This window comes from Lepus europaeus, chromosome 9, assembly GCF_033115175.1.
Source record: "Lepus europaeus isolate LE1 chromosome 9, mLepTim1.pri, whole genome shotgun sequence".
Lineage (NCBI taxonomy): Eukaryota > Metazoa > Chordata > Mammalia > Lagomorpha > Leporidae > Lepus > Lepus europaeus.
This window is the reverse complement of record NC_084835.1, coordinates 8,341,793-8,411,093: the sequence shown is the minus strand read 5'-3', so window position 1 is coordinate 8,411,093 and position 69,301 is coordinate 8,341,793. Positions and strand designations below refer to the sequence as shown.

The following is a 69,301-nucleotide window of genomic DNA, read 5'->3' as shown; positions in this document are numbered from 1 at the left end:
CACCCAAGGGAAGAGGAGCATCTCCTGTGGGAGGAGCTGCCTGGTGCCCCTCCATCCAGGGAGCATGGGGAAGCTGAGCAGCCCTGCCCAGGCCGGAGCACAGTGCAGACACAGGTGACTCTGTGCAGCATGGAGTGGGATGGGGGGGCACTCCAGGGGAGGTGCAGCTCCCCACTTGCAGGCCTGGCCCAGCCCTGGCCCCTCTGCTGCGTCTGGACACCACCTGCACACCTCCTCCACCTGTCCACCTGAGGCAGGCAGGGCTGAGCTGGCAAGAAGTGTGTTCTCCCTGCCTTCCAGACTCCAGCCAAGGCAGGCAGGAAATTCCCAGGCAGGCCACGGGGGACAGAAGAGGGCCTGGGCCTGGGGTGAGGGTCATGGAGGGGCAGCTCTGGAAAACCCTTTAGTGGGCAGAGCTCCAAAGCCTAGCTTCCACCAAAGGGGGGGCAAGGGGCGGAGACTCTGTGCCCCTTCCCCCTCTCCTCCTCACGCAAAATGCTGGAGGGAAGAGGCCTCCAGGGAGCTGGCAGAGCTGTGTCCTGCGCCCTCCCAGGGACAGGCACAGAGCACTGGCGTGGAGTCAGGAGGCCTGGGAGCCAGAGATAACCTACTGCCTCCAAGGGGACCATGGAGGCGAGTCACCGACAGAACCCTGCCCCATCACGGACAGATTCTTGCCCCCACAACAACAGTTACAAAGTGATCATTATGGACAAGCAGGCCCCAAACAATGCCTGCAACCTGTCATTTTTTTTAAAGATTAATTTATTTATTTGAAAGTTAAGAGTTACAGGGCTGGTGCTGTGGCTCACTCAGTTAATCCTCTGCCTGCGGCGCCGGCATCCCATATGGGCACCTGTTCTAGTCCTGGTTGCTCCTCTTCCAGTCCAGCTCTCTGCTGTGGCCTGGGAAGGCAGTGGAGGATGGCCCAATTGTTTGGGCCCCCGCACCTGCATGGGAGACTAGGAAGAAGCATCTGGCTCCTGGCTTCAGATTGGCGCAGCACCAGCCGTGGCTACCATTTAGGGAGTGAATCAACGGAAGGAAGACCTTTCTCTCTGTCTCTCTCTCTCACTGTCTATAACTCTACCTGTCAAATAAAAAAAAGAAAGAAAGAAAGAAAGAAAATTAGAGTTACACGAAAAGAAAAGTCTTCCATCCGCTGGTTCACTCCATAATTGGCCACAACGGCCAGAGCTGCACAGATCCAAAGCAAGGAGCCAGGAGCTTCTTCTAGGTCTCCCACACAGGTGCAAGGGCCCAAGGACTTGGGCCATATTTTACTGCTTTCCCAGGCCATAGTAGAGAGCTGGATTGGAAATGGAGCAGCTGGGATTCGAACAGGTGCCCATATGGGATGCTGACACTGCAGGTGGTGGCTTTACCTGCTATGCCACAGGGCCGTCCCCCCGCCCCCCCCCAATCTGTTATCACAGTCAGTCAACAAAAGGCAGAGACATAATAAAATTCCAGAGCCACACCCTGAGGGTGCTAAAGGCCACCTCAGGCAACCAGAGTTGCCCTTGGCCATGTCTGCACCCTGGGTCTGTCAGCACCCTGAGCCACTGTCCCCTGGGGCTGCTGGGTTCTTACAGCTGGTTCATGCCAGGGCAGGGAGTGTCTACAACATCCCAGCCATCCATGCATTCTGATTCCCACAATTCCATCCACAAAACCTGTATCTGACAGCCACCAAGCTGGCCGACAAGCTTCGGATTTCCCCTTAGAGGACTCATTTATTTTACCATTGTCGCTTAAACTTCACCTTGGACGCGGTGGAGGTCACCTTCAGATAGGCAGCTCTGCTCAGGGCCACAGTGTCCCTGTCTCTAAGGTGGTGGCACCTCACGCCCAGTGCTCAGGGCAGAAGCCGGGCAAGAGAGTCCCCGGCTGCCTGTGCACCAGGCTCTCACTTCCGGCACCTCCCTCTGGCAACAGGCAGAAGTGGCCCCGTCCCAACTCTTGGAACCCAGGGAGCTTACGCTTGGGTTGCACGGTGCCTGTCCACTGCAGGCAAACCCGGTGCTCATCGCCGTTCTCTTGTGCATTGATGATGCTTTCTGGCATTTGCCACAGTCCCTGCCACCCCAGGACCCCAGAGTACCCACACCTGCAGATGCTCAAACCCCCAAGCTACACATAGCATTCACACAGAAGCTGCTCATAGTCTCCCATCAATCTTCCGTCACTCCCAGATTTCTCATTCCACCTCATAGCACGGAAACGCCACGTGAGCAGCAGTTGCACCGTGTTGCTGCGAAGCAATGGCAAGGCCAAATATCTCCACGTGTTCGGGACAGGCATCACTTTTTTGCTGGGCATTTTCAGCCTGAGCTTGGTCAACCTAGATGCCGTCACCCAGGGCGAAGCCGCTGACCACCACTTACTGCCCTTGTGCCTAAGGCAGAGTGAATGACGGAAGAGAGAAGGGCTCAGGGGGCTGGAGTGGCAGGTGGAGGTGGGTCTGTAGAGCTGCCAGCCCTGCTCCAACCCACCTGGCGTCAGGTCTTTGGAGAGGGGCAGCAGGAAGCACCCGGTACCCTTCTAGAACCTCACCCACGAGCAGACGGCCAGGGTGCTGGGTGCTTGTTGTTGCCTGGTTCTGCAAGGTTTCATGGGGAGGAGACAAATGAAAGACACAGGGCTCCTGGCCACCAGCATGGAGCCTGGGTCCATGCCAGGCATGCTGCCAGGCCCCAAAGGGTTGTGCAGGACGGACTTAGACCTGTTCTTCTGCAGCTGAGGGTCGAGCACAGGGGTCAGCAAAACCCAGCCAGTGGGTGCATTCTGGCCCCCTGCCTGTTCTTGTAAATAAAACTTTATTGGGACCCAGTCATGCTCATCATCTGTGGCTGATGTCAGTGGCCGTGTCGGGCAATTACAACAGGGACTGTGTGTGGCCCACGAGACCTAAAAGCAATGCCCTTTTAGCCCGGCCTTTACAGGAAGCTGGGCTGACCCTGGCAGAGGGACCAGGCAGAGTCAGCATGGGAAGCAGAGAGAAGTAAAAACACAGAGACGAGGACAGGGAGAGAAGGAGCCGCTCTATATCATATGGGCAGACTGCCTCTCTGGCGTGCATGTCCCCACCAAAACTCACACAGAACTACTGTTTTAAATAGTTATCTACTTATTTGAAAAGCAGAGACCAGAGAAGGAGAAATAGAGAGATCTTCCTACTGGTTCACTCCCCAAATGGCTGCATTGGTCCGAGCTGGGCCAGACCAAAGCCAAGAGCCTAGAGCTCCATCCAGGTTCCTGACATGGGTGCAGGGGCCCAAGCATTCGGGCCATCCTCCACTGCTTTCCCAGGCGCATCAGCAGGGAGCTGGATCGGAAGCGGAACAGCCGGGACAGGAACCAGCACTCATGTGGGATGCTGGCGTCACAGGCAGCTTAACCAGCTGTGCCGCAGCGCTGGCCACTCAGGTTAGAATTTCATCCCCACCATCGGGGGTCAAGAAGGTGGAAAGTTGACCCAGCTCTGGGATGTGGAGGGGACCTCAGGGAGGTGACCAAGGTCAACTCAGGCCAGGAGGGCTGTTCCTACTGCAGCGGGAGGCGGTTCTGTGGGAAGAGGAGGGGCCTGGGCAGGACGTTGCTGGCCTGCAATGCCCTGAGCTGCCCGGGACTCCGTGGGACCTCCCAGAGGCACCCCTGAGCTTGGACTCCCTCCACAAGTGCAAGACGGAACATCTGCTCTGTAAACCACTCAGTGTGCGGTGTGCAGGGAGAGCGACCGAGAGCGGATACTGACAGCTGCTGCTCCCAGACGCCTGCGTGTGTCATCCTCCCGCGCCGAGATGCCGCCATCGGCAGCTCCTCCCTCGGGGACAAGCTGGCTTCCAGCGGCCCCCGGGGACGAGTTACTCATCCTCACTTCACACCCAGTGTGAGTGAGCCGACGAGATCCTGCCGGAGACAGACGCGGCTGCTGCAGAGTTCCAGAAGCCGGGGAGCAGGGAGACAAAGGCAGGAGGGGGCCGAGCAGCGGCACCAAAAGCAGTCTGGTGGCCGTCCAACTGAGCTGGGGCTGGGGCGCGTCTCTGAGCTGTCCCAGGGCTTCTCGGGGTGGGGGGGGACTCACCTGTGACCAAAGGAGCCAAGGACCCCCTAGGATCACAGGTGCCACCTCTGCTCCCACCCCTGACGCTGGAGCACACACACATGTGTGTACACAGCAGCTGTGTGCGTGGGTTTCTCAGGAAGGAGCCCCCAGCTGTAGGCAGGGGAGGCCGTTTACTGAATTGGGGGGTGGGGGGGCCTCTGTAAGAAACCACTTTCAAAACCCTTGGTCCAACTCAGCGACACATGAACAGAAACAGAAATCACCACGCTCCCAACCGAAACCCTGGCCCAGGTCGGAAACTTCGCGAGACCTGGAAAACCTGTGAGTGCCTGAGCTCCCCGCCGGCCTCGGGGACGCATTCCTGATGTCCATCCCGCCTGCTGCTCAGATGCACACGTTCCCGCGACGCCAACAGGGAGAGCGCCTCAGCCTTCTCTCCAGCGTGCGCTTCTCCCTGAGCTGGGTGGGGGGCCGGGGGCTCTGCGCACATGCCTGCTCCCGAGACGACACTGTGTCTGGTCCTACAGAAACCAGGACCCCGCTGGCTGCCGTGGCCCCTGTGAAAGTGTTAGATCGCATTACCGAGGCACAGATGGACAAAACCAGGCACCCGTGGGAAGCGGACCTCTCCGTTTCCAAGGCCAACTTCCAGCCCTATCCATGTGCAAAGCTGCTGCTCTCCGCGACCCACGCATTTCTGGGGCTGGCACCACACCACACACACGGAGAGATTTCACGGCCACCTCCAGCCGAGCTCCTGCAGCCATGACACAGGGCAAGGGGCCCCAGGCAGCAGCAGTGTTCCCAGAAGCCGTGGCCAAGCCGAGGTGAACAACAACCTGCCAATGGCAGGAACCAGGGACCACACCCTAGAGCCCACTGGTCTCAACCCAGCATGTCCACCAGTCACCTTCCCTCGGACGCCACCTGTCACGAGAGGCGTAGCCCCGCAGAGCGATGCAGGGGTCTCCACTGACCAAGGTTAAAGGTATTCCAGCGCTTGAGTAGAAAAAACAAATGCGTGGACCAGGCAGGCACGGGGCTGTCACTCAGCCACACAAAGGGGCGGAGCCCTGGAAATGGGATGCCAAGCTGCCAGACATAAAGGCCCACATGGTGGACAGTTCTGGTGAGGCCCGCCCCCTGGCTCGGAAAGCAGGCAGGTGGTCTCTCGGAGTGTGGGAGAGGATGGGTGTGGGCTTCTCTTGGGAGTGACACCCAAGTTCCGGAATTGGATGATGATGGTGCTTTTCTGACTCTGTGTTGGAAATCACGGCACTGTGCCCTGTCAAAGGGGGCACCTTGCTTGGCGTGAACCGGCCCCCCCACCGGGAAGCTCACTCCAAAGGGAGAGCAGCGTGTCTCCATGGACATCCCAGCATGCTCCAGGAGAGGGGAGGCAGGGGCTCTGTCCTGCTGGTCCTGCTCGCGCTGCGCTGCTGACCCCTCACTGTCCTGGCCCAGCTCCCCCAGCAGTGGACCGCACCCTCCCTTCAGAGCCCAGGTTGCAGGAAGTGCACGCGTGGACCAGGAAGGCCTCCACCCTGCTTCCACATGCACCGAGGAGCACCTGTGTGTGAACCTAAGCATGTTCAGCCGCATGTGTGTGCATGTAAGGCTGCGCACCTGTACCTGTGCTCCACGCATGCGTGCATGTGCGAATTCTGGAAGCCTTCCTGCTCTCTCAAGCATGAGTCACCTGGGTGGGCGGAGGGACTTCAGGAAGTCCACAGAACAGTGGAATGGAAAGGTAATGCTTCCCTGCCCATGAACTGTAAGGACCCCTCACAGGACCCAAGCACACAGGGCCAATGCAGACCCCTACGCCAGCGGGATTTGGGGGTCCCTGGGTTCTTGTCTGTGACTACTGCCAGACAGGCAGAGGGGAGAAGCAGGGGAATCAGGCGGCCAGATCCAGCTCTGTTGATGATGTGCCAGACAGGGGCCTCCAGGCCCAGCGTCCCGATCTGTGACACGGGGACCCCGTTTCCTGGTTTCCCTGTGAAGGCTCTGCCAGGGGGTGCCTGGGAGGAGGCCACAGGATGGGCCCCGCATGCCTGTGACACTGTTAGCTAGCAAGATGCTGGTGGGAGGTTTTCCCTCCCACTCACTGCCACCAAAGCCTGACCCCTTCAGAAGCTGAAACTGGAGGTGGCTCCGGGCTCTTCCTGCATTGCCATGGCAACCCTGCCTTCCATCGTGACAGGCGTGGGAAGGGGCTCAGCGGTCCCCAGCACTGGCCCAGGCCCCTGTCACCTGCCTGGTGTGGCTGCTCTGTCCCTCCTGCCACGCCCCCACCCGGGGTGGCCCTGAGAGTGCATTCTGAGGTCGGCACACCCGGCAATGTTCTGGAAGCCCCCGTGCCCCACCCAGAAAGCCTCAGGCACAGGTGGGAGGTGGGCTCCGGCACCTGCCATCTCAGCTGCTCTCCAGGAGATGGATGAGGCATTCGGGAAACACTAGGAGGAGATGTGCTGCCCTGGGCTCGGCCAGGGGCAACCCACTGGGCCGCCGGTCCCTGAGAGAACGCCATTCATTCATTCATTCATTCACACACCCACTCACTCAGTGATGCCACCGCCGATTATTCAACTAAGCACCCATCCACTCCCAGTCTGTGCTTGTGTGTGGCAGCACACCATGTGTGTGGCCTTGGGGGGGGGGGGGCTAGGGACACAGTCCCCACCACCCTGCCCGCGGTTCCTCCAACTCTGTTGATATGAGTTCGATGTCTGCTGGCAGAGAAGCCCATCCCAGGAGACACCGGAGCGCTGGGGGGACTTCCGCACCCATGTGAGATCTCCGGGGCGCGGGGCCAGCCCGGGGCCACCCTCTGTGTCCATGGGGGCCCCAGACACCAGAGCTCAGACCCCCCACCCCAAATGCACAGAAGCTGCACCGTCCTCCCACAGACTTCAGATCCCCTCGAGATTCCGACCACGTCGGCCACACGGGAAGCGCCGTGACGCCGTGTGGTTAGGGAGTGGTGACAAGGAAAGAAGCCTGCATGCATGGACATGAGCGGCCCTGCCCGAGTCTCTGCGCCCCGTGTGGCCTGTGGACACCGCGGCGGGGGTGCTGGGGGCCTGGCGCGGCTCAGTCCCTCTGCCTGAGAGATGCCTGGGGGGAGGGGTATATTCTAGAAGAAGCAACAGTTCCCGCACTCGAGACAGAGGGAAGGGACCCGGAGGAAAGGGAACAGCGTGTGCCAGCCAGGGTGAGGAGCACGGGTGGGGCTGAACACTGGGGAGGAGCCGGGCGGATCACGGCCAGGTGAGAGGGCAAGTGAGGACGCAACAAGGCCAGGGTGGCCACCGAGAGGCCGCTCCAGCCAGGACAGGCGGGGAGGCCGGGGTGGAGGGAGGGAGCTGCAGGTGGCAGGGAGGATGACGCACTCGAGGGCTGCTCCAGGAGGTGGTCAACAGGAAGTGGAGGCTGGACACGGGGAGGGAGGGTGTGGGACGCACAGACCACACCTGGGCATGGAGCTGGGCTGATGGGAGGGAGGGAGCTGGAGGGAGCCACCCACCGCTCTCTGCTGTGCCTGGGGCCCCTGTGTGAGCTCAGCCTACCCCCACCCCCAGCCCTCCAGACAGCAGGGAGGTTTTACAACAAAAAAAACTTTGGTTGTTGCTCCAAAAACGATCCGGCCACTGTGAGAGGCCACAGCACCAGTGCTGTGCCAGTCACACCCTCTGTCCCCAGGGCCCTGAAGCTCACACTTCGCTCCCCCTTCCACGCCATGCGTGGGCCTCAATGGATTCTGGCTGACAGAAGGGGAGGGGCAGTGACCAGTGCCTGTCTGTCAGAAGCAGGGAGTCGCCGCTGCCCGGCTTCACAGCAAGCTCTCCCCCTGCCTGGCTGACCCCAGGCCCTCGTGAAGCACCAGGTCAAGGCAGGCCCCACGCACGTGCACCAAGCCTCCCTCGAGGCAAAGCCTGCTGGCCTCCACTACAGCCCCCTAGGCCCAAGGACTGCCTCCTGTTCCCACACCTGCTCGAGCCAGGCCCATGCCCTCCTGGTGGTCCACACAGTCCCACACCAGCAACCCGCACCCGGCGGCTCCTTGGTGGTGGCTCCCTCACCCCCTCTGCCACAAGGCCTGTTTCTGCAGGGCCTCCCTGGGGCGCAGGTGCTGACGCCCGGCGACTGCCCCTTCTGCCTTCCTGGCTCCCTTCCTCCTGTCTCCTGGGCAGAATGCACACAAATGGAAGAGTTGGAAGCCAGGGCCCGCCCACCTCTTGGGCAGTTACACAGAGAAGGCCACACGGGTGCAGGTTCCAGGAGCCCAGGCCCACGTGGACCCAGCCTGGCCAGCCAGGGCCTGGGACTCCGCCTGTGGGAACGCCTGGGTTGGGCAACAGCGCCACCTGCTGGACATGCAACCAACTGCCTGGGAGAGAGACGTGGGACCGTGACCACAATGCCCAGCAGGCTGGAGCAGTAGCTCCAGGGTGAGGGGCTCAGAGACCCCTCACACCCTGCGTGACTCACAGCATGGTTAAGAGCTCCAGGGCTGGGCGCGTTCGGTTCCTGCCTGGACCCCTTCCTGCTCGTGCCTTCCTGAGCCAGACCCTGAGCCTTGCATCTGAGACAAGGAGGGTCCCGGCCCCTCCTTGACAGGCTTGCCACCAGCGCTCAAATACCTCCTCCTCGGAGAAGCCTCCCTGGATGGCACCTGCCCGAGAGGGCTGCCCCACCTCCCTCCTGGCCGTTCACCCTCTCCCTCTGCCATGTTCACTTCTCTTTCCCGACATAGTGGGTCTGCACCTGACCTTCTCACAGTCCCTCCCACGGAACGCCCGCTGGCTCCTGGCTGCTCAGAGCAGCACACTCTGTGCCGTGGCCGGTGCATGCCGGGCTCCACCAGCCAGCGTTGACCCGCTCGCCGGCGTACCCCCCCCACCCCGTGCAGTGACTAAGGCGCCCACCCCCAAGGTGAGTCCCTGGGCCACCCAGGTGTGCTTTTTACTGGGATAAATCACACACGATGGGACAGCTCCCACTGCAACCACCGTCGAGTCCACCCAGCGTTGTGCAGCCGTCACCAACACCCATTCCCAGAACATTCAGCTCTCCCCAAGCCGTAACTCAGCATTTCCCAACAGCCGTTGATTTCCCTTTGCCCCGGGGCCCCTGGCGGCCACTTTTCCACTCTGACTGCTCCAGGGACCCCATGGCGGTGGGACCACAGTGGCAGAAGCCTTCGCAGTGTGGAAGTGGGACTGAATGACAGTGCAGGGAAAGCATGCACAGGGCTGGCCACACTGTGAGAACCCCTGTGAGGCCGCCCCGCGCCTCCCTGGCTTCTTTCTGAAGCCACCCAACCCCAGCAGGCAATGGGTATCTCAACCAGCCCTGAGACCTTCCGTGGCTGCTATACTCAGCATAGACACCAGATGGCAGCCTCGTGCCATGGACAAGGCTTTGGCAGCTGCCAGTGGAGGGGAACCAGCATAGGGTACTCTCCGTCCTCCCCAGGGAACCCAGCTGCTGCAGATAAAGGCTCCTGGGGATGCAGGAGCCCAAGTCCGCCAGGGTATGAATTGTGGGCAGACACAGCAAGACCCCAACTAGGAGGAGGAAGAGGAAAGGTCACCGGGAAGCTCAAGCCCGGCCACTGTCGTGCTGTGTGGCATCAGGAGGGTCTCATCGCCTTGAGCCTCCACTTTAGCATCTGTAAGGTGGGTTGCTGGGCGGAGCGAGCAGAAGGTGTGTCTGAAGTTCCAGCACGTGGCCAGCACTCTGGCCTCACTGATTATTGGTGTTTGCTGGTGCCATGGAGAGGGGGTCTCCCCCTGTGAGCCCCGCAGTCAGGAGGCGAGGGGAGGGGTCTTTACTCCTCTCCAGTCCCCACCAAGTTCTCCCTGTGTGCCAACCCCGGGGCCAGGTGCTCGAGATGAGCACACTCTGACTCACAAGGCAGCTGGCCCGGTGGCACAGTGACCAGCGGGTCCTGCACCCCTGGAGACCACTCCCCAGCTGCCTGCCTCTCTGCAGTCTCCCAAGTGGGTGTTTCCATCTCACAGGCTCCTCTCTGACCTCAGAAATGAGTTCTCATTGCCCACGAAGGCCACCGACTGCACAACTGTGCAGGTGTGAAATGTCCAGAAAGGCAAAGCCACAGAGACTCAGGGTGGACATGTGGGAGTGTGTGTGTGTGTGGGGGGGGGGGGAACCTGCTCAGCGAGGTTTCCTCCTGGGACAATGAAAATGATATGGAATGAGGTCGAAAGGGTACAGCACTGAGCGCTCTAAATGTCACGGAATTGTTCGCTTGAAAACGGCTGAATTTTAGATAAATCATAGGATCGCCTCACTTATCTGTGGGAAGAACACTTGATAAAATTTAACATCCAGGGCCATCCTGTGAAACAGTAGGTAAAGCCTCTGCCTGTGGCACCGCCATCCCACATGGGAGCTGGTTTGAGTCCCAGCTGCTCATCTTCCGATCCAACTCTGCTATGGCCTGGGAAAGCAGTAGAAGATGGCCCAGGTGCTTGGGCCCCTGTACCCATGTGGGAGACCCAGAGGAAGCTCCTGGCTCTTGGTTTCAGATCAGCCCAGCTCTGGCTGTTGCAGCCATCTGGGGAGTGAACCAGATGGAAGATCTCCCCCTCTGTCTCTCCCTCTCTCTGTATCTCTGTCACGCAAATAAATAAATAAATAAATCCTTGAAAAAAAGTAACATCCATTCATGATACATGAACAAATTAGGTACGGGAGGAACACACATCACTCAGGCTGTGTACAACCAAGAAACTGGCAGCGTCAGACCGAATGGGGAGAAGCTGGAAACGTCTCCTCTAAGATCGGGAAGCAGACACGGAAGGCGACCCTCACGGCTCGTACTCAGTGCGGCCCTGTGCAGCCTCACCAGAGCGAGAGGCGGGAGGAGGACAGGAAAGGCGCTCCAGTAGCAAAGGGGGAAGCAGGACAAGTCCCCGCGGCAGGTGGCACAGCTCTGTGCAGCGTCAAACCTCAGGGCTCTTCCCAAGGACCGGGAGGCCCGAATAGGAACTCAGTGAGTTCATAAATCAACATGGAAGGGCCAGTAGCAATACGAGCAATCTCATTCACAAAAGCCACACAAATTCAAGTGTGTTGGTATAAATTTAACCAAGACCGTGGAAACTACAGAAGCCTGATGAGAGACATAAAAAATGGGCAGAACTACCACAGTCAGAGGCTGGAAGAATTAATGTTATCAGAAAGTCTGCTCGACCCAAAGTCACTTGCAGATTTACCCTGACCCTCATCAAAGCACTAATATTCTTCAGAGACCTATGAAAAAATCTTGAAACCCACAGGGGAGCACAGAAGACCCCAGAGGGCCAAAGCAATCTTACACAAATGGCTGAAGCTGGAGACGTTGCAATACCTGATCTAAAACGTTACACAGGGGCCGGCGCTGGGCCACAGTGGGTAAAGCCACCACCTGCAGTGCCAGCATCCCATATGGGCGCCAGTTCAAGTTCCAGCTGCCCCACTTCTGATTCAGCTCTCTGCTATGGCCTGGGAAAGCAGCAGAGGATGGCCCAGGTCCCTGGGCTCCTATACCCACATGGGAGACCCAAAAGATGCTCCTAGCTCCTGGCTTCGGATCAGTGCAGCTCCAGCCACTGCAGGCATCTGGGAAGTAAACCAGTGGATGGAAGACCTCTTGCTCGCGCTCTCTCTCTCTCTCTCTCTCTCTCTCTTTCTCTCTCTGCCTCTGCCTCTCTGTAACTCTGCCTTTCAAATAAATAAATCTTTTAAAAATAAATAAAGCATAACACAAAGCGATTATGACTGAAACAGCGCAGTCCTGGCACAGACACAGACACTCAGAGCCGTGGAGCACAACAGAGATCCCAGAACGAATCCACACATCTGCAGACAGGTGGGTCTCAACAAGGGCACCAACACATGGGGGCGGGGCGGGGCGGGGACTGGGACAGATGAGGGAGGGGGAGGGGGCAGGGACTGGGACAGGGACAGGGCAGGGTGGGGACAGGGACAAGACTGGGAGGGGCAGGATGGGGATGGGGATGGGGAGGGGACTGGGATGGGGACAGCGCAGGGGCGAGGACGGGGATGGGGAGGGGACAGGGACAGGACAGGGTAGGGTGGGGATGGGGGATGGGGGCCGGGACGGGGATGGGCCGGTCCCTACAGCTGATGGCACTGGGAAAAGGACTTCCTCCTGCAGAAGACCCAAGCTTGACCCCCACCTCTTATCTTTATGAAAATCAGGCCATGGAGCAAAGGCCTAAACCCAAGACCAGAATCTGTGACACTTCTTGCAGAAAACACAGGGTTAACTCTTCAAGGCTTAGGTGCAGGCAATGGTTTTCTAGATCAGGCTCCCAAAAGCTCAGACAACAAATGCAAAATTAGGCAAATGGGATCCCTTCCAGCAACGAAGTGTCTGCCCAGCTACGAAACAACCAACAGGATGGAGAGACAGCCAACAGAGTGGGGAAAACAGTCGCAAACCCTGCACCTGACAAAGGGTTACAGACCTAAAAAACTCATCCCAGCAACACGACGAAACAATGCAGGCAAGAAGCGGGGAACAGATCCAGGTAGAAATCCTTACAAGAAGAAGTACAAATGGCCAACAGACACACGGGCAAACGCTCAGCACCACCAGCCATCAGGGAAATGCAGATCAAACCCACAAGGAGCCATGACTCACTCCAGCTGGAATGGCCGTTATGAAAACCACAGAAAGTAAGCAACTCTGGGGAGGACGTGGAGAAAAGGGAACCCTACGACAGTGCATGTGGGAACGGAAGTTACAGCCTTGTGGAAAACAGCTCAAGAGGCGGACCTCCCACACGGGCCCCTTCCAAGTATACGAGGGAGGTACTTGTGCTCCCGTGATCACGACTTGGAATCAACACAGGTGCCCACTGGTGGATGGCTGGGTGGCGCATTTACACAGTGGAGTATCACACAGCCATAAAGAAGATGAAATCCTGACTTGCACGGAGCAACGCCTGGGACTGCAGGTCACACTGCAACAAGCCACACTCAGAGAGACAAATGCCAAGGCTGCCTCACACGTGTTACAGGAAGTCCACCTGCACCTGTCGTCCTGGCAACCAGAGGCTGAGAGGGCAGGGAGGGGCAGAGGGCCGCGTGGCAGGGTGGTGGTAGATTCCACTCATGGATCCCACACCTTGTAAGTGATGGGTGAGGGGAGCTGGCAGACCCTGTGCGTGAAAACGAGTAGATGGAAATTGGATAGGTTACACTGCATGCATATGGTGAGATACTGCAGTGCGCCACATACATGCACACGCAGTCCCTGTGGACAAAAAGTCTAGGGAAAGAGACGTCGCACTGAACCCTGAACCCCACACGTGTGGGCATGCACAATTCTATACGTGCAAGAAAACTTTAAAAAAAAAAAACCTTTTAAATGGTTGGTTTTATAGAAAGTGAATTTTGTCTTGACTTTAAAAGAGAATGAAGTCTTTAGTAGGTCTCTGCTGCTGGGAGCTCTAAGCACGAGGCTGGCTACAGGCACAGTGGTTTTGCAAACCGCGACAGAAAAAGGCTGCAACCTTCCTCCCCCGATGATAGAGGAAGAACCAGCAGTCACTCACTGTGGTAGAATGAGAAGGCCATGCCAAGATGGCTGCTGGCAATGGAAACTGCCTGGCAACAGGCTGTGATTGGATGGCTTCAGGAACTGCCTGGCAACAGGCCATGACTGGTTAGGGCATAGACCTCCCCTTGACTACATTGGCTGCCTTGGCTGTTTAAGCTGCTGTACCAACTGAAATAAACGAGTCTGCCGGCTGCTTGTCTCTGGCCCGCTTTCACCAAACTCCCGGGGTCTGTGTGGTGACTACACGCCTCTTGCCCCCACCACACTCTTCCTCTCAGAATGAATCCACAGCAACAACCCACCTATCTGTGTGTCCATCTGTCTGTCCATCTGTCCATCCATCCATCCATCAACCCACCTGCCTGTGTGTCCATCTGTCCATCCATCCATCCACCTGTCTGCACCTGTGTGTCTGTCTGTCCATCCATCTGGCCATCCATCTATCCATCCATCCACCTGATTGTGTGTCCGTCTGTCCGTCCATCCATCCACCTGTGTCCATCTGCCCATTCATTCATCCACCTTCCTGTATGTCTGTCCAACCATCCATTCATCCACCTCTCTGTCCATCTATTCATCATCCATCCACCTGCGTGTCCATCACGTTTCCATCACGTGTCCATCCCTCCATCCACCTGAGTCCATCCCTCCATCCACCTGTCTGTCCGCCCACACAGGCAGTCACACATACACGCGTCGATACACACTCATGTGTCCTTCCTTGATTTCCCTATTAGCCTATCTGTCCTCCCAGGACTCGCCCACTGGTTTATTATCCCCTCCACGCAGGTCTTTGTCCACCCATCCACCCACTGGCAGCGCTGCCACTCACGCACTCAACTGCCCACCAGACCCTTCAGCACCGCTCCCTCCCAGCGCCATCGGCCCCCAGTCAGTCCTGTCCGCGTGGAGGGGGCTGAGTCCTAATCACAGCCGAGCGTGACCAACTGCCCAGGCCTCCTTACACCTCACACCCACCGGCCTCTACCAACTCAGGCCTCACAACAGCCCGTGGGGCGGGCGCCACTCCCATTTGACAGATGACACAAGGGAGGCCTGGGGGCCTGGGGAGGAGAATCCAGCTGATGTCGGTGCCAGAGCACAGGGTCTGCGTTCTTACGGACGCACCTGGCACCTGCAGCGGTGACATCCAGGGCAGTGACGCAGCCGCACCATCACCCCCAGCTCATGGACACTTAGGTCCACCCCCGGGGAGGGAAGGGTCCCTCCGCCGGGGTCTGGCGCGGTCCACCCAGGAAGCTGGGTCAACGGAAGCCGCTGCGGCGGAGGAGCCCTGCACCCGGCACCAGCCCCTTGGCAGAAGTGATGCGCATGCGCGTTCTCCTCCCCCACTGTCCCCACCCCGTGCCCCTGTTGCTGCCCTGACCCGGTCTCCAGCTACGGCGGCCCCCCGGGGGTCCCGGGCTCTGAACGCCTGGACTGCCTGGGATCAGCCACCCTCACCCAGTACACTGAGCAGGCCTCAGTCCCGCGCGGGGCCCGGAGGGAGCTCGGCACCCCCACCCCGCTCGGCCCTGCTCTCCCTGGCCACCGTCCATCTCATCACAAAGGGGCTTTAGAGCCGCCCCGATGCTCACTTTAATTAAAAGGGAAGGCCCTCCCGGAGCTGTAGGACGGCTTCACTGCCTCCTCGGACCATTTGCGCAGTGTCTGCGCCGGAGCCAGGCGCCTGGGTAATTGGAAGTTACACATGAACAGGGACAGGGCTCTCTCGGGAGAGGCCCATGCTGGCGCGGGCTCCGAGCTGTTCTGGTGGGGCGGGGGCGGCCAGGCCCCAGGCTGGGGGAGACAGCAGGGCCAGGGTCTGGGGCTGCCGCTGCCCCATCAGAGTGAGCCCCCCTCAATCACTGGGGAGCCAAGGGGAGCCCCAGACCCCAACCACTCCCAATTCTCAACAGCCACACATTCCCTTCTTACAGAAAAGCAGCAAAGCAGAGCAAAAGGAATGGCCCACAGGCCTCCAGCACCAGCTGGACATAATCACTGCACACACCTGGGCAAGCCCAGCCTTCTGGAACTTTCCAGACACTTGGCACAAACAAGTGATTCTTACTGCCGTCTCCCCCTGATTACACAAGAGACAGACGCTCAGGGCAAGCAGCTTAGCAAGTTCCTAAAAACAAAACCTTTCAGCCACGTGCCCACACTGCTGGACCTGGGGAGTGTGCAGGGTCTAGGAGGCCTGGCCCCTGCAAGGAGCTCGAGTTCCCCTGCCTCAGCGGTCCCATCTGTGGAATGGGCGTCACGGCCCAGCAGCTCTCTGGGGGTCGCCCTGTGCAGGAACTGGACTACAGCCCACCTAGCCCTGCTCATCCATTCCAGACCGGCCTGCTGCACACACCGACGACCCTCGGGGGACATCTCCCAGGTACTGGGTAACATGAGGCAGTGTGGTCAACCAAATCCAGGGGGAGTCGGAAGCACTAATCAGAGGGCATGGACTCCACCTGCCTTCCCGCTCACACGCACGCCCGGGAGAGCTGGCTGGGGCCCCGGGCACCGTGGGGCTGCCAGGGATTTGTGGCTGCTGCTCCCCAGGGGAGGGTCCAAGCCCACAGCACGGAAGACGAACCACATCCCCACCACGGGGAACTTGAGCACCCACGGGGCACCGTGCTCTGCACACAGGATGCGGTTTCCAGTTTTTGCTCGAAACACGGCACTCACGGTTCTTTCTCAGCACCCCTGGGGGCTGTTCTCCTGGAAGCTGCCCCCCAGGAGCCACCGAGCCCTCCCTTCCAGGGGCGTCCTCTTACAGAGGCAGCCCTGCCTGGACATCAGCCCGGAGCATGGTGGGTGAGCCCTCAGGGCCTCACACCCCCTCCCATGGCCGCTGCTCGCCGCTGCAGTGTTCCACGGATGCAGCCAGCACCGCCACCTGTCCATGCTCCTGCGCACCCACTGTGCGGACCTGAGCCGGCTCCTGCGCACCCACTGTGCGGACCTGAGCCGGCTCCTGCGCACCCACTGTGCGGACCTGAGCCGGCTCCTGCGTACCCACTGTGCGGACCTGAGCCGGCTCCTGCGCACCGACTGTGCGGACCTGAGCCGGCTCCTGCGCACCGACTGTGCGGACCTGAGCCGGCTCCTGCGCACCGACTGTGCGGACCTGAGCTGGCTCCTGCGTACCGACTGTGTGGACAGGAAGCCCACTCCTGGGCACCTACTGTGCAGGCCTGAAACCGGCTCCTGTGCACCTACTGTGTGGACGTGAAGCCAACTCCTGCGCACCTACTGTATGGACCTGATGCCGGCTCCTGCGCACCTACTGTGTGGACGTGAAGCCAACTCCTGCGCACCTACTGTGTGGACGTAAAGCCCGCTCCTGCACACCTACTGTGCGGACCTGAGCTGGCTCCTGTGTACTGACTGTGTGGACAGGAAGCCCACTCCTGGACACCTACTGTGCAGGCCTGAAACCGGCTCCTACGCACCTACTGTGTAGACGTGAAATCCGCTCCTGTGCACCCACTGTGCGGACCTGATGCCGGCTCCTGCGCACCTACTGTGTGGACGTGAAGCCAACTCCTGCGCACCTACTGTGTGGACGTAAAGCCCGCTCCTGCGCACCTACTGTGCAGACCTGAAGCCGACTCCTGTGCACCTACTGTGTGGACGTGAAGACCCCTCTTCTCTTCAGCGTACAGCTGTGAGGATGGCCGCTGGGTCCCATGTCTCTGGAGTTTTATCGGATGTTCAGGCACATTTTTCTAAGTTACACATGTTTTTGAACACACGAGGGTACTTCTGAAAGGAATTAAAATGTAAGTTTATTTTGGTGTGAAAGAAAAAATATGGAAACCCATGAAGTTTTCTCAAAAAATGCATTTCCCAGGAACCTTTGCAATACCCTACAAAGCAAAGCTGAAACAACGCTGTGAGTGCCTGTACACCCACAGCCAGGCTGACCATTAGCCGTGCCACGTATCCCTCCATCTGGCTGTCAGTTCATCCACCCCCTCAACTCCCTGCACCCAGCATCTATTTATACAGCAAAAATACCCCTCCCAGCTCCACTCCCCAGTCCACCCCTCCCACCTCATTGGCTGCAGGTTCCCACCAATCACTGCCCAGGCAGCAGAGTCCCAGGATTGGCACAGCTCAGTTGAGGACCCCTCTGGGGCCCCCATAGCAGGAGCCCCATCAGAGTTCGGCACTGAGTCAGGAAGTGGAAATGGCCCTTGGCTCACGAGCCAGGCGTCCCAGTCACCACCAGGAGCCGCCATGGTGGGCAGGCAATGAGCTGTGTGGGGCCTGAGCATCCGTGCAGGCTGCGGGCAGGGAGCCAACAGCCGGCTCTGCTTCCTACTGTGTCCCCCAGCACCCAGGCAGGTGTCAGACTATGGGGAGGACACTGCATACTGGGTCCACCCACCCCACGCCCGGAGTTGGAGCTGCGCCCCCAGCAGCACTGTCCCAGCCTGGAGCTCTGACTCTGGGGACTGGTAGGAGCTCGGAGCGGATGGGGCTGAGCTGAGAGGCTGCCGCCCCCGCCCAGGACCAGGCTCAGCAGTCACTCTGCTAAGACAAGGCTGCCAAAGGCTGGTCCCCAGCGCTGAGCCAGTCCCTGCTCCTCTCCAGTGCATCGCTGGCTAGGTAAAGAAGGGGAAAAACTGCCCCAGCGGTCTCCGTCCCCCCTCCCTCCACAGGGCACTGGAGAGCAGGAGGGCAGGGCGCTGCCCCAGACCTCGCCAGGTGTCGGCAGTGCTGCAGCTGAGAGAACCCCAGGCTGCTGCCCGGAGCCCCACGCAGAGGCCCAGGGGCTGCCCGGAGCCAAGCCGCAGCCCAGCCCTGCAGCCTGCCAGTGCATCTGTCAGCGACGCGCGCCCCAGGGGTCCTCACCTGCTGCGGGGTTGGAAGGGAAGGGGTCTGTCATCCTCCGTGTAGTCGTCGGTGCTGTGCGTTTCTCTGGGGAGCGCCTTGCAGCATTCTCCTTGTCGGTCCCCTCACCTGTTTCAACCCACAGTGCGTTAGGTCGCTGGGACAGTGACAGCAGCTGGGAGACTCACGGGCGGGTAGGCTACACAGCACGGACACGCTGCACGCAGGATGAAGAGAGACTTCCCCGCGCTACCCAGAAGGGTGCACGATTTAACATGGGCATGCTGTTTCTGGAACGTTCCATTCCGTATTGTCAGACCACGGTTGGGGGCTGGTAGCTGAAGCCACAGTCAGAGGATGAGCCCAGGGAACCACAGTGCAGTCTCGATGCGTGGCTCCAGGCTGAGGGAGGAGACACGGGACACAACCCTGTCCTCATCGTCAGGGGGCTGACGGTCCGCTGGGGAGCCAACGCCCACGCAGAACAAGCGAGCCCGCTAGGCGAGTCGGGGGCTCCGGAGCACAGGGAGAGGCGGGGCCGGGTGCGGCGGGGCTCTGGGCAGAGAGGACACTCCCAAGGGCCCAGGCGGCCCAGGGCAGGTGTGAGCTAAGCCGGAGCTGGGGGCAGAGGCGTGTGGAAGGAGCTCTCTGCCGTGTGTGCCGGAGAGGCCTCGGAGACCGGTGAGGCGGCGGCGCAGGTGTGGGCGGGTGCGCCCAGGTGAGGGGCCCACGCACAGCCTCGTGGGGGTCCAAGTGGTCAAGCCGCGCGTGGCGGCCGCCTGCGGGCCCCAGGTGGCCACCAACCCCCGACGGCGTCGGCTCCCTGGCTCCCAACTTGCAAAGCTCCAACAGAAAGCGAGGGCTGAGTTTTGACCAGAACGTTCCACTGGGCGGGGCCGGGCCGGGGCAGCCGGCCCTGGGGCAGACGGGACGCCGGGGGTGAGGCGGCAGGGCCAACGCTCGGCCGCTGGGCAGCCTGGCACCGCGGTGCCACGTACCTGACACTTGGCTTTGCGAGGAGAACGCTCGACTGGCCCAGGCACCACAGGCCCCGAAGCCTCTGCTGAGGCGCTCGCCGCGAGCCAGGACGCCGAGGGGGCGGGGCCCGCACGAGGCCACGCCCCGCCCCCTGACACCGTGATTGGCTGGCGTTTCTGCCCGCTTCCCGCTAACTCAGGACGGGGCGGGGCGGAGGCAAGTCACGTGTGCAGGACCCTGTGCCCAGGCCCCGCCTCCCACCAGAGCCAATCAGAAAGTCCTGGATCTGGCCCCGCCCGGGCCCGTAGCCCCCACCCTGTCCCCGCGGGGCCGCTCACCGCACCCCTCCAGGACCGGGAGCCCCCGCCCGCCTCTGACCTGCAGGGGGCAGGCAGTCGGCTGGGTGCAGAAGGCGGGCTCCTGGCTGTGGCCGCCATTTGGGGGAGTGAACCAGCGGATGGAAGATTCTCCTGTCTCCCTTTCTCCTGTAACCCTGCCTCTCAGATAAATGAATATTTGTTTTGAAGTCTTCCTTTAAAAAATAATATCCTGGTGCCGGTGTTGTGACATAGCAGGCAGCCCTGTGACGCTGGCACACCTGTGGGCACCGGTTCGTGTCCCGGCGTCCACTTCCTTTCCATCTCCCTGCTAATGACCTGGGAAGGCAGTGGAAGATGGCCCAAGTGTTTGGCTCCCTGCACCCACGTGGGAGGCCTAGATGGAGCTCCTGGTGTCTGCCTGGCTGTTGTGGCCATCTGGGGAGTGAACCAGCGGGTGGAAGATTGTCCCTTTCTCTGTCTCTGTAACTCTTTCTAAATAAATAAAATAAAAAATTTTTCCAAGCCAGTAAGTAAACAAAAAAAAAAAAAAGATACCTGTGACCCGGAAATTCACAAAATAAATACAAAAGGCTGGAATGCACATGAAAAAAAATCTAGTATCAGTAAAATTCATAGAAATACAAGGTCAGATTTAAGATTTCTTGGCTGTGAAATTGACTGTTTTTTTTAAAACAACAAGGACCAGGCTTGGGGAAGCGCCACTGCTGTCCACTCCGCACAGGTGTCCTGGGTGCAGGTGCGTGGGGCCTTCTCCAGGCCACCCTCTGGGACATCATCCCGAGGGATCGGACAAGCACGCGGTGCGAGCTTGCGGCCCTGACCCTGTCTGTGTCTACCATCTTTGCAGTTGACGGGACCAGGCGCTGGGTGGGCCTGCCTGGACAGGGTTCACTGCCCTGCGCGGTCTGCATGGCTGTGGTCCGCGAAAGGGAGACACACGAGGTTTTCATGCATCCTGTGAGCTGGTGGAGATGCACACTGCGTCTGAGGCTCTGGGCTTCTCGGGGTCCCTGCAGAGATTGGGGGGCCTCTCCCACCTCTCAGAGAGCCCTGAGAAATCGGTCACCCCCAGAGGTAAGCTGGGGACCCCAAATGCTGCGCTGCTTGCTTTGTCCTGGAATGAGATCAGCTCAGCCGCAGTCACCCTGGTTAGCCCCGGGAAGTCAGGAGCTCCGATTTGCAGCCACATCTGATGAGAGGGCAGGGGCCTAATTAGAAAGCCACAGTTTGATCGACACTCCTCAAACCATGGGGCTCTGGGTGGGGTATGGCCCTCCCAGGGGACACTGTGGAAGTGGCCTTGCTGTCCCAGCACCTGCTATTTCACCACTGCTCCGGGTGGGCTGAGTTCTAACTCACTTATTTTAATGACAACTTTGGAAGGAAACTGAGGCACACAAAAGATTTAAGTCACGTGTTCAGAGCTGCAGAGTAAGGAGCAGAGGGCAGAACTCACACGGAAGGCTGGCCACCTGCCCAGCCACCTGTCTACCTACTCACCTATCCATCGTCCATCATCCACCCATCCATTTACCCACTCATCCACCATACACACAGGCATACATCTGTGCAGCTATCCATCTACCCACACATCCACCCACCTGTCCACCCACCTATACATACTTATACACACCAACCCAGGTATCCACCTACTCTCTCATCCATCCATTCAGCCACCCACACATCCCACCACCTCTGACCTGTGACTCAGTGAGGAGCTGATATTTCAGCAGGGACCCACAGAAGGGGAAGACCCAATGTGAGGTATCTGGGGAAGAGTGGACCAGGCAGGAGAAACGGCAAGGCTAAGGCCTTGAGGCCTCCAGAACGTGAGCAGCAGGTGCCCCTCCACCTGGAACTGAGTTCCAAGCCCCTGGAGCTTTGCTTACTCTGCCCCCGCCTCCTTCCACCAAGTCTTCCTCATCCTTCCTCTTCACATGGGCTCGGCACCACCGTGGTCTGACAGCAGCTCTGGGGCTGTCTTTGGTTAGGGGACCCTGATCCCTCACCTTCCAGGCCAAGGCAAGGCTCCCTTGGTGACCCTGCAGCTACCAAGCTCAGGGATTGGTGAGTGCAAAGGGCCTGTGCTGGGGACAGGCCGGGGGCTCCCGGGGTGGAGAGAGGCCACTGGTGAGGAGCTGAGCAGTTTCAGTGTCAGAAAGCTGGAAGGTGATTGGCTCTGCTAGCGTCACAGGCCAGAGGAGGGAGATGGAACTGATTCCTGCATGGTAAGAGTTAGCCCAGGGAAGCACATGAGCTTTGTGTTTCTAAGGTTCACACTGGATGCTGTGGCACTGTGGACCGTGGGGGCAGGCCTGGGGACAGGGGACAAGTTGTGTCCATGGGAGTGATGGTGGCAGCCTGGACCGGGCAGAAGCAGTGTTGCTGAATCCCCCCACACTCCACCACACCAGTTTCTGTCCACCTGCCCCCAGAGGGTCCATCGCACAAGGGCTTTGTGCTGGAGATGGGGCTCAGGGCCCAGTGTCGTCAGGGAGACCCGCAGCATGGAAGGGCTCAGGGCTGCTGGGTGCCTGCCCAGCACCTGTTCCCTCCCTGAGTGTCTGGGACCCCTTTCTGGTAGTTTTTTTTTTTATTTTAATACTTATTTATTTATTTGAAAGTCAGAGTTACACAGAGAGAGGAGAGAGAGAGAAAGAGAGAGAGAGTCTTCCATCTGCTGGTTCACTCCCCAGATGGCCTCAACAGCTAAAGCTGTGCCAATACGAAACCAGGAGCCAGGAGCTTCTTCCAGGACTCCCACGCAGGTGCAGGGGCCCAAGGACTTGGGCCATCTTCTGCTGCTTTCCCAGGCCACAGCAGAGAGCTGGATCAGAAGAGAAGCCGGGTCTTGAACCAGCGCCCATATGGGATGCCGGCACTTCAGGCCAGGGCGCTAACCTGCTGTGCCACAGTGCCGGCCCCCTCTGCTGATTCTTCATCTTTACTATTGGAGCTAATTCAAGAGGTGGCCAGGCCTGTGCCATCCTCACTGTCGTCCTGGCCACAGTGAACAGTGGGGAAGCAGTCAGGTGTTTCAGGCTGGTCCCGTGGGACCCGGTTCCCGGGACTGTGGCCCAGGACACGACACTCCGTGTGGCTGCCGGCGTGTAGGGAGGGGAGCCTGAGCTGCAGGAGCCTTGGTTTCTTCCCTTCCTGCAGCCACTGCAGGGGCAGGCAGAGGTGGAAGGTGGAGACACTGAGGCCCTATCCCACCCTTTGAGCACCTGGATCCAACCGTGCCTGAGGCTGGTGTGGGGTGGGGGCCTCCCTTACTCAGCTGTGGACACAGCATGCTCATCTTGTGCTGGCCCTGAGTCTGGCTCAACCCCCCACGCTTTGTGGGTCCAGTGGCACTGCGCTCAGTGAGCACTGCAAAGGTGACAGCAAGCCCCTCCTCCTCACCCTCAAGACCCCCGTCCGCAGCCCGGCTACCCAGCCTCTCCCACAACAGTGTGAGCTGCTGTCCCTTGCTGTATCTTTGTCACCCAGTTCCCCTTCCCAGGCTGGCCCTTGTCACAAAGAGCACTGCCGTCTGCCGGCCCACTCCCTAAATGCCTGCAGCAGCCAGCGCCTGCCAGGCCTAAGCCAGCAGCCTGGGCTCAGTCCAGGTCTCTTATGTGGGTGGCAGGGACCCAGGTACTTGAGTCACCACCTGCTGCCTCCCAGGGTCTGCAGGAAGCTGGGATCGCGGATAGAGCCACAACTCGAACTCAGGCCCTCACTCTGATAAGGGTGGGGGCGTTTCAGCTGGCGTCTCAAAGGCTATGCGACACCAGCCGCTGCCCTGCAGCTCTGGGCGTCTTTTTACTGAGCTGTCCACATGCACAGGGCAAGCACGGAGTCCCTGCTGCCTACTCGTTCAGACTGCCGCGAACCACAGCTCCCCCGGGCTGGATTCCGAGCCAGGCCTTCCTCTGGGGGAAAGGGAGCGTTGTGTCCGCACCATTGCTCCATGAAAGAGCCCGCTGTGTCCCCAGCCCCAAGAACTGAGTGCCTGACGCTGCGTATCATAGAACCTTTATTATTGTGCCTCTAAATCCTTAGAAACTGACATAACGCCCGTGCTCTGGTTATGACACCATTTATAGACATTTAAAACGTATCTTCATTTATAAATATTTTACATTTGGTCCATAGAACAGATAATTTTACTAAATAATACTGTCTTTTTTTTAAACAGGCTCTGTATATAGTTTGAATATGTATATATTACATATATTTTTATATAGAGATAGATTTACTTGGTGTTCTGAGAATAAATCCTTATTGCAAAAAAAAAAGCATATATGATAATACAGTATCTTTCCCTCCTCCTGGGCAAATACTAAAAAACAAAACAAAAACAAAAAAACACACACACATATTCACAGTTCTCACAGCAAGTGTACGACACGGAGTATTGTGCTCTATGAAGTTGGCCTGGGCAGAGATCGGTTAGGGGATCCCTTGCCACACACCGCAGTTAGAATCGCTCAGGGACGGGAGAAATACTGCATTTAGCGGAGAGACTGGACTTGTTTCACACGGAAGAACGAGGAGGAAGTGAGCAGTCTTCTTGCCCTTAGCCTAAAGGAATTCACACACGGGCGGGGGAGGGGGACCAGGAGACACAGTGTGGGGTCTGCTGGAGACCCTGGCGTGGGAGAGTCTGCGTGTGCTTGGGTCCTGGCCTCTCCACGTGGCAGCTGGGGTGTCTTAGCGCTGAGACTACGGCACACACTTCCTACGTGGACCACATGGGGTCCCACACGCCACGCGTGGGGGCGAGCACGGCTCGCGGATTTTTCTTCTCTACAACACTGTGCTTAATACTCTGAGGGTGATAGCTTATTGCAAGGTCTGGTGTGCTGGTCACTTTCAGGTAGGACAGGTCACAGTTATTACCACACTTACTAGGGATTAATCATCGAACACAGTCTGAGCTACGCGCTAAGGAGCTACGGGGCACAAGGACGCGTTGCTGCACGGGAACCCCTGTCCCGGCACGCCAGTGGCCGCAGCTGCAGCACACGTACTCCGTGGATCCCAACTCCAGGAAGGAGCGCGGGGTGCGGCCTCAGGGTTGGCGGGGCCTGGGAGGTCTGAGTGCCAGCAGGAATCCGCAGGAAGGGGAGGAGGCAGCAGCTCGCCATGGGCTGGCAGTGAGTCCGCTCGTTTCCGACAGAAGCCGGGTTCGACGGCATGTGCCCCGACTCCCAGTTGGCGCCCTCCCCGGGGCTTCCTCCGCAGACCCTCCGTGCTTGGCGAAACCGGGCATCGAGAGAGAAGCGGCTCCCCGAGGGGTGTGCTTGCGCGCCTGGGGAGAGGGGCGGAGCACCCAGCTGCAGAGCTGTGGTTCCTGCTGCCACTCATTCATGGGGTGGGGTGTGGTGGGGTGGGGAGGGCAGCGGCACTGCAGACCTTGACTTCGGTCTGCGGGGGCCTCGTGCAGCTGCCTCGGGAAGAAGGGGCCAGAAAATGGAGGTGAGAGCTGCGCCGGAGCCCGCGTGCACCAGACGCTGCTCACACGCGTGCAGGCCGAACCCCTCCAAGTCCGGGATAACAGTCATGGGTCTGGGCCGGGGGAGAACAGTCGGGAAAGCGCTGGAAGCCAGGAGGGCGTGGCCCGGCGGGCAGGCTCGCCGGCAGGATGGAAAGGATATGGCCGCAGCAGGTGCAACACAGCCACCTGATGCTTACAGGGGTCTCCGTGGGAAAGGATGCCAGCCTGCCAGCTGCTGGAAGCCCAAGCGAGCCCCCTACTCCCACCCCGGGCTGGCTGTGCCCACCTCCCCCTGCGTGTGAGGGGATGGGTCCAGACTCGCCACCCGAGGTAGGTTCAGAGAGAAGGGATCCTCAGACGTCAAGTGGTGGTCACGCTCAGCCGGGTCGGGGGGAGAGCGTTGCTCGGCAGGCGGCCCGCAGCCCTAGATGTAGGCCTCCTTGCTGGCAGAGCTGCTGGCCTGGGGCTGCTCGGGGCCATTCTCGGGGCGCACGAGGTCCTCGCTGGGCTGGATCATGACCTGGATTCGCTGTGGGCATCGCCGGCGGGCGTGAGGCTCGGCCCAGGCCCAGTGGCTCCGCCCCCACCCCCCCATCTGCTCTGCCTTCGGCCACGCTGCAGCCCCCGCCAGTCCCCACATGTACCTCCTCTGCCCTCTGCCCTCCACCCCCTGGGTCCGGCCCAGCCCCTCTGGCTCCTACCCAGCCCCTACATCCCTTCCCACCCCTCCTTGTGCCCTGTTCCCAACACAGCAGCAGGAGGTTCCTGAGCAACCAGTGAGAGACTGCGCCCTCCACCTGCCGGGACCCCTAAGAGCTGCTGTTTCACCACGAGAGCAACCTAGGCCCACAGGGCCTCTGTCACCAATCTGGGCCCTCCTGCCCCCTCACAGGCCCCACCCGTCAGGTACCAGGCAGCCTCCTGCCCCAGGGCCTCTGCGGTGCCTTCTCTGGCCTCAGCTCAGCTGTGTCCCCTCCCCGCCGAGGCCCCAGCACACCCAAGCCTGCCCCTGACCGTTCAGAGCCCACATCCCACCTCACGTGGCTTCACTGTGCTCAGTGCTCTTCTCCCCACCGCAGCTGGCATTCCTGCTCACTCCCTCTGCGGCTGTGTCCCCAGCACAGAGGACGGTGAGCGGCACACAGCAGGTGCTGAGTCCCAGTACCTCTGTTGCAGGCACCCCCTGCTCCTGCTCTGCCCACCACAGGGCCTTGGCACAGGCTGAGCCTGCCTCTGCATGGGCACTCCTCCTCCCTGAGCCTCTGGAAGCTCCACGGCAGATCACGGAAAACAGCCTTGGACGTGGCGTTGCCGGAGCGGGATGCAAGCCCTGGCTCTTTAACGACACACTGTGGGCCTGGGGAAGCAGCCCCCCGCTCAGGGCCTCTGCTCCCCATCTGTGAAGGGGGGAGGTGGGCCCCCACCACCACCTCAGACCTGAGCACGCCCCTTCTGGCTGCCAGTGGCAGGGGCACCACCCACGAAGTGGGCGGTGACCCCCAGGGTTCTGGCTGTGGCCCTACACATCCCGACCCCACCTGGCCTCAGGGAGGCCTTTCCCTACGCATCACTGACCCCACTGGACATCTCTTCTGCCCAGCACCTCCCTCCTCCCTCGGTTCCCTGAAGCTTCAGTGCAATTCACAAAGGGCGCGTGGACTCAGCACAGCCTGAGCAGCCCTTACCCGAAAACCCAAATCCAAAATGCACCAACATCTGAAACTTTGGGGCAGTCACGTGGAGCCACAAATGGAAAATTCCACTCCTCCACTCCCATGAAATGTCACCTTCAAATCACAGGTACACTGAGAATGCTGCACAGCGCCACCTTCAGACAGCGTGTGCAAAGCGCAGGGGAAACCTAAACAAGCTCCTTTTACACTGGGTCCCATCCTGCGTCTACGTACAGAACTCCAACACCCCAAAGATCCGGGTCCCAACACCTCTGGTCTCAACCATTTCCAACAAGGGATCCTCAACCTGTGCCTGAGGGTGGGGCCCTGGGGGGGGAGTGTCAGTGTATGATGGTGGGGCCCTGTGTGGTGGGGAGTGTCCGTGTATGATGGTGGGGCCCTGGGGGGGGGAGTGTCCAGGGTATGATGGTGGGGCCCTGAGTGTGGGGGAGTGTCCGTGTATGATTATGGGGCCCTGTGTGGGGGTAGTGTCCGTGTATGATGTGGGGGCCCTGGGGGGGAGTGTCCATCTATGATGGTAGGGCCCTGGGGGGGAGTGTCTGTGTATGATGGTGGGGCCCTGAGTGTGTGGGGGAGTGTCTGTGTATGATGGTGGGGCCCTGAGTGTGTGGGAGAGTGTCCATGTATGATGGTGGGGCCCTGGGGGGGAGTGTCCATCTATGATGGTAGGGCCCTGGGAGGGAGTGTCTGTGTATGATGGTGGGGCCCTGAGTGTGTGGGGGAGTGTCCATGTATGATGGTGGGGCCCTGGGGGAGAGTGTCCGTGTATGATGGTGGGGCCCTGGGGGGGGAGTGTCTGTGTATGATGGTGGGGCCCTGAGTGTGTGGGGGAGTGTCCGTGTATGATGGTGGGGCCCTGGGGGGGGAGTGTCTGTGTATCATGGTGGGGCCCTGCGAGTAGTGTCAGTGTATTTTGGTGGGTTTCCTGCTGGGGGCCATGTATGGCATATGATGTGGGGCCCTGCACGGAGGTCAACGTGTCTTTCCTTGAGGAGAAAACATTTGGTCTATACCAAGTCCGTAGGTGAGACATAGGGAAGTGAATCTGCTACTCCAGTCTCACCCCTCATGGGCTCCAAAGCCCCCTGCTCTCAGGCTAAGTCCCCAGTTCCTATTCTGGCCTTCAAAAAACTCCTTCACAACCTTGCTTGACCTCTTCCTGCCCCTGCCCCATTTCTTATCACAAACCCTGAGCCCTCCCACCCTGACCTCACTTCCACTCAGCAAAGGCAGGTAATACCCCTGGGCCTTTGCATCCCCCCCACCCAGAAACATTCTTTGTGCATCTACTTTGAACTCCGGCTTTCCCCAGAGGCCTCCTCTGAGCTACCCCCTCCAAGGCTCCACAGAGACAGAAGCCTCCACCCTGTCCCTGGCTCGCCCCCGTCACGGTGCCTCGAACCCTCTCGTGCCATTGGCTCTGAAGCTGTCTGTCTCCCAGCTGGGCGGGAGCTGTGCAGAGCGTGCCGGAGGCCTTACCTGCTTCAGGGAGCCCTTCAGGGTGAGGAACATGTAGGCCATGTAGCCGGGGATGAGGACCATGGAGGACAGAGCCATGAGCCAGCCCACTCCCTGGCCCCACTTGGGGAACACGTAGCTGCCCATGGTGAGAGGGGTCATCTGCACGGCGCTGAAGAGGAACACGCCCTGCGGAGGGGGAGGGGTGGGGTGGTCAGCCTCCCAGGCCGGCCACCAAGGCCCCGCTGCCTGGGCTGACCCTTCCCGGGGCTCAGCACCTGGGGCCCCCACATGCAAGGCCCCTTTCCACGAGGGCCTCGGAGAAAAGCCCCTCCAGCCTGCGGGCACCCCTCCCCCGGAGTAACCCACCCCGGCCCAAGGACCAGGGCCGACGTCAGCAGCCTGGCCTCCACCTCCGGAGCCTGCTGGCCGCCTTGGACAGCTCAGCCCTTACGGGCGGCACGGCAAGGGCTGGGCGAACTGAACCTGGGCCCCGAGGGCCTCCCTTGCCTGCCCTCGCTTCCAGAAGTTTCGCCCTGGGCGGAGCCACCCCACCCCCGTAGGCGTGCAGCCCCAGCCTTACCGCCACGATGATGGGGGTGAAGAAGGACCAGCACAGCTTCCACCAGATGCAGGGCCTGGAGCCCACCATCTCCTGGATGTTGTCATAGAAACGGTTCACACCTGCAACAGGGGCGCAAGGGCGGGGCGCACGGCTGAGTCGTGGGGTCCACAGGCTGCCGCCCCCAGCACCCTTCGAAGCGTCAAACCCCATAGCACGTGCGCCAGGGAGAAAAGCCAGGCCCCTCCAGGGGGAGACTGGCCACGGATGGTCAGGGATCGCAGGTCCCCTCCCACAGTCCCTGCCTCTCCTCAAAGGCGGGCTGGAAGTGCAGCCCACTGCAGACATCTGCGCATGTCTTCGAGAACCCTAGGCCTGGCCCTGCTGTATCCACTGGGGGCTGTGGCGCCGCCCGTCTCCATCCACGCTCTGGGCTCTCTGGGTCCAGCAGAGAGGCAGGGAGGGGCGGCCTCGGACCCTTGGGCCCTGGGCTCCGGAGATTTGGGCCACGACAGAAAGGAAACCCTGGTTTTTTGGCTCAGGGACGATGTACACTTTCCATCATGGCAGCTTTTGTCGAATGATGTCAGCTCTATACTTCCATCTTACCTTTTCCAGATCCGACATAAAACAAGCCTTTTTATCCCACAACGGATACTAGTTGGCTCCCAGCTTACATGAAATTATTTATCTGTTCTTCGTGGAGTCGTATGTATTTGAAAGACACAGAGCGATGGACAGGAATCTTCCCTGTCCACAGCAGCGGGGACAGGGCACGGCCTCAGCCAAGAACCTGGAACTCAGCAGAGGTCCCCACCGTGGCCAGCAGGGACCATCACCAGCTGTCTCCCTGGGGCGCACACTGGCAGGAAGCTAGAACTGGACATGGAGCCCGGTCTTGGACCCTAATACGCACGGGTGCCCCACGCAGCCCCTTAGCCTCTCTCCCGCACGCAACCCTAACTGTTGCTCTGTCTTCTGCACACAGACCTCGTACACCAACCGCACTGAGCTGTGGAGCACAGGGACTGAACAGTGCAGGGAGAGGGCCTGCTGTCCCGGCCGCTTCTGCTGAATGACGAATGAGTGAGTGAATGAAGGAAGGAGCAGGGGTGGAGGCTCACCATAGAACCAGGAGATGGAGACGCATTCGAAGAACACGAGGAACAGTAGGCTCATGCCGCTGGCGGAGTAGTAATCGAAGAGTTTGAAGACGTAAATGCCCCCCTGTGAGAGGAAGGGAGCATGAGAGTGGCCCCCTGCACCCGTACCCGCACCCAGGCCCCCTGGCACCCAGCACCGCCGGGAGAACGGGCTCAGGGTAGGCTGCAGGTCGCCACGGGGGCCTTGCGAGCAGGCCAGGCCCGGGGGCCACTCCCCAGCGCCATCTGTCCACGCATGACTCGGTCCTCCCTCTCCCCTGTCCACGCGTGACTCGGTCCTGCCGCTCCCCTGCTGAGAACCTCCCAGCACATACATAATAACGTGGTACATAAGCAAGCAGGGAGACATCAAATCAAGTCTAACTCAGATGGCTTGGCCTGCCAGGCTCTGCTCCGCTCCCTGCCACGCTGGCTTCCTTTCTGCCCCTCGCCCTCAGGGCCTTTGCACCTGCCATGCTCTCCTCCCCTCCCTGGCTGTCCCTCCTCAACTAGGTCTCCGCTCACCTGTCACTTCCTTAGAGACCTCCCCACCATCCCCTGTCCCAGGTGGAGGCCTCCCGGCCCCCTGCTGGCCATTTCCCGTCCTGCTGTAGCCACTCTGCTCCACTGCGCCTGGCACTCTGCCGGCACCTCATCTGTCAGCCTCGTCCCCGCAGGAACTCAAGCTCCAAGAGGGCAGACTTGGCAGTGGCTGTCACACTGTAGCTGGATTCCCAGGGTCACACGTGTGGCCCACAGCCGGTGCTCCCAAGTGCGAGTGAGGGAACCAATCAACACCCGGGATCACAGTGGTTCCTGGGCCCACAGGTGGCCTTGTGGATCGTGAGTTGTTCACGGTGAGTGTACAGTTCACAGATACATGTTCATGGATGCAACAAGAGGCAGTGTTAACTTCAAAGGCCAGACTCCGGGGTGGACACAGCATCTGTGTCTCTGACAGCCAGGGAGCCCCCGGAAGGCAGGACGCCATCTGCCTCAGTGCCGTGTGTCCGGGCTCAGCAGAGATACAGAGCTCCATGGAGGGAGGAAGGGCCGAGGAGAGGGAGCATTGAAAGGATCCCAGGGGCCAGCGCCATGGCTTAACAGGCTAATCCTCCACCTTGCGGCGCCGGCACACCGGGTTCTAGTCCCGGTTGGGGCGCCGGATGCTGTCCTGGTTGCCCCTCTTCCAGGCCAGCTCTCTGCTGTGGCCCAGGAAGGCAGTGGAGGATGGCCCAAGTGCTTGGGCCCTGCACCCCATGGGAGACCAGGTGAAGCACCTGGCTCCTGGCTTCAGATCAGCATGATGCGCCGGCCGCAGTGGCAAAGGAAGACCTTTCTCTCTGTCTCTCTCTCTCGCTATCTACTCTGCCTGTCAAAAAAAAAAAAAAGAAAAAAAAAGAAAAAAGAAAAAAGAAAGGGTCCCGGGGCAGTGGCCGGGAGCCCACCTGGGTGATGTTGGAGAGCCCGATCAGGTAGGAGACGATGCAGACAGCGGCGATGAAGAGCTCCCGGCGATTGCGCAGCAGTCGGGGGTACTCGTCCACCAGGGCCGTGATGAAGCCCTCCACGGTGCAGAACTGCAGGGGGGCGGGGTCAGGCCACAGCCTGAGCAGCACCCAGATGGCAGGGCTGGGGGGGCTGGCCCAGGGTCCAGCCTGATGCTGCCCCTGCGGCCCTGGGGGCCTCAGGCGAGTCCCCTCCCTCTGGGTATCCGTTTCCCCTGCTGGACTTGGCCAGTTCACAGGGCTGCTTCAGGGATATTCTAGGGGTCTGAGATTCTGGGTCATCCTGGGAGGGAAGGGCTCGGGGGAGGGGCAGTCACCTGGCTGTCGATGCCCAGCATCAGGAGCATGGAGAAGAAGAGGATGGCCCAGAGCGGAGAGATGGGCAGCTGGGTCACCGCCTCCGGGTACGCCAGGAACGCCAGCCCCGGGCCTGCGGGAACGAGGGGCAGCATGGTGGGCACCCGCAGCAGCCCCAGCACAGCCCCCAGTCCCTAAGCCTCACGTCAGAGTCACCGCTGGGCAGCCGGGCCGCGGTGCAGACTGCAGGTGAGGGACTCACTGTCCAGGCGGGGGACTGCAGCGGCCTGGCCAGCAGCAGGGGAGGGGCACGTGCAGAGAGGCGGCCCCTGCTGGGGATACTTGGGAGGCCAAAGGCTGCAGGCTGGGTGTGAGGGGAGAGCACAGGGCAATGCTGAGGTTTCTGGCCCAGGCACCAGTTGGGGACCCTTCTCACGAGGGGGACCAATGGCTGGGGGGAGGCATGGGAGGTGTGTCCAGGACAGGTGGTGTTTGAGTGTCTGGCCGGGGTGTCCAGGAGCAGGGGAAACACAGAATGAGGAGCAAAGACATTGGAGCTGCCTGGGTGTGGCTCTGCAGTGGCTGGGGGAGGCCCCGGGGCGGGGAGGAGCTGCCATTGTCCAGGAGCTCAATGTCCTTTCCCCAGGCCCCGCCCAGTGCTCCGGGGGACAAGCCCTGTCCCCTCCAGACGGCTCAGGGACGCCTTTGTGCACACAGTGGCCCTCCTGCATGTTGCTGGCCTGGCCCCTGGGTAGGGGGGCAGCTGTCTGTGGTTTCCCTGGGCCCTGGGCACTGAGGCTGTGGCAAGCTAAGTGTGCACAGCCCACCTGAAGAGACTGTTCTGGGAGCCAGGGCGAAAGCAGACTTAGGGAGTCTGCATCATGGCCAGAAACATGGTGCAGTTCGATCAAGCCTTAAAGGCCCGGGCATAGGAGCGTGTCTTTTCCCCTACAAAATCCAGGACCATGCAGGAAGCACCAGTGTGGCCGGGAGACAAAGAGCCCAGGTTTTACAGTCAAACCGATCTGGGCACAAACCCCTTTCGAGCTCTGTGAGCTTGGGCAGGTGGCTTTGGCGAGCCTCGGTTTTCCCATCTGTGACATGGGGACATAGCACCTACTGCAGAGAGCTGGGAAGATCGGGGGACAGTGTCTGGCAGGCAGTGAGTGCTCTGCCACCCACAGGGTGAGGGGGACAATGCAAGTCCCACTCCCAACCTCGGGCCTCGAGGGGGGCAGCGCTGACCTGAGGCCGCCACGTCAGCAATGGACCGCTTGGTGACGTGGGCCATGAAGCCCACGATGGAGAAGATGACGAAGCCGGCGAACATGCTGGTGCAGGAGTTGATGCAGCAGACGATGATGGAGTCCCTGGAGGGAGGCGGGGCGGGGTCAGGGAAGGCAGAGGTCACGGGGGCGGGGCCAGGGAGGGCAATGCTTGGGACCCAGGAGCAAGCCAGGGAGGGCAGGGCCAGGAAGGAGGGGGCTCTGGGCTGCCGCTGGCACCTGTACACATTGTTGTGGAACGAGTTGTAGCTGCCCAGAGCAATCAGGGAGCCCAGGCCCAGCCCATAGGAGAAGAAGATCTGCGTAGCCGCGTCCAGCCACACCTATGGGCAGAAGTGTCCAGTGGTCATCACAGCCATGGGCCCCAAGGTCCCTACCCGTGCCAGTCGGCTGCCCCCTGGCACACCCCAGGCTGCTCACCTCGGAGTCGGACAGCTTGCGGAAGTTGGGCGTGACGTAGAACAGGATGCCCTCCTTGGCGCCAGGCAGTGTGACTCCACGGAAGAACAGGATGATGAGCATGACGTAGGGGTACGTGGCCGAGAAGTAGACCACCTGGAGGCGACAGGGAGGGGCGCTTCAGCCTGCCTGCGGCCCCGCCCCTTGCACCTGCCTGTGCTGCCAGTGCCTCTTCCTCCAGGAAGCCTGCTCTGCTTGGCTGTCCGTGGAGTCTGAACCAAGCAGCTCAGCACCTGGTTTTACCTTCCCCGTTCCCTGTGATTTTTAATTGATGTCTAAATTATCCAAACAATGCTTTTGTTGGCAAGAAACATTGAAAGTTACATAAGGGGCCGGCGCCGCAGCTCAGTAGGCTAATCCTCCGCCTTGCGGCGCCGGCACACCGGGTTCTAGTCCCGGTCAGGGCACCGATCCTGTCCCGGTTGCCCCTCTTCCAGGCCAGCTCTCTGCTGTGGCCAGGGAGTGCAGTGGAGGATGGCCCAAGTCCTTGGGCCCTGCACCTCATGGGAGACCAGGATAAGCACCTGGCTCCTGCCATCGGAACAGCGCGGTGCGCTGGCCGCAGCGCGCCTACCGCGGCGGCCATTGGAGGGTGAACCAACGGCAAAAAGGAAGACCTTTCTCTCTGTCTCTCTCTCTCACTATCCACTCTGCCTGTCCAAAAAAAAATAAAATAAAATAAAATAAAAAAAAAGAAAGTTACATAAGAACACACACATGTGCACAAACATACACACAGTTCCCTTCCGTAGCCCCTAGAATCAACATCACACAAGGCACAGGGTTTGGGGCTCTCACATCTGCTTTCTGATGTCTAGAACAGTCCATGGTATACAGTAGACACTCAATCAATGTCTGAAAAATACACTACCACAGGGCTGTGAGCATTTCACTGTTCCTTCTTTGACACCTTCTTCGGCACAGATGATCACGTCTCAGAAAACTGGGCTCCAGTCAGCCGCTTGCTTTCTCAGTGAGCAGCTTTCAAGGCACAAAACTGCGCACTTGGTCGCTCTCTGAAGACCGTCTGCCACCTGACAGTGAGTTTTAATTCTACAAACGGTCCCCAGGGAGGCCCCGCCGCCCTCTCCCAACAGCCCCCACTGTTAGCCATTTGGGTGACTGCCAGTCTTCTGCGCCTCATTGAACACTCCTGTTTATAAACCTTTATCTACAGAATGACTGCATCACTCCTGGGAGAGGCGTCTAGATGTGGAATCATCGAGCAGAGAGCGACGGCTTCTCAAAGGCGTTTGATCGTCTGAGCATCGCCCGACTCCTTCTAGAATCAGAACTTCAGGGTGGCGGTGCTGTCGTGGTGCAGTGGGTTACACAGACGGGGTGACACCGGCATCCCACACTGCTCCACTTCTGGTCCAGCTCCCTGCCAACGTGTTCAAAAAAGCAGCAGGAGCTGACCCCAGTGCCACCCATGTGGGAGACTCGGATGGAGCTCCAAGCTCCGGGCTTCAGCCTGACCCAGCCCTGGCCGTTGCAGCCATTTGGGGAGTGAACCAGTGGCTCGAAGACCTCTCCCCCTCTCTCTCTCAATCTCTCTCGCCCTCCTCTCTTTGTAATTCTGCCTTTCAATTTTTTTGTTTTTTTTTTTTAATCATTTTTGACAGATACAGTTATAGACAGTGAGAGAGAGAGACAGAGAGAAAGGTCTTCCTTCTGTTGGTTCACTCCCCAAATGGCTGCTATGGCCGGAACTGCACTAATCCGAAGGCAGGAACTAGGAGCTTCCTCCTGGTCTCCCAAGCAGGTGCAGGGGCCCAAGCACTTGGGCCATCTTCCACTGCCTTCCTGGGCCACAGCAGAGAGCTGGACTGGAAGAGGAGCAGCCGGGACTAGAACCAGCACCCATATGGGATGCCGGTGCTGCAGGCGGAAGATTAACCAAGAGCCACAGCGCCGGCCCCTCAATTTTTTCATTGTAAAGAAAGCAAATGGCACTTCTTCCAGCGTGGCACAGAGGGCTCCCTTGCAGTGCCAACTCTGAGCATAATCATTTTAAAAACCCGTTTTTGCCAAATTGGTCATCAAAAGCCTGCGATTGTTTCTCTGCTCGCTGGTGTGGAAGAGCGGTTTCAGACTCAATCTCAGCAGCTCAGGGGCCCCTGGCTCCTGGCCAGTGTGGGGTTTCCCTTGGGGCAGCTTCCTCTCCCTCACTGCACTCTGGGCTTCTTCAGGACCAGGGAAACCGCTCGCCATCTGCACAAACCATTGCCCCTGGAATTAGGAAGAGGGGATGAAAACGAAGCCGCTGGGTCAGTGTCTCCGGGCTCTGAGCCCCAGTTTCTCTTGTCTGGAAAATGGGTTCAATCAGCCCGGCTGCTCGGACAGGAGAGCTGTGTTGAGCCTGCAAGGTGCTGGCACAGGGACCACTCAGCAGTGCACACCGCTATACCCTGGGGACAGCAGCTCCCAGGGGCTTCCACCACCCTTAAAGTTTCCTGCTTCCTGAAGTTGGAGCAGGAGACACCAGGCCCTGCCCAGCTCTCCCTCATCCCAAGCACGGGTCCGAGACGTGGGCACCAGCCTTGGGTCTGGGTCTCCGGTTCCCTCCGGGGCAGGTTTTCAGTGCCTCTGCCCAGGCCCATGTGTAGGCTTTGTAAGGCTCTGTCTTGTCTCTTTCTATACCTTCTTCTGGAAAGTTCCGCCAGCTTTTTGGCGGGTTCTGGCCCCGCCCTCACCTGTCCCTAGCCTTCTTCTGTTCCAGTCTCTCTGCTGCCCCTCTGCTCTCTGCGAGACCTGGAGACCTTGGACAGCACACCTGCCCCTCAGCTTCCTGCAGGAAACACAGGAATCTTGGGCCTCAGCCCCCAGCATGAAGCCTGAGAGGCGGGGAGGGGAGGCAGCCGAGGCCAGTCCTGTCCTGCCAGACGTCCCTGCGTGGGGCACCTGGCTTGCAGTCGCTCTGTACTTGCTGACCTGATCTTAAAGACAAAACAGCAAGAGCCCCTTGCTGGGTGCTGAGAACTTTCTAGAATGGCCAGTGGCGGGGCCGGCACGGTGGCACTGCAGGTTAAGCCACTGTTTGTGACAGTGCCGGCTGTGTCCTGACTGCTCTGCTTCCAATCCAGCTCCCTGCTCGTGTGCCTGGGAAGGCAGCGGGTGATGGCCCAGGCACATGGGAGACCCAGATGGAGTTCCTGGCTCTGGATTTTGGCCTGGTCTAGCCCCGGCCTTTGTGGCCATTTGGGGAGTGAACCAGCGGATGGACGATCTCTCTGTCTCTGCTGCTCTGCCTGTCAAGTAAGTAAGTAAGTAAGTAAATAAATAAATAAATAAATCTTTAAAACAAACCCAACAGGGTCCAACACTGTGGTGCAGAATGTTAAGCCAGATGCCGGCATCCCATGTGGGCCCCAGTGGGAGTCCTGGCTGCTCCAGTTCTTAGCCAGCTCCCTGCTAAAGCGCCTGGGAAAGCAGCAGGTCATGGCCCGAGTCTTTGGGAACCCAGGATGGAGTTCTCGGCTCCCGGCTCTGGCTTGGCCCAGTCTGGACCACTGTGGCCACTGGGGAGTGAACTGGCAGACAGAAAATCTCCTCCCCCCCCTTCCCTCCCTCCTGCCTACCTCTATGTTACTTTCTGTCTCTTTCTCTCTCTCTCCCCTCTGCCTGTCTCTATGTCACTCTTTCTGTCAAATAAACAAATTTAAGAAAAGAAAAACGAACAGCACCAGCCCCATCCCGCAGAGGGGAAGCGGAGCTTCGGAGAGAAACGGCTTCCTTCAGGTCACTCAGCCAGGAATCAGCCCCACTGGGGTCTGAACTCGGACGTGTTTGCAAACAGGGCCCGAGGACTTCGTCACGACCTGCCCGCCTGTGTTTCTCACTGCAGGAGCCCCTGCGTCCGGAACCGAGCCCCTGTTCCTGGGGCAAGTTGGCTGAGCGGCCCGTGAGCGGCACCTGCCCAGGGCTACAGAATGCCAGGGTCCCAACCGTGAGCTGAGCTGCGAGCCTGACCCGTGTCAGCTCCTGCATCCTCTCTGCTCTAGAGAGTAGGAGGCGCCCTTATGCCCACCGTGCAGGAGAGGGAGTTGAAGTACAGAGAGCTGAAGGGCCTGCGCGTGTCCAGGTTGGAAGGGGCTCCAGGAGCTGTGGACTCCTTGCCTGAGCACAGCTCCCTCGGCAGCCCCAGGCCCTTACCTTTCCGGTCCAGCCCACACCTTTCCAGATGCAGAAATACACCAGGACCCAGGCGATGGCCAGGGTGATGGCCAGTGGCCAGCGGATCTGGCCCGGCTTGTCCAGCCCATCGGTCATCTGATGCATGTTGCGCCTGCTCAGAGAGGAGAGAGTAGAATGTCACGAGGGCCGCTGGGACTTGGGGGGGGGGGGGCTGGGGCACGGGCAGGGATGTGATCTACCCCAGGGATCGTGTCGGCACAAGGGGCAACGACTCAAGGAGAGCAGGGGCTGCAGCTGCCTCTGTCTCTGCTCAGCGGCTGCCCCACCTCTGCTCGGCCCTGCGCCAGCCCAGGAGCCCCCTGGGTGCAGGTGCCCTGCGTGGTCCTGCCACGGACAGCTCCCACCTCTGCTCCGCCCTGCGCCAGCCCAGGAGCCCCCTGGGTGCAGGTGCCCTGCGTGGTCCTGCCACGGACAGCTCCCACCTCTGCTCCGCCCTGCGCCAGCCCAGGAGCCCCCTGGGTGCAGGTGCCCTGCGTGGTCCTGCCACGGACAGCTCCCACCTCTGCTCTGCCCTGTGCCATGCCCTGTGGGTGTCATGTGAATGTGTTTTAATGTGTTTACATGTGCATGTGTCCGCATGTGTGTACATGTGTGTTCGTGCGTGCACTAATGTGAACACACATGTGTGTGTCTGCACATGTGTGTGCGTGGGTATGTGTGCACGTGCTCACTCCAGGCGACCTGGGGTTTACAAGTACAGTGCTCCCCCCGTATCTGCAGGAGACTGGTTCCAGACTTCTTGCAGATAAAAACCCTGCAGGTGCTCAAGCTCCCACTAGAAAACAGCGCCTGTGTGCACAGAAGCTGCACATGGCCTCCCGTGAGCGTGGAGTCATCTCTGCACGACGTCGGCCTAGCTCCGTGTCCACACCACGGAAAAAGCTGCGATACTGCACTGTTCCCCAAGAAACAACAAGAGGAAAGCCAGTGCACGCTCGGCACAGACACATTTTTTTCTCAACTATCTTGGGTCCACTGTCAGCTGGACTGCCTGTGGAACCCGGGACGCAGGGGCCAACTGGGCCTGGGCTGGTCCTCAAGACGGGTCCTCACTGGCCTCTCCAGGAGCCCTGCTCAGATGTGCTGGCTCCTCCCTGCCCTGTGCCCCCTTCGTCCACCTGCCACCGTCTCCTCCTTGCCCTGTGCCCCCTTCGTCCATCCGCCACCGTCTCCTCCTTGCCCTGTGCCCCCTTCGTCCACCCGCCACCGTCTCCTCCCTGCCCTGCGCCCCCTTCTGTCCACCCGCCACCATCTCCACTCTGCCCTGCGCCCCAGGAGGTGACTGCTCCAGCCACCTCACAGGTCCCTTGGCCTCTGGCTAGCACTGGGTGGCCACTGGGGGTGCTGGCAGAGGGCGAGAGGCAGAGGGCAGGATGCCAGGGACCAGGTGTCGCCGGCTGCTGCACAGCTTGGTCTCCAGCTGGGCTCCTCTACCCGCGGCCATGGCTTGCATCGAGTGCCTTGTCCTCTGTCCAGCTCTCTTTTGGAAAGGAGAGGCGCCGCCCGTGCCGGTGCCCTGTCCATGCTGCTGCACATAGTCCCCTCACCCAATCTGGAGGGCTGCCCTGTCCCCTGCAGGCCCCGCCCGCCCCGGCGCCCCATGCCACCCACACTCACTCCCAGAACTCCACCACGGCGCTGGTCATGTTGGTGGTGTTGACGATGCTGTAGTTGGAGAAGCAGCGGTCGGTGTTCCAGGGGTTGTCACACTGTTTCCACGGCAGCGTCTGCAAGGACACAGTCATGTGACCATGCCCCACCGGGGCCCCAGGGGCTGGCGCACAGCCCGGCTCTCCCTGGCCGCCCTCAGGGTATCCCAAACCTCCTGGAAGCCACAGTCCCGCCTCTCGTTGCCAACAGCTTGGGTGGGCAGGTGGCACCGTGATCACAATGGGGCAGCATCTTGCTCCAGGTCACACAGCGGCTAGGGGAGCGCTCCCTGCTCACTCCAAGGCCCAGCCCTCCAAACTGCACCCCCGGGCCTCCTGTGCCCTCCCTGGGGCCACTCTCCAGCTCTGCCGCCCTGGCCAAGGGGCCTCGCCCGCTGCCTTCTGGGACACGGCCAGCACGGCCAGCACGGCCAGCCCCGGCATCTTGTCTGCCAGATTTTTTTTATTAAGATTTATCTTACTTATTTGACAGGCAGAGAGAGAGAGAGGGAAAAAAGAGAGAGAGAGAGAGAGGGGAGAGAGAGAGAGAGAGAGGGAGAGAGAGAGAGGGAGAGAGAGAGAGAGAGAAAATAGAGATGGCCTATCTTCTGGTTCATTCCCCAAATGACTGCAACAGCTGGAGCTGGGTCAGGTGAAAGCCGGGCGCCCAGACCTCAATCTGGGTCTCCCACGTGGGTGGCAGGGACCCAACTCCTTGAGCCATCACCTGCTGCCTTCAGGGTGCACGTGAGTAGGAAGGTGGAATTTGGTGCAGGGCTGGGAGTCAAACCTCAGCACTCCCACAAGGGCCCGGGCACCGCGGTTGTGCCCTAAGCGCTGAGCCAGACTTCTGAGAGCGGAGCGTGGGGGCGCCAAGTGCATCCCGCTGCCACCCAGCCATCGCCCCAGCCAGCTCCAGCTGCCTTCCAGCCTACAGAACTGGGACCCCCGCGCCCACTAAACACTAACCCTGCACTCCCTTCCCGGAGTCCCCGTGACTCCACTCTGCTCTCTGCCTCCATGACCTTGACCTTGACTTGGGGCGGAGAACATGAGGAATCCCCCCCCTCCTCCCCCACCCGCCTTCTGGGACTGGCTTGTTTCGCCAGCACATTGTCCTCAAGGTGCCCCCGTGTGGTGGCACAAGTCAGCTTCGCCTGCCTCAAACGTTCACGTCCACTGGGCACACAGGCCCCAGCTCGCGTCCTCGGCCCGCCATCCTCTCCCTGGCCTCAGCTACTGTGTAGAGCCGCTGTGCACACGTGTGTGCCAGCCTCTCTTAGGCCCTGCTTTCTTCCTGGGTGCTGACCCAGAGAGGGGACGGCTGGGTCACAGGGGCTCCCGGCGTCCATCTCCTGGGGAGCCGAGGTCGTCCCCATTTCGGAAAGAGGCCACGAAGGCCCCAAGAGGTGAAGTCTCTTAGCTGAGGCTGCACGGCAGAGAGTGGACTCGGGATTTGAACCCAGGCCAGCAAGGCCTGTGCACCATGGGTCACCATACCCATCTTAGACGGGGCGTTGGGGGGGGGGGCAGGTGTGCGCCCACAGAAGGTGCTCGAGGCCAGGACTGCTGTGGGAAACCCCACCCCTCTCTGTACCCAGAGTGCTCGGGGGCCGCTCACCGTGGTGAAGGAGTTGTACAGGTAGTAGATGGCCCACGAGATGATCACGATGTAGTAGATGTTCAGCCAGAAGGAGAGCACGGCCGCAGCCAGGCCCACGCCTGCGGGCGGGACGCAGCGTCAGCCACACGGCCGCTGCCCACTCAGCCCCGGCCCTGCCACCTCGCCAACCGGGATGGAGGCGAAGGGCCGGGTGGTGACCGGCAGAAGGTCACACATGCCACCCAGGCGAGGGAGCCAGGACTCACGTCTGGGGCCAGGCAGGGTGGGGCCCACGGGTAGGATGCCTGACACGCTGAATGTCCCCGGGAGCCTGCCAGGGCTCCAAGCCTGGAAGTGAGTGCAGGGAGTCCCTCCTCTCCCCTGCCCCACCCAACGCCCTGCCCAGAGCTGGCTTCAGGGGCATGGCCGCACTCACCCTTGAACATGGGGGCCAGCTTCCAGACGCCCAGCCCCCCGATGGACGTGTACTGGCCCAGTGAGCACTCCAGCAGGAAGAGCGGGACTCCAGCGAAGATGAGCGTCAGGAAGTAGGGGATGAGGAAGGCCCCTGGGGGCGGAGAAGGCAAGGCTCACGCCAGGCCCCTCCCCCTAGTCAGGGGAAGCACTCTGCTTCCAGGCTGCCCTCCAGGGTTTCCTCTCCCTCTGCCTGGAAAGCAGCACCCACAGCCAAACAAAGAGAGGCCCAGGGCACCCAGGAGGAGGCCCATCCTCTGCCAAATGGGGAGATGAATTTTGGGGTACAGTTTAACTTTTTTAAATAAACTTTTTAAAATTGAAAGGCAGAGAGACAGATAGAGAGGTCTTCCATCCACTGTCCACCTGTTCACTCCGTCAAATGCCCACTGCAGCCAGAGCTGGGCCAGGCTGAAGTCACAGGATGGGAACTCCATCCAGGGCTCGAGTACCTGAGTCCCTGCTGCCTCCCAGGCTGCCCATTAGGAGGAAGCTAAACCCAGGGACATGGGGCACCCTGAGTGGCTTCTTTACCCCAAGCCAAATGCCTGCCCTGGGTACTGCTCACACACAAGCGTCATCCTAGGGGAACCCATAAAGAGAGATGAGGAGCAAGTACGGGGCCTGGGGCTCCCCTGGGGTCTCCAGTGGCCCTATCTTGCTACAGCGCCCCAGGAAATGCCCAGGTCCGGCCCAGTGGGCAGCCACGGGGCCACTACCTACCGCCTCCATTCTTCCCGCACAGGTACGGGAACCTCCAGACATTGCCCAGGCCGATGGCGTAACCCACGCAGGACATGAGGAAGTCGAAGCGGCCCTTCCACGTGTCCCTGTCGGGAAGCTCCGCCCCCTTCTTCTGCACCTTGACCACCAGGGTCTTGGGCTTGTCGTTAGCCACGGGGGCCTCGCTGACCTCCGTGGCGATCTGCCCGTCGGCCACCTTGCTGCCGTTGGCCGCCATGTCTCGGGGTTTGCACACAGGGGTCCTGGCAGGTGGGCGTGCGACGTCAGCCCCGGTCCACGTGGACAGCAGCTTTGCGGCTCAAGGTCACCCTGGAAGGACCGGGCCGGGGTTTAGGACAGAGAAGAGCGGGGGCTGCAGAGGCCTCGCCCTGAAATTACAGAAGTGGAGCAGCCGATGGGGGCCGGGGCAGGCGTGATCCTGAAAGCCCTCTCGCTCCTGCTGCCCTGCTCTGGAGCGAAGGAGAGGCCTCGGGCCCAAAGCCAGAAGGGGCGACGCGCTCCAGGGCTCCAGCCTCTGTGTCCCGCCCCAGGGAGCAAGCCCAGGACCGCAACCCTCCAAAGGCAAACATCAGGGCTGTAAGGAAAGATCTTCTCTTGGCCTCTGACGATGCGATAGGGGATTTGCCCTTCGTCAAGGCCATAAGCAGCATCTGGGCTCGCAGCAAAGGGGCTCCATCTGCGGGTGAAGACGGGGTGTCCCAGCCACAGGTGTGCTGCAGCCCAGCGGTCTCGAGCTCCCCCTCTAAGTCCACTTCACCACGTGGGAGCTGTGTGTGTCTTTGAGTAAGCGGCTCCACCGCTCCCGATCTCACACAACAAAGACGAGAACAGAACCCCCTCACTGCGCTGCTGGGGGCCCCCAGCCGGCTCTTGCTTTTCACTTTGTTCAGCTGAAAGGCAGACACGGCCCTCCCACCTACTCCCCCAACGCCTGCAGCGGCTGGGGCTGGCAGCCCGGCCCCAGCTCCAGCCCAGGCTCTCTACACATGGACGACCCCTGCTGGCCACGGCCACCCTGAGACTCGCCACAGGCAGCCTGCACCCTTCCGCCTCTTTACTTCCAGGGGACAGTGCGCAAAACTGGACGCTGAGCAGTCCTGAGTTCGAGCCTCTAGGCTGCCTTTTGCCAGCTGCATGCCCCAACCTACTCACTTAAGGGCTCTGCGCGTGGCTCCGAGCCTCAACTTCCCCATCTGTGAAATGGGGTGATCCTCTGTGGAGCTGTGGGTGTGCGTTTCTCTCCACACCTGGACTCACCTGATGATTGTCTGCGGTGGGTCAGTTCTCACAGGGCTGGACGCGGCTCCTGGGCGACAGCCTGCAAGGCAGGGGAGGAGGCTGGACACGGCTCCTGGGTGACAGCCTGCAAGGCAGGGGAGGAGGCTGGTGAGCGGCCAGGCGGGGCTGGGGGACAGAGGGTGACAGGGCGGCAGGAAGCTGCTGGTGTCTGGGCTGTGCACGTGGCTGGCAGAGCGTCCCCGGCCAGGGTGACCGCAGCGAGTCCATGCAGCGTGGAGCTGGCCCTCAGGTGCGGGAACATGCTGGGGAGGGGCCGGCGGCCTGGGGACCGCCGTGGAGGGGAGGGGCACGGGGGCGCTGAGCGGCGGAGGCTCTGTGATTTTATCTGAAGACACAGGAACCCAGCGATTGGGGCTGCAGCCTCGTGGACCAATGCCACGGCAGCTGCGTTCTCTCCACTCCAGCCAAGGCGTGGGCACGCGGGCTAGAGCACCTTGCTTCGTGGAGAAAAGCAGGTTTCAGAACAGTTGCTTCTGAATGACCCCGCTTCGGCCTTCTCCCTGCAAATCTGCCCACTTAAAAACCAAAGCAAGAACCCAGCAGCCCGTGACGTCAGCGGGGGTCAGGGGTCAGCTTGAGTGACTTCCGTGCCCTCCTTTGTGCTCGGTTTTTATTTCCCTAACTTCTACAAAGGAGCTTTCCGTGAACAAAGCAACGCAAACCAGACGCAGGGGACCCTCAGCACCAACGGGCAGGGGTGGGGCTTCGCAGAGGTAGGAGCTGAGCCAAAGCAAAGCGCAGGGCGGGCCCGGCCCCGCCGCCTCCCCGTGGCCTCCAGCGGCCGCTGTGCCCGCAGCGCCCTCGCGTGCAGCCCCCGTTACCAAACACCACCGTCCACTCCCGGAGCGCCAGGGGAGCCGGACCCAGCCTGGAACGCCGCTCCTCGGCCCCAGGACGGCCCCCGCAGGTCTGAGCTCCTGCGCGGCCCACGGGCGGCTCCTGGATGCCCGTCCGGATCCCGACGCGAGCGCGGGAGCCTCAGAGCTCCGGACTCCGCGAGAGGCCGCCGCCCACAAGGCGCCATGGCCCACCGGGGAGTCCTGGGGGACACTGGGGGATGGGGGCAGCCTCTGGAAAGGGGCGGAGGCTAAAGTGCACCCCTTTGGGAGTTCAGCTACCAAGTCCTTAACACTCCACGATGGGGGGGGGGGGAATCCAGCAGTCATGTGTTCATAACGATCCAATCACCTCGGACCATGGCTGATCACCTGACCCAGGCTAGCCAATCAAACTCCTTCCCGGGGAATCTGGTCTGGGACTGAGGAAGTGGGCGAGTCTTGCAAGCAACTTGGGGACTCCAAGGCAGCCTCCTCTGCCTATCTCGTCCCAAGGTAGCAGGCTCAGTGTGCGAGGAGGAAGCCCCCAAAGCCAGCGGGTGGAGAGGGCTCCCTGCAGGCAGCCAGGTGGGCGCCCTGGGCCGGAAGTGGCCCCCAAAATTCAGTTCAGCCCCTGGAAGCTTAATTCCTGGTGCAGCAGGGTTGAGAGGTGATCAGGCTATGAGAACTCTGCCCTCAGGAGTGGGCTGGTATCTCAGAGTGTGCTGGTTATCTCAACACTGGGTTGTTTCCTTGGGACAGGATTGGTTATCCCAGGACGTGGTTAGTTGTCCCAGGAGTGGGCTGCCTATCCAGGGGCTGGGTTGGTTATCCTGGGGGTGAGCTGGTTATCAGGACTGGGCTGGTTACCTCGGGAGTGCATTGGTTATCTCAGCAGTGGGCTGGTTATCTCAGCAGTGGGTTGGTTATCCTGGGGGTGAGCTGGTTATCAGGACTGGGCTGGTTACCTCGGGAGTGCATTGGTTATCTCGAGAGTGGGCTGGTTATCAATCACTCTTGCTCCCTTGCTCTCACCATGCCTTCCACCTCTGCCACATTATGGCACAGCAAGAAGACCCCCGTCAGACACAGGGACCCTCCCTTCCTGCCCATCCCAGCCTCCACAACCATGAGCCTGGAAATCTGTCACCCCCAAGCCAATCCATAGCACCTGGTTACTGCAGCCCCAAAACAACCCTGCCTCCCCATCTTATACCAGCGTGGAGGCTCCAGGTGCCGCCCCAGCTCTCTGCCCTGCCCCCAGCAGGTGCTCCTCCCAGGAAGACACTGAACAGGGACTTCCTGGGCATGCAAGGCCCAAGCACAGGAGTATGTAGCCGGGTCCAGCGCAGGCCCGCGGCTTCCCTCAGAGGAGTTCCACGGAGCGAGCCTTGCAGAAGGCGTGGAACACACCCAGGGAAGCTATAGGAAGCAGAGGCCGAGGGATGTAACTGGCGCTCCTGTGGAGTCCTGGACTCGCCCCGTGCTGCGTCAGACGGCCCTTGGTTCTGCCCGCCCACCAGGAATGCTGGCTGGCTGACTTTACCTCTCTGTTAAGGGGGGTGGGGGGGCAGAGATACAAGCAGCTCCCTCCTGGGGCTGTGCCGAGGATCAGAAGCGCTGAGGCCAAGCAGGCGTCAGGTGGCCCCCGTCCAGGCAGCCACAGCGCTCACCCTGGCTCCGGGCCTCGGCAGTGATGATGATGACGGTGAGGGACGTTTTCCGAGCGCGTACCATTCAGTCCTCAGCACCTTTGAGCATCTTCGGAAGCCCGGTGGGAATGGGAGCCCAGCCTCTTTCTACAAACTTGCAGCGGCCTAGCCTGCCACCCTGGGCCAGACGGGGGCTGGGAGCGGCACCTCTGCACTCGGTCAATCGCAGAAAAGTGATTCTATAACAAAGTGGAGCAGGGAAAAGCTCCCCAACCAGCTCGACCTTGCGAGGAACTCGGCAAGCCGGGGACCGGGTGCCCAACCCAGAGTGCTCCCAGGCCGCGGCACTCAGGCGCACACCTGGGAACCCGAATTCCTGACGTGGGCGTCTCCCCTGCTTCTCCCTCCCTGGTGGAAAGGACACACAGGAAGCAGGTGTGGGCAAGCTCACGGCAGGGCCCCGCTGTCCCGGTCATTCCTGCCTTTCTTGAGACACAGCCCAGGGCCCGTGGCTTTTGGGGACAGCATCCGGGAGCGCCGGCCTGAGACTTTCCTTTACCTGCTGGTGGAGCAGGTGGGAGGAAGAGGCGTGGCCTCCTCCCAGCAGCTTCTGGCCCCATCTCATCAGGCGACAACATCCTGCAGGCCAAGAGTCCGGCCACACGGCCCTCTGGGCGCTGAGTGGGCCCCACGAACTGAATTCCTCCAAAGCCCTGCACATAAACGACCCTGGGAGGCGCGATCAGTCCTCTGGCCTCTGCCACTCGCTCATCACACAGCGAGGACCTGGGGGGGGGGCGCATGCCAGGTGCTGGCAGGGCTGTGAGTCAGCTAGTGCTTGCTGGGGGCCTGCTCTGTGCATGGAGCCAGGGCAGGCGCAGGACACAAGGGGTGGAGAGGTGAGGGCCTTCCCCCGGCCAGGTCACCATCTAGGGAACCACTTCTGCCGTAGCTGATCCACTGCGCTGTGGTGCACAAGGCTCTGAAGAGGAGAAGGAATGAGGCAGCTCGGCCTAGGAGGGGCCCAGGTGAGGGGCCACTCACACTGGGGTTTGAAGGCTGAACCGGTGTTTGTCGGGTTCGTGCAAATGGAAAAAGCACCCCAGGTCGGGGCAAACACGAGAGCCAATGCAGAAAAGGGCCTTTCGCGCCAGGGTGAGGACTTAGGGCCCAGCTGCAGGTGCGTGGCAGGGGTGATCACGTGGCCAGATCCAGATTCCAGAAAGAGACTCCATCAGGGGCCTCTGGGAAGGATGGAGTTCAGGAGAAAGACGGAGGCAGGCAGGTGCACCCCTACTCCCAGACGAGGCTCGTCCTGCACTGGGACCAAGTCCCCATGCCACTCATCAGACGGGGCCCAACCAAGTAGGAAGAAGCCCCTCTGTCAGTCCCTGAGAGAGTCCACGCTTTGCAAGAGAAAGAAAACATGTGGAGGCCAGAGCCCTAGATCAGAAGCAGCAAAATGGGTCAGAACTGGCCCGTGGGCTTGTTTTCTTGGTTGGAAAGAAAAAAAATTCAGTTGGAATTTGGGGCTGTCTCTGGGATACAGCATCTCTGGGAGCATGGAGAGGAGGTGCAAAGGCCCTGGGGCAGGATCGGGTCCGTGTATCTGAGAGGCCAAGGTGACAGCTGGCCAGCATGAGCGGGAATGGAGCCAGCTGGAGGCGGCGGGCAGGGACCTGGTAACGCAGGGTCTTGGGAGCCACGGCGAGTTCAGATTTTATTCCACAAGGGCTGGGGGAGGAGGGTTCCAGCAGCAGGGCTGAGCTGACAGGGAGGCTGCACGTGGGCAAGGGGGCACGGCAGAGATGATGCGGCTGTGAACGGGGGCAGAGGGGGGAAGGGCAGCTCCCAGGATCTGCTCTGGGGCTGCGGCCCACAGGCCTCCGTGGTGGCTGGGCTGTCAGGGCCAGCCCCGGGCTAGAGGACAGGCCAGGGGCGGGGACGTGTGGACGGCGCCCTGGACAATCTCCCTCTGTGCCACTGCATGGGGGGCAGGCGGCTGCGTGGGGTGTGGACCTCGGCAGGGCTGACAGGCCAGGGCCGCAGTCTCAGGGCCGCCATTGTCTCCGGCCAGGCTGGGGCACGCAGCAGATCTGGCTCCCAGGAGAGGGAGGCAGGAGAACCAGGGGCTGGGCACGGGGTGGGGGGGGCTCCCTCCCAGGACGCGGCGCTCACTCGGGCTTTGTTCCGCTCCTGCTTCGCCCTGCAGAAATGGCAGAGGCAAGCGTGCCACTCGCTTTCCTTTCTCTTTGCAACACTGAGGGCCAAGAAAAAATTAATATTGGGTTTGGCGCCTCTCCGAAGAGGAACATAACGCGGTTTGTTCTCTGTGCTGGGGAAGAAAGCTCGGCTCCGCCACTTGGGCCAGGCTTTCCCGAGCATCTGTTGTGTACCGGGCGTCACGCCAGCTCCTATTGAGGGAGAAGAGCTAGCATCTATTGAGCGCCTACTGTGTGCCAGGCACTTCACAGGTGTGGGACTGCCCAGGCCTCGTTCCATGTCTGCAAAGCAAGGACTACTTCCTCCACCTGCCAGCCTGGACAGCAAGGGAGGGCCTCGGCATCACGGGGGAGCCTGCCAGGAGGGCAGAGCCCCGGGCCCCACGCCAGACCTGCAGTGGTGGCCACAGATTCTAACAGGTTCCGGTGATCCAGGTACACGGGGCAGCTACCGAAGCCGTGAGCTGGGGGCAACCTGGGTTATGTCACAGGGCGTGGTTCCGATCTTGCGAAACAGGCAGTCGATAGTTTGTCCAAGTCTCTGTTCTTGTCTGCACATGTGGACCCTCCTGCTGCATGGACTTGCGTGAGAAGCTGAAGCCGTGGAGCACATGGAGAAGAGGCCCGGTCCCCAGGAAGCGTCCACATAGCTCGGCTGCCGTGGAAGAGGAGAGGGGCCGCACATGTACCTGCCACGGAGGAGCGCTGGGCAATGCGAGGCACAGAGGAGCCACAGGTGCAGCGAAGTGAGCAGCCGGCCTGGCACGGCTGGAGGACGGCAGGTGCCACAGGTGGCTCTTGCTACGCTCTGCCCTGGAGGTCAGGGAGGGCTTCCTGGAAGAGGCGCTTCTCTGGTGAGAAGGAGCAGCTGGTGAGGGTCTCCTGGGCCTAGTGTTTCAAGAAGCCTCAGAAGCTGGCTGGGTCTGGGCTGGGGTGCAGACTTCAGCTGACAGTCATGACAGCTGGGGTCTGGCTGTGGTCCCCAGGCAGCCTCTCTCCCAGTCCGGATTGTTCCACACCTCACCAGCACACCTGTCTGCCTGCAGGTATCTCGGAGTGGGCTGCAGGCGGGCCCAGTGTCGCGCAGTAGGAGTGGCCTGACCCTGCCTGACTCCCGTCTCTACGCACCGCACTCTCACCACCAGGAGACCGGCGAAAGCCCCCAGCTGCCGCCACGGAGCAGAGAGGCGCTCACTTCTCCGCCCCAGCAGTTACGGGGTACCCCTCTGCACAGCACCCCGAGGCCCTTTGACTCGATTCCGTACTCTCTTTCTGGGTCCTGGTCAGAAACTGGGGCCACCAGGAAGCACCCCACACTGTGTGAGGCCCGGACGGTGCCCGGCACAGCAAGTGCTAAAAATACAGAAGCAATAACAATCGTTGGTCCAGAGAGGTCACACGACCTTCCCAAGGTCACAAGGGTCCACAGCAGGCGGCTTGTGCCCTTGAACTGCTGACCCCATGACCTCGCTGACCTTGCCTGCAGGACACCCAGGGAAGGGGAGCAACTTGCTTGGCCTCCCTGCCCTGAGCCAGAGGAGGAGACAGAAAATCCCAGCTCAGGGCTTCCCTGGGAGCTGCCGTGCTGTTGTCCAGGGCATGTCCCAGACCACGGTGGCCGAGGGAGCAGGCCACGGAGCAGCCCCACCCTGAGCCCTGTGGGCCACCGAGAGCAGCGTCCACTGCAGCTGTGGTGGCTCCAGGAGTCCAGGCCCCAGCTCTCCCGCGGCCGCACGCATGGAGGAAAAGCAGCCCAGCTTTTCACGGGCAAAGGAGGGGAGCGGAACGAACCGGACGAGCTCGGGGTGCAGGGAGGTGGCGAGCCGGCCACGCTTGCAACACGCCAGGGCCACGCTACACACTTGGTGGATCCCCACGCTTTCCCCTATTGTACTGAAAGGTAAGCCGAGGCACGGAGAAGTAAAGTGACTTTGCAAAAGACTTCCAGCCGGGGCACCATGGCTTGAACCAGGGTCCCGTGCGCCTGCTCTTAGCCACTGTCTCTGGCAGGTGCCCGCGGAACAACAAGCCCCATATTCGGCATGTCGGGGAGCCACCCCTCCCCAGACACAGCTCCTCCAAGAAACCCCACCCCAACCCCTAGGGCCACACCCCCAAGAGGCTGCTGCACGGGGCTTCAGCGGTCCACCCCACTATGGCCATTGCAGCTCCCTGGCTGCGGCCACACGGTGTCCTGGGAGCCAGCAGAGAGCCCGTGATCCCAGCTGAGCAGCCCTCACGGGACCTGTGGGGCTGGCGGCTCCAATGGGGTCCCCAAGGGGCAGCTCTCTCCGCTTGGAGACCCAGCTCTCCTCCAACGCAGTTGCCACTCGTGCCTTGTGGCAGCTGGGCACAGCCCCGGGGATGTGTTTTGGGGGCTGACCTGAGTGGCAAAGGCACAAGTTTGGCTCTTGGGACCGCACCGCACGCGCTGCGTGATCTCAAGCCAGCCCCCTGCCTGCGCCGTGCCTGGGTTCCCTTCCCTGTGCAGGCAGAGCGGTGGGGCTGGCTCCGGAGCCTGTGTTGGCTTCCCCCCCTCAGTCTCATCTCATCCCACGTGCCTCGCTCACACCCCAGGGCCTCGTGAGCGTCTCTTCTGGCCCCTAACCCCCAGCAGCGCCCCGCTGCACGCCTCATTTTCTCAAGGCCATTTCCGATCTGAGCCACCCAGCGGCGGCCGAGCACCTCCGGGGAGCCAGGTCCCAGGCTGGGTGCAGGGGGAGAAGCAGCGAGCTGAGGCTGGGGGAGGCAGCCAGGCAGGGGTTCAGGCGGGTACCGGGCTGCACCTCCCTTGGGCCAGCAGGGAGGGGGCAGGAGAAGCGAGCGCTCCCTTCCACCTTGGCCAGGGAAGCAGGAGCGGAACGTTCGCGCTGGTCCACTCCAGGCAGAGAGGGAGCCATGATCGCAACAGATCTGTGAAGCGCATAACGCGAACGATGGCATTTAACTCTCGCGACGCCCCACGGCACAGACGAGGAACCAGGCACGGACAAAGCAAGCAGCACGCGCTCGCAGGCCGGGATCCGCGTGACAGCGGCCTGAGCAAGTGCAGCCCGTGTTCCCGACGGCCCCTCTCCCACCGTGGGCCCCTGGTGGTCTCGCGGCTGCCAGCGCACCCTGGGAAGGGGGAGCCGTGATGGGACTGCGCTTTGGCAAGAGCGCCAGACGGCTGTATGTATGCAGAGGGAGGCAGGGAGGCGGGGTGCGCAGGCGGCAAAGGGGCACGGGGGGGGGGGGGGGCACAGCGCATGCGCCCTCTGCCTTGCCGCGACCACAAGTCCTTCCTTCCCACCCGCCCTGCTGCACTGCCGCCTCTGCATGGCTGGGGCCGGGGTCTCCCAGGTGCAGTTTCCCCCACGGAGCTTACACGGTGCCAGGTAAGAGGTGCTCTCCTGGCTCTGCCCTCGCAACAGAGGACACCGTGGGCCTCCTGGGCAGTGGCAGCATCTGCTGGTTTCTGGGGTGTAAGGACACCCCCCCCTCCAGGGCAGGTCCAAGGTTCCACGACCAGGCCACGGACAGGGAAGAGATGGCCCGGCTGCGAGTGGCTAGCACGGTGCTGCGTCACCACCTGTCTCTTCCCAGGTGAGGGGTCAGACAAGGAATCCAGGGAAAAGCATGGTGAGAGGGAGACAGGGCGGCGAGCCCTGGGGAGGGGGGGACTGCGTGCTACGGGTGCCCACGAGCAGTGCCAGGCTGCGTCTCCCACTGACTGACCCCTGTGACGAGGCCAGGAGGCAGGGGCTCGCCCCTTTAGTGCACAGAGGTCAAGGGCACAGGTGGCGGAGGAGCTGGGATTCAAACCCAAGCTGCAGGACCTCTCCCACTGCGCTCCTGCAGGGTCTGCGGCGGGCCAGCCCATTAACTTCATCCTCGCCAAACCAGCTCAAGGCGCTGACTCAGAACAAACCTGCTCTGGGCACCACAGGAGCCCCCGGAGAACATCTCCGGCCCTGCACCCCCACCGCATGTCCCAGGTTCCCTGCCGCTTCCAGCCTCCGGCCGGCAGAGCCCAGCCGGCCAGAATCCCTGAATTCCGCTCGGGAAGGCAGAGCACCATGAGGCCTGCTTGGCATTCCGGGCCACGGCTCTCCGCCTGTGCACACACACATGTAGGAAACCGTTCATTCTTGTTCAAGACGTGCCTGAAGGGCTCCCAAGGGCACAGGGTCAGGGCCTTTTAAGAGCTCAGATCTGGGAAAGAGACATGGCAGCTGCTCCTGCCAGGGCCGGCCGCCGGCCGCAGGAGCTGTCCCGAGTCACTATGGAGGCGCAGCCCTGGCCCTCCCCATGCCCTATGGTGGCCACACACAGCTCCACGGCGTCCACCCAGCATCCACTTCCATCCCTCGACACCTCTGCAGGTGTCACCGGCCCCACTCTAGAGAACAACTCACTGGGGCCCCAGACAGAGCAAGATGGTGACACGTGGTCACAGCAGACATCTTAAAGGCAACCAGCACCCACAGCTGAGAAATGCTTTTTAAAGATTTACTTATTTTGAGAGAGGTTGGGGAGGGTCTTCCATCTACTGGTTCATTTCCCAAGTGGCCACAACAGTGAGGGCTTGGCCAGGCCAAAGCCAGGAGCCAGGAGCTTCCTATGGGCCTCCCACAAGGTGGCTGGGGCCCAAACATGTGGGCCGTCCTCTGTTGCTTTTCCGAGGCCACTAGCAGGGAGCTGGATTGGAAGTGGAGCAGGCGGGACATGGATCAGTGCCCACATGGGATGCTGGCATCACAGGCAGTGGCTTCAACAGCTACGCCACAACACCAGCCCCCGGCTGACAGTTTTAAAGCTTGAACTGGCAGCCTGGGCCAGGGGGCATGGGGCTGTGCCACTTATCAAAGTCCCACGGGCACCGTCAGCCAGCCACTGACATCCCACCTCATCGGGGAGTCTTGCCCAGCCCTCAACAGCTTCCAGTCTGCAGGCCAGGACAGAGCCGCCTCCAGCACTCAGGGGAGTGGGAGAATGACATGAGCATGGCCCCTTTGTGGGGGACCACGAGGCGAGGCACCCCCGAATGCAAGGGAAGATAACGCGCATTTTCCTTGAACTTTGTGAAGCCACGTGTGTCACACACCTAGCGGTGATGAGGTTTGGAAACGCAGGTTCGGTATCACCAATTTTGTATCTGGAAAACAAAAAACCCCTCCTGTTCACTTAAGGAAAACGCCACTGGCTTAAGGAAAACATGAGAGACGCGGCCCTAGAATAGTTTGCGAGAATGGGAAGGGCGTGGGTTTCGGAGCTGCCGAAGGGTCACGCTCCAGGCGCGAACATATTTTCCCACGAGAGGAAGCCAATTTTATTTTTAAAAGACTCAAATGAATGCTCACTTCTGCCAGCGCAGCTGTTCTCGCTTCATTCACTGAGCTTTCGAGAATTCTACAGGGTGAGAGCCCCCCCCCCCCCCCACAGAGTGAAAAATCCTAGGTAGTAAGAAGCAAAGCCGGACTTCTGCTGAGCAAATTCCAAGTCCCGCGCCGGACGAGCAAACCTGGGCATGCCTCCTGCTCAGCGGCATGTCAGGGGCATCAGGAACCCTGACAGCGGCAGGGGAGGGCAGGGCCTGCAGACCTGGAGACCTGGGTTCGAATCCCAGCTCTGCCAGGAACAGAGATGATCACAATCTACCTTGAGAGCTACGAGGTCGAAGTGGGAGAACGTGCGTGGTGGTGCTGCAGCAGCTGGGCCCCGGCAGACCGCCTGACTGGTGCTAGCGTTGCTGCTTCTCAGACAGAGGTGGGGAAAAGCTGTGGGCAGAACGCCAGCTCCATCAAGACGGGCGACGGCGGAGTCCCCGGGAGACGTTGATCGGCTCAGATTCTTAGAGCCAACCGCTTATGACACTCGACCCCCAGGGCGCATGCTTGTTCCTTCAAACCCTGGTGAAATGTCAGCTGCCTGCACGTGTCCATGCGGAGCCTCCCTGACCCCTGTCCTGCCCAGGGGTACAGCAGGGACAGCAGTGTCCCAGGAGGGAGGCTCCTCTTTGCTGCCTACTTGCCCTCAGCCTCTGGAGCAGCTGCTGACCAGCGACCCTGCTGCCCAGGGGACCCTAGACTGGCTGTGGGGTGGGCCAGCACACAGAAATGGTTGCTTGCATCTCAACCGCCAGGCCCCTGGCTCCCAGCACTGAGTCCTGCACCCTCCTTCTGCTTCCGAAACCGGGCCAGGGGTCGACAGCCAGCTGCCTCCCTGGCCAGCATGCAAATGATTCACTTTGGGGTTTCTCTGGGTGTTAACCCCACATCGCCCAGTCCCTGCCGAGGGCGCTGCCCACACTGGGCCAGCTGGGCAGGACCGGCACAGGAAGGGCCCGGGTGCGACGCTGCCTTCCACAAGGAAGGGTTTGCAGCTAGGAAAGAGAAAGCCCTGCTGCTGTGTGCGGCTGTGGGGGGTTTGCGGGGACCACACACGCACACTGAGACCTGCCCGTCACAGGGACCTGCGTTTTCTTGTCCATCTTCTAGCCTCCCGCACTCGTCTAGCTGTGCCCATCACAAGCCCACTCGTGGCCATGAGTGGATGCTTCTAGCCCCCCTCCTTGGTTAGCAACGAGATCCACTGCCCCTGAGTGACGGCCGTGACAGGGCCTATGGGGCAGGTGCTGGCATCAACCCCACTGTGCAGACGCAAAGGACGAGGCCCCGGGCAGACAGTGACAGAGAGGGGGCAGGGCCGTGCCTTGGGCTCCAGAGTGGACGGTCTGGGCCACCAGGCCACGCTGTGTCCCCTCCTGTCTGGCTGGCCTCGTCCCTGCTCCCCAAGTCTTTCCAGAATTCGGGTGCTCCCAGCGCCAGCCCCGCTGTGCGGGTCCAGCCTCCTTCCAGACCTCCCCTGCTGTAGGGGGAGCCCGGGCCCTGTGACTAGACGAGGCAAGCATCCCACGGGCTGCCCACGCCGCGGGCCCCTGGCCTGTCCCTCGGGACACAGTCCCCTCCGCGTGCCAGCGGCTCGCGCATCAGCATTCACGGTGCATCGCCCGCCTGTGCAACGCCATTATCTCCGAGGACACAGGCTCCGTTGTCATGGCAACCAGAGTCCTTCCACCAACTCTATTTAATAATTTCTCAGCCGTGGAGCCAGGCTGCTGAGGGCCAGGGGTAAGAAGCTCTGGGTCCTAGCACCTGCAGGGCCTGGGGCGCCTCTGGAGGTCTCAGTTTACCCGTCTGCATCACAGGGGTGTCTGAAATGGGGGGGCTCTGTGACTTTCTCTAGTTTATGAAAACCCAAACAAATGGCTTCCCAGGTCCAGCGAGACAGGGACAGAGTCGGGACTGATAGAAGTGAGTCGGGGGTCTGAGCGAGACTTTAGCTGCCAGGACGCACACGAGGCTGATGCGGGTTGCCACGCTCCCCCTGCTGTGTGGCCTCATGGGGTCTGTGCTGTCTCCAGCTTTGGCCTCGGGGTGGCGAGGAGGTGTGCTTTGCCTTCAGCCTCACAGCCCTCAGTGCAAACCGAGGCTCACAGAGGGCAAGGGCGTTATCCGTGGGGACCCAGCCAACGGCAAACCCAGCTCTTCCTCTGAGCCCAGCGACAAGCTGTCCAGGAAGGCCGGGCCACTGACGCTCAAGAAGAGCCTGCCCCCTGCCCCGGAGCCCACCTGGGAGTGTGCCCGGCTCACTGAAGCAACTAAGCGGGAGGAAAGTGCCTACTGTGTGCCCCACTCCAAGCCAGGCACACCAGACTCCAGAAACCACAGCAGCTGGGCTGCGACGGGTTTGTGGCTTTGACGCTGAGCTTACGCCCACAGCAGAGCCTGGCACACAGTAGGTTCACTGCGTCCGGTTGCTGCCCATACCTGGCCCTGGAGATGGCCCATCCAGACTGCCCAGAACAGCCCCCAGAGCAGCCACCACAGAGCCCTGTACAAAGAGCCGCTCGGCCGGAGCTGGGGAGAGGCCCTTGGCCGTGTGGCTCCTGTCTGCCTCCCAGGTTGGGGAGGGGACGGCTGTGCTCTTGTCTGGGCCCCTGGCACCGCTTCTGAGCACACTGCTGCCAGCCCAGAGGCGCGGGGCCGGCGTCTCCCTTAGTCCCCGCGGCATAACCAACAGCACTGCACCTGCTGTGCCAGCGCTGCGTGCGTTCACTGCCATTTGGAGAAAGGGCTCTTACCCCACCCCCACCCCAATCACTGCTCTGGGGGAGGCTGTTCTGGGGGGAGCAGAGGAAGCAGGCATGCAACCCCGCTCCCTGCCTGGAGGGCTGGCGCCTGGTGCGGGGAGTGGCCGGGGTCCCGCGCCACAGTCCAAATCCTTGGCTCTGGGGACGGAGAAGCCCAGAGAAGGCGGCCAGGGCCAGGCAAGGAGCGATTTCCCACCTCCTTCTCGAAGCTGGAAGCCCAGGCCTAGGGGTCCCACAGACCCGGGTCTGAGCCCAGCTCTGCACGGCTGAAGAAGCCAACGGTACAGCCTCGGGCAGCCCCCAGAGCTGCCTGAGCCTCGGCTTCCTTGTTGAGGGTCTGGGGCACTGCTTGCCAAGTGCTCAGCTCGGGGGCGGCTCGGGCTGGACCGTTCTATGTCCCCTCGGAGGCAGCCTGCTAAGAATACATGACCCCCGCCGCCGTGCACTCGAACCCCATCTCCACAGAACGGCTCCTGCTTCTCCGGCCCCGAGCCCGCTTGTTTCTGTAAATCATAGGTGAGTGTCTGACCTCCAGCTCCAGGAACGGCCGTGCCGGGGGCTCCCTTAGCTAAGGTCTCCCAGGGAGCGCAGGCTGCAGCCCAGGAGAGCTGCCTGGGACACTGGGGGCTTCTGGCTTTGAGGCTTTTGCGTTGTGTTTTCGCCCAGCCTCAGCCCTTTCCCGCACCGCTGGAAACGGCAGACATGGAAGATAGACCCCTTCGCTCCTCAGAGGCACAGAAAGAGACAAGGGGGATGGAGCACACGGGCGCTGGCATGGGGAAGACCTGGCCCAAACCTGGGGCGAGCGACCCCGCTACTCTGGGCCTGTGACCTCCTCTGGCCAAGGTGCACCCTAGCACCGGCCTCAGAGGGGGTGGGGTGAAGCCCATGGCCTTGGCACAGGGACCGGGCCTGGGAGGCGCCCGGTCCTCAGCATGCTCCCGTGTCCTGCAGGGAAGCTTCCAGAACTTGTGGGGTAGGTCCGTCTTCAGCATAGCGACTGTTCAGAGGCAGGGGAGTGTATTGTGGCCTGGGGGTTTCCATCCCACATCCCCCCTCCCACCCTCTTGGCTGGGCCGTCTCTCCCCACATGGGCCCACGGGAACCCTTCTCCGTGCCCCCCTGGGTGCCAAGGCTGCGGGGCCTTCTATGCCAGCTCACGGCCGCCCTGCTGCTTTTCATCCAATCTCATGCAGATGAGCGTGTGTGTCGGAGCCCCGCCACCCCTTCCTCTCCACCCAGGGAGGAAAAACGTTCTCGCGGGGCTTTGTCTTCTGATCCCAGGCGAGCTACTCTCAACTCAGGCGTTGCTCGGAGGCGGTGAAACCGAGACTGAACAGGCCCCCGGCTGAACCGTCACGCTCGGCTCCAACACTGGGCATGGCCAAGGACGCCCCAGCCGGAGCTCAGCTATGAGAGGACGAGGAGACGCAGGGCCCTTGGCTCCCAAAGTTCACGGCCGCGCCTCCCCGGGCCGCCCTACAGACCCAGTCCCTGCCTCCCTCCAGATGTGGGCTGCTCCGGCTCCAGGGACTACCCGGCGAACTCGGGTCTGGGCCTCAGAAGTGACCCCCCTGGACTGGGAGACTGGAAGACAGAAACACGAATTCGGGACTCTGAACCTTGGCTGCCCGTCCAGTGCTGGGGAGAACATGGGTAGCAGCGACACGATCGTCTTCGGTTTACCGTGGGGCTACTGCAGGCGTCACGAGAGAAGACGCCTGGCACACTGTGAGATCTGACAGCAAGTGTGCAAGTGTGCGTGTACGCACATTGTGTGCAAAGCGGCCTCCTCTGGGTCAAGGTCATCCTGACCTGCGGATTCTTCTCCGGGACCTCACGGCACCTGCTGGCTTCCCCTGGCCCTGAAACGTAGCAGCCGCGAGAACACTTTCTGGGCCAGCTGTCCGGTGCTGTCCAGCGCAGCTCACAGCAGCCCTGTTGGAAATGTCTTCATTGCGGGGCTGCCCCTCCCCGCACAGAACCACCTGACCCAACAACAAGGCAGCCGAAGCAACCTGCTGCCCGTGCCTCTCAGGGCATCTCTGACCTTCACCGTCCCTCTGGCCAGAACTCAGCTAACTCAAGAGCTGGCAGGAGACTGATCAGCAGACACCAGGGAGCCGACAGGTGGGCAGGGCTGCAGGCCACTGTCCCGGGCAGCCACTGACTCCGGCACTGCCCAGCCTGGCTTACATGCCAGGGGCCCAGCCAGCCCCCCACCCACACCCCAACACCCTACCGCGGTGTGTGTTCCACTGAGCTGCCCATCCCCGGTTCACGGAATGCCACAGCCAATTGCTCTGCAAGATCCAGCCTCCTTGAAATTTCCAATTTGTGAGAAATGTAAAAATAGAAGGTCATTTGCCGCAGGCAGCTTGCATGGAATCGGATGCAGCTTTTGTGTCACGTCAGATCACGGTGCGCGAGCTGATGGCTTCCTCAGGCTGCGCTCCGCGGCTTCCCAAGCATCGAGACGCAGGCGACCGGCCGGGAGACACCCCAAAGTTAGGACAAGGTGGTGGGGTGCCCAGGTCATAGACAACGTGGGACCTGCTGGACGCCTGTGTCCAAACCAAGTCCAGCAGCTGGGGACAAGTGCGTCTCCCTGGCCCCCCGTCCTGCTCAGCTCCCTGGGGAGCCGGCAGTGCTCCCTGGTGGTGGTGGTGGTGGTGGAGGGGGCGTGCTTTGTAGACACTGCGGCTCCCTCCGTGGGGCCGTCAGGTCATTGGGGGCTGTGCAGCGGCAGCGAGCGAAGCCCAGGTGTGGATGGGCTTGGGCTCGAGCAGCAAGTTCTGGGACTGCCCTCCTCCTCCTCCTCAGCTCTCTCGTGTCTAGGATCATCACACCAGCTGCCTCCCAGGGGCCTGTCAAGGCGCAAGCACTTCTGTGAGGCACGCCCCAACAACCCGCCAAGCTGATGGCCACCAGCCTTCCTGCTGCTGTCCTGGGACCGACACTGCTGGGTGTTAATGACTGCCCGTGAGCCCCGTGCGCTTGTGTTCACACCTGAGCCTGGGCGGGCAGCTCCCACCTCAATCGCGGCCTTCCCCAGCCACGGGCTCTGCTCTGCAGGTCTGCGGGGGATTTTGGGATGGAGGAAGGTGCTCCACGGCCCCAAAGCACCCTGAGCCGCATCTCCCGGGAGGTCTGATTTTGTAGTCCACATCTGCTCTCCCTGCCCCTCTTCCTTCTAGAATGGCGCAGTCTGCAGAAAGATGTGCCCGACCTCCATGTGTGCCCGACCCACGTGGGGAGTGGGCACAAGGCACACACCACACCACAGAGCCGTGCATCTCAGCTGGGGGGGGGGGGGGGCTGCAGCCCGCACCTGCAGTCAGTTCAAGGTTGTTTCCAGTGCAGCAGAGTCTGCACTCTGCCCCCCCCCCCCCCCCCCCCCAGCCGGCGGCTCTGCATGGCTGAAATGAAGGCGCAGCTCTGACACGGCGCGACAGGCCTGCCGACACTCACGTGTCAGTGCCCGTTTGGGAAGCCAGGTGATTGGCGTCAGCAGAAGGGAGGCTCACCTGGGGCCAGCCCGCAGGGGCCGGCCTGGGCTCCCACCTGCCTGCCGGCACAGAGAGGGCAGAGGCTGCCAGCAAGGCTGAAGCTGCTGGGGCTGGCGCTGTGCCTGTGTCCCCCATAAGCAAGAGGAACGGCGTCTTTGTGGCATGGGCAAGAAGCCGCCCGACACTGGTGCTTGACTTGATGTGGCTCCTGCACATCTCGTGCCAGCAAAGGCAGAGGAACAGCCGGTGCTTGCGTGCAAGGCAAACCCACGGGGCCTCACTGTCAACCCTAAATCCCATCCTCAGTGCCCCAAACCCACCTCCTCACTTCACAGAGGAGAAGCAAGGCCGCGAGGCCTGCAAGCAAGCGCATCACAGCGCAGGGGCAGATCCTGGCCCAGCCTCCTGCCGGCTGTGTGCCCTTGGGCAAGTCACTTCCCGGTCTCTCTCAGTCCTCCGCCTTCTGGAGTGGAAGCCAGAGCAGCACGGGCTGCCCGGGGTCACCGCAGGGATGAGGCGCCGGGCACCGTTGGGGGTTTCACTGCTCCCTTTCCTCCGAGCCAGAATGAGAACATATCCCCAAGGTCACCTAACCAAGAAACAGCAGTGCCGTCTCAAAGCAAACCCTCGGCCAGAGCTCACTCGGCCCCAGCCTGCGGTCCTCCAGGCTCGAGCAGACAGGGAGAAGTGGCAGGTGGGTCCGTGCAAGCACCGGTTTCACTCTAAAGCATCTGTTGAGCTCCTGCTGCATGCTGGGCCATGAGCAAACACACACACGGCATTCGACGTTCCGGGGCTGCCAGGCGTGTGAGCCCCCGGGTGCACGGGACAGCCAGGCTGTCAGGCGGATCGCTTAGCTCAGATGAACGCGACTTGCCTTATCTTCACCCTCTACCCTCCCACCCTCACCCAAGTTCCCGGGGACCCACTTCTCGGCAAACCTGCGGTGCTGGCGAGAGGAGGCCCTGATTTGCCTCCCTGTGTTGCTCCCAGGGAAGCCCTCCACTCAGACGCCGCCTCTCCCTGGGACTCACTGTCTGTCCTCCAAGGACTGGCCACGGAGCCAGCGCTTGGCTGGAGACAGAGCGCTCCCTTTGTTTGCTGTGTGCCTGATGATTTATTTGAGGCCAGGGAGGCTCGGCCATTTTGCCCCGCTGCTCTGGGGCAGGGCCCTCCCTCTCCCCCTCCCCCAGGGACTCACGCCTCCCTCCGCCTGGGAGACACTCCAACCGGATGGCCACTGGCTCAACGCTTCCCAGAGTTCTACAGAGAGAGAGAGCTGGAGCCAGCTCCCAGGACGCCTGTGGGTCCCCAGTGCCCCTCTTTGTTTTGTAACTGGGGGAAGCCTTTCCCCCATGAATACATTGCCCCCAGGGGACCCTAAGAGCGTCTAAGCCATGTCCAGCACCAGACACCCCCTCTCCTTCTCCAAACACCCACCTGCATGCCGCAGAAAAACAAAGGTCGGCCCCAAATTCCACGTAGGCGACACGGTCTGATTTGGGTTGTCACCAAAGGTCAGGCGTCATTTTGTCCACCCCTTATGTCCCCTCTCCTGCCTCTTAAGGATGAGCTTTCTGGGAGAGGGAGCAGGTGCCTCAGCCCCGCACTGGCAAGAGGGCTGTTATTTGGCTTCTTTTATTCAAATCCAATTTTCTCCTTCGGGGTTCACGTCTACTGGGGGAGGGTCTTAGCTCAGAGCCTCTGTGCGGGAGCTGCCAGGTCTGAGCTCCTCGCCTGAAGACCGAGCCAAGGGTAGCACAGGACATCTGTGGGTGCCACCACAAGGGGTCCGCGCATGGACCGCCGCTGGTCAGGGCAACCAAGGCAGGCATCGTCCTCCCTTTTTCTCACGCCGGGGATGAAAGGCAAGACAGGGAGGGTGGCCTCCCGGGCTGCGAGCGGACACAGCCCTCCAGCCCGCACCCAGGGAGCTCACAGCCCCCGGGGAAAGTAGGGCGGACGCGGCGTGCGCGCTGATGCGCTCGGCCCCGGATTCCAGCGCGCTCGAGCTGTCCCAGAACGCAAAGGCGTTGCTCTGCCCGGCTGAAGCCCTCCCGGGATAAATGGCGCGCCCCCAGGTGGGCTCGGCCGGCCCGAGCACCGGGCAGCGGCGCTCGGCCGCCCGAACGCAGCTGCCACCTTCACCCCCCGGGGAATGCGCAGGGCGCTTCGACGGCTGCAGCGGAATCCACACCTGCTGGGCGGTCCGAGGGGTACCGCCACCGGGCAGGGGCATGCGGTCACCGCGCCCCTCTTGCGGGCACACGCTGGGTCACAAGCCAGGGGCGACGCGAGGGGCCGGAGTCTCGGGGTGTCCGCCCCCCACCCGCCCAGCCCGCGGCGGTGGCTCGGGGCTCGGGCGCATCCCACCCGGGCCGTCCCGGTCTCTGCGCCCCGCGCCCCGACGCCGGCCGCGCGTTCCTACCTGCGGCCGGGGCTGCGCGGCCCGCGGCGGGCGCTGCGCGGGGCGCCTCGGCCGCTCCGGTGCGCTCGGGGCGCGGGGCCGCTCCGGGCTCGGGCCGCGCTGCGTTCTCCGCTCCTCGGCTCCTGGGCTCGGCACAGCTCGCGCGAAACCTCGCCGCTCGCTCGCTCTTCCGAGGGCGGGAGGAGGGACGCGGGGCAGCGAGGACGGAGGCGAGGCCGGCGCGGTGGGGGCGGGGCCGGTGCGGGGAGCCCGCCCCGCCGGGGGAGGGGCTTGCCCGCGCCGCCGCTCGCAGCCTCTGAGCTTCCCAGCCTGCAACTGGTCCCTCGCCTCCCACCTCCCCCTCCTCTCACTTCCACTCCCTTCCCTCTACGCCCACCTCCCCCCTCCTTCCCCTAATCCCTACCCCCTTCTCCTTCCCTGCCCTTTCTCCCAACCCCTCCTCTCCCTCTCCCCTTCCCCCTCCCCTCTCCTTCTCTACCTCCCCCCTCCTCTTCTCTTCCTCCTCCCCCCTCCTCCATCTGCTGCTCCCCCCTTCTCCCTCTCGCTCCCTCTCCTCCCTGGGCCCTCCTTGGATCACCTTCTAGGCTTTTCTTTTGCCGGCCCCCCTCCCCTCTCCCTGTGGTCCCTGTGACCAGGCAGCCACCTGCCCCCTCCCTGCCTGCTGAGCTGGGGGCTGGGGGAGGGCAGCTCTACCTGAGGTCTGCTCCTGGGACAGGTGTGGTGGGCCATGGAGACGGTGGCCAGGGGTGCATGGACAGATGGGGACAGGTGACAGGGAAACGGGATCTGCAGACCGCTCCGGGCAGCAGCACAGCCCCAGTCTCCTTCCTCCTCCAGGTCTGGAAGGTTTTTTTTTTTTAATTTTTTCAAGATTTTTTTTTTATTTTCTGTATTTGATAGGCAGAGTTAAGAGAGAGATATGCTATCCTCAGGTTCACTCCCCAGATGGCCGCAACACCAGGTCTGTTGGGCCAGGAGCTTCATGTGGGTCTCCCAGGGGCCCAACCACTTGGGCCATCGTCCACTGCTTTCCCAGGCACATCAGCAGGGAGCTGGATTAGAAGTGGAGCAGCCAGGACTGGAACCAGCGCTCATATGGGATGTAGGCTTCATAGGCAGCAGCTTAACCCACTGCACCACAGTGCACCTGCAGACCCTGCCCGATCTGGAAATCTGAGGGCTGCCCTAGCGGCCTCCCCCAAAGCCAACCCCAGCCCAGCCCAGCCCTCAAGGACTCTCGCCTCCTCCTCCCCCATTGCCACGTGCTGGCCGCCTGCCCTGTTTTGCAAAGGCCCCTGCACTTGGGCTCTGCTGCTTTCTCTCCAGCCCTGGCCTCTCCCCTCATCTCTCTGACCGCAGGGCTGCCTCTTGCTGATTGGCACACTCTGTCCCCTTGCATCTGTTCTGGGGTCCTGCAAAACACTGGTTGCCTGGGGCCACACTAGCTTCTCTCTCGCCATGCTGCCTCCCTCAAGCATGGAGTCCACCCGGCAGCAGGGCACCAAGTCCTGTGAGCTGTGAGCCAGGCACTGTCCTGGGCCACAGACCACAAGGTGAATGGGGGCCAGCAGGGGACATGCCCACAAACCCCCTGTGCCAGGAGCACACACACACACACACACACACACGGGGCGGGGCCAGCAGGAGACAGGCTTTCCCAGACACGCCCACAAGCCCCCTGTGCTGGGAGCACACACAGGCCAGCGGGGGACAGGCTGAGAAGGCTTCCTGGAGGAAGTGCCGCGTGGATCCGAGCTGTGTGCGTGGAGGGCTGGTGCGCAGCTCTGGGCAGCAGCAAAGGATGTGTTTGTTTCCTGATCCAGGCTTCGGCTGCTTCAGGCCATGGCACCTGCATTTTCACGTGTGGGAGAGGGGACGTGTGACCTAGGGCAAGCAGAGCCCGCACCCTGACTTCGGTGAGGGCACACGGGACGGATGAATGCCTCAACAGCAGACCTCCACGTGGGACTTTTTTTTTTTTACAGGCAGAGTTAGAGAGGCAGAGAGAAAGGTCTTCCTTTTCCGTTGGTTCACCCCCAAAATGGCCGATCCGAAGCCAGGAGCCAGGTGCCTCCTCCTGGTCTCCCATGCGGGTGCAGAGCCCAAGCACTTGGGCCATCCTCCACTGCACTCCTGGGCCACAGCAGAGAGCTGGACTGGAAGAGGAGCAACCGGGACAGAATCCAGTGCCCCAACTGGGACTAGAACCCAGGGTGCCGGCGCCACAGGTGGAGAATTAGCCTAGTGAGCCGAGCCGCGGGGCTGGCCTCATGTGGGACTTTTGCTAAAACTCTTGTCAACTGGGAGCTGGATCTCCGCCAGGGCTCCCGGGGCCTCTGCCACGCCCAGCGCCAGCCCCACCTGAAATAACCCAGAGGGAAATGAGAGCGGGGCAGCAGGCTGAGTCCCTGGGTCCAGCTACGCCTGAGCGTGGTGTCCGTTATTCAGACCAGGAAGTTCCGTTTTGTTCATTGAGACCTGTGTGAGTTCAGTGATGTTCTCAGTAAGCCAGTGTTGGATTGCAAATTACTTCTACAGGGAGTACAAATCCCCCTTTGCCTCCTTCTTGTTTCCTAGGTAACCCTGCTCATAATTGTCGCCTTTGCCCTTACAGTCCTGATCAGAAGTCAATTCCGCTCTCTTTGTTGCTCTCAATTTCTTTTCCTACATCCAAAAGCCGGCTGGGGTGTGAGGCCAGTTTCCGAGGGGCCCTTCTGAAGGTCAGGTGGTCTTCCCAGTCCCCCCACAGCTGTTGGGCATCTGTGTGCCCATCTCAAGGGATGGGGAGCCTGTGACTGCACCCAGTGTGTGGTCTCAAACAGCAAACCACACTGGGGGTTCGGGGCGCTCCCTAACATGCAGGGGCGTTGCGCTTTGAACCGGAGGCCGCTGTGGGCTTGGGTTAGAAGCTTAGGGAGAACTTGGACTCGCCCCTGTGAGCGAGGGTGGTGGGCCCTGCGGAGGGTGTTCCCAGCCAGGGCAGCGAGGAGGCCTGGCACGGAGAGGAGCAGCTCCCTGGCCCTTGCTCTGCTATGCCAAGTCCCTGGGTGGCGCTCCGTGAGCGAGCCGTGTGCCCTTGTGTTTACGTCCCTGGAGACCTATTTCTGGCAAGTCGTACTGGTCTTCCAGTTCCACGATGATGCAAAGTTTCCTTCTGAGATGCACTTATTTAATCTAAAAAAGGAAAATATTTAAGTAAATAAAAATAGATGTAGGCACAGATTTTTGCAAAAACTCTTGTGGCTGGTTTGCAAATGACTAAAGTTTGAGTAGCCTCATTTAGGGAACTGTTTCATCCATGTGTTCCTTCACTCCACAAATGCACACGGAGCACCTGCTGGGTGCGAGACAGACAGACAACACCGTCTGTGAGAGACGCCACAGGGAGCCTGGGGATGGGCCTGCCGGGCTTGCTTGTGGGGTCTATGGCCGGGCCTTGACCTTCAGGAGCACTGGGGAGCCGCTGAGCGTTCCAGAGCAGAATAAGGTCCTGCTGGCCAGGTGTAGGCCGGAGGCTGCTCTCCTGCCTGCTGCCCAAGACCCTCATCGTTGGTTGCTGGCAGACTCCGTCTCCATGACAACACAGAATTGCACCTTCCAGGCTTGCCAGAACTTCTGAGACCCAGCGGTCCGCCTGCAGCCTCCGTGTTTGTTTTCAGAAGGGCTGCTGTTGCTTTCTCTACACCTCTCACGCCACAGGTTCCCCCATTAGCAGAAGAGCCATTACTCCATGCGGCCCCTGAGAAACCACAACAGACCCCGCGGGGGACCGCAGGACTGAGATCCTCTCCTCATCCGGTCCCTGAGTCAGGCTGGGGCAGATGGCTCTGCTCTCACAGCTGCCTCCTTGCTGAATGGGCAAATATTTGTGCACTTGGTCCTGGTGCTGGGATCTCAACCCTCCCCCACCTGCCCACACCTTCCCAGCAGGTGGCCTGGCGCATCCTCCCCTTTGGAGCCAGACAGACCCATGCACCAGTGACCTCACCTCTTTGGGTCTTATCTGCAAAATGTGAAACGCAGGTAGGGTGCCCCTTGTGAGGGTGCTAGGAGGAAGCCAGCTAGTGCCCTGATGGGTGGCCACTGCTCCCCAGTTACCAGGATTCTAGTGTGGGGCCAAGGCCGCCAGCACGCCTCATCGCCTCTGTGAACCCCCTCTGATTCTGGCCCAGCTGCCCTGGACTCCCCTCCCGGGCCTTGCCCCGCCTCCCTTTGGGTCCTCACTCTCCCTTTTGTGGGGAGAGAGCCCTGCACACTGTAGGGCTCTATACTTGTTGACACTACTCCAACCCCCCTGGATTCTCTTCCACATTCACGGTTTGCATCCAGCCCTTCAGTGCCGCTCAAGGTTCCCTGCTCTGGCCCTTAGATATGCAGCTCCTTCTCCCCCTTCTGCTGGGCTCTTGACTCTGCAGGTCCCAGGATGGGAGCCACCGGGACACCTGCAGCACCCCCTGCCTGGCCCACTCCCCCAGCTATGCTGGCCTGCCTGGCGCCTGGCTCTGAGCTTGGGGAGGTTGGGAAGGCAGATGCACAGGTCTGCCCCTGCATGAGCGCCCCTGCTGGGCCCCACCAGACTCCCAGCTGCCCCCACGGGGGATGTGGATGTCAGTCACCTGCCCCTGTGGGCACCCGACGAGCAACCAGACTAGGTCCCTGGAACAGGAGGCTCCCGTGGGAACCGAGGAGGGTAAGAGGTGAGCGAGGCCAAGGCCTGTCTGGGCAGAAGGTAAACCGGAAGCCTGGAAGGCAGGCATGGGGGGAGCAGGTGTTATGGAGACACTGGGGAGACTGGCTTCGCCTCCTGGGTTGTCCAGGAATTCCCCCCACCCAGGCCACCCTATGCCTCTGAGACAGTGAGGGTATGCGGAGTCCAGGGTTACCAACTCCTGTGTGTGGAGCTGTCACCTGAGGCCTGCCCATTACCCTTGGCTCAGCCAGTACAGCTCCACTTCCACCAGCTCAGTGCCTGCTCCTGATGGCTTGAGGCGCCTGCGTAGCTGCAGAGAGAGAAGCGCAGAGTCACTGCTCAGAGGTGTCCAAGGGCAGCCCAACTTGCTCCTTTCCTGGCCGGAGCGGCTCCCCTCTCCCACCTTCCTCCAGCTGCAGGGGCTGGAGATGGAGTGAACACCTTGCACCCGTGAGAACCGGGCTCTGTCGTCAGCAGCACTGGGTCCCCCTCCCCCTGTCCTCAGGGCTTCATTCACCCCAGGTGTTGACAGGAAGGCTGCCAGCACTCCTCACACACATCCTTCTCCCATCACAGGATGAGGTCGAAGGCATCAGTGTTGACTGAGCCTGAGTCATACGCACCCCATCTCCTCAGATCCTAGGGTGGAACCAACCTACCTGCATCACACATTGGGTCCAAGCTCAGCCCTCTGTGTAGATGAACTCACTTACTGCACACAGGGTTCACAGGCGGCCTGTCCCTGTGGGAACAGAGGCTCAGGGAAGTGGGAGAGTTCCCTGGGCCCTACAGGTGGGGCTCAGATGCACACATCCTTAACCACGCCGTCCACCACCCTCCGTGTGCACAATGAGAGGCTTTACCAGGTCAGGGAAAACTGCTCTGTGTCCAAACATGGTGGAATGACATTGAACTTGACCTAGCAGAGGATTGAAACCAGATCTGAACCTTAGGATGTTCCAGAAGATGTGCACGGCTAGCGTCCAGACCTCGGTGTTGCAGGAGCCTCGAATAGGGCTCCTTTGGGAGCATTCCTGGGGCGGGGAAGGGGGAGTCACGTTCAGCCCATGTATTCCAGAGGTGCGGGAAGGGGAGGCGACCCATAGGAAGGGGCTTCAGGAGGTTCATGGGCAGTGAAATTTAGACCACGTGCATTTCCCATGTGCACGCCAGGAGGTGGGCGAGCCAGCTGCCCGGGTTGGGGGGCAACCGGAGTGCCAACCCCAGGGGCTGACTCCGGGAGAGCAGCAGTTCATGCTAGGACTTCCTGGTCGGGTGTCAGTGGGCAGGCCAGACCAGCCCGGGGTGGCTGTCCCCCAGGGCCGAGGTGCGGGAGCAGGCATGGAGCAGCGCGAGCCCGCACTCTTTTCCTTATTTGCCATCCGCAGAGCAGCTAATCCCAGGACGGTTCTTGATGAGAAAATGCGGACTCGGCGTTTTCATCCCAGGCGGAAGCTGTTGACTTCCTAGAATAGATCCGGGAGAGGGAAGCCCAGCGGGAAGTGCGCCTGCGGAAACAATGGGCAATCAGGGCCAGGCGCGGGGCCAGCGGTGAGGTCCTTGCTGGCTCTGCCCGACAACAGGGGGCAGGATGCCCAGCAGGGGCAGGCAGCACTGGGACGCGAACTGAAATCCCGCCAGAGAGAAAACCACCAGCCTGGGTCTTGGCCTTTGGGGCCCCGGGCTGATGGCGGCTGGGGAGATACTCATAGGTGCAGGAAGAGGGGACCACCTGTCCCCTCCCTTCCTCTCCCACCCGCTCCTCCTGCCTCTGTAGCCTTTCTCTCTTCCTCCCTCCCTCCCTCCCTCCCTCCCCTCTTCAGAATGCTCAGAATCACCCCAGCCGGTCAGGGGTCGCCCTGTGGGAACTCTCACAGCCCTTAGGGCAGCAATTCTCTCGTCCTCACCCCGCAGCGGGAACAGTGTGCTGTGTATGTGAGTGTGCACAGATGGGCAGCCAGGCTCGCTGCTGTGTGTGCGGACGGCCCCACAGTCCTGGGTCCTTGTGTCCCCTGCTTGTCCCACTCAGCAGCTCCTCAGAGAAGCCCCTGCTCTGTCACAGCACGCCCAGACCTACGCATTCTTCTGAACTGCGTGTGGTGCGCGTGTGCCATGGGGCGGCTTTGAGGCACTCAGGGGTTCCAACTCTTCTTTAAATCCTTC

General features: G+C 61.1%; 1 protein-coding gene across 1 annotated transcript; it reads right to left on the bottom strand.

The window, feature by feature from the left end:
* Window positions 1-25,740: 25,740 nt before the first annotated feature.
* SLC6A1 (solute carrier family 6 member 1) lies at window positions 25,741-42,606 on the bottom strand. The gene is made up of 14 exons (XM_062200071.1): window positions 42,369-42,606; window positions 41,608-41,739; window positions 41,190-41,290; window positions 39,537-39,646; window positions 37,878-38,010; window positions 33,684-33,818; window positions 33,483-33,586; window positions 33,223-33,347; window positions 31,998-32,110; window positions 31,621-31,752; window positions 30,155-30,257; window positions 29,052-29,152; window positions 28,490-28,657; window positions 25,741-25,845 (listed from the first exon to the last, which is right to left on the bottom strand). The coding sequence occupies exons 1-14, from the start codon at window positions 42,604-42,606 to the stop codon at window positions 25,741-25,743; spliced, it is 1,800 nt and encodes a 599-aa protein (XP_062056055.1).
* Between the last annotated feature and the right edge of the window lie 26,695 nt (window positions 42,607-69,301).

Bases quoted from the DNA above. Each gene is read 5' to 3' on its own strand.
- SLC6A1 (XM_062200071.1), bottom strand. From the start codon at position 42,606: ATGGCGGCCAACGGCAGCAAGGTGGCCGACGGGCAGATCGCCACGGAG. The intron at 41,291-41,607 runs GTGAGTGCGGCC...TCCCGCCCGCAG, and splicing joins GCTGGCCCCCATGTTCAAGG to GCGTGGGCCTGGCTGCGGCC. The intron at 30,258-31,620 runs GTGGGCTCCCGG...TTCCTCTCACAG, and splicing joins GGCTCTCCAACATCACCCAG to GGGGGCATTTACGTCTTCAA.